Below are 72,089 nucleotides of genomic sequence, written 5' to 3'. Positions count from 1 at the left end.
TTAGTTTTTTTTATTATTATTATTTTCAACCATTCCAAAAACCACACGTTACCATTTTCATAAACCAACATTCAACCGTTTAATTATGGCAAAAAGGGGGTTCAAAGAAAAATAAAAACCAAACGTGCTCAAATGGCATCTTCATTAAAACTAACTACCCAAAAGGAACCCAACCTCACAAAACCATGCTCCTAATCTACCTGTACCAATCAAATGGCATTCAACAAAAAAACAAGTGTCAGTAATTGCCTTGTGAGCCGACAAGTTGTACTGTAACGCCCGCGTTTCCAGGCTAGGCATTTTCGTTGATGTAATAGTCTAGGTCAACCCTTGTAACTCTTTTTGGAGTATTAATGATGAAATATTTGAGTATTATGTGTATTTGTGTGCTTAAATACTTAATTATGTGATTTGATTAATTAAGAATAAAATACGCGTCAAAATTAAAGTATGAGATTAGCCCGATATCTTTGTATAAAGATGTAGTGGTCGAAACAAGGATTCCGAAGATATAAAGAATGCCGAAATCCGAGTTATAACGAAGAAGTTATGACCTGTCGAAGTTTCGCGACAGAACCGACAACGCTGAATGACGTAAAAAGTGAAATTTACATTAGAGCGATATTTAGCCTTAGTGATCTAAACTAAAGTCGTAGAGTTCGTTAAACAAAGAGCGTGCATAAAAAGAACGCCCAAATCTGACTTCGTATGAGGAAGTTATGATTTTCTGAAGTTTCGACTTAGCAGTATGCAGTCCGAATACTCGAATATGAGATCGAGTGATTCTTAACCGAAACAATCTAAATGAGAATCGAAGATCTCGTTGTTAATAGCGAAACGATGAAAAGTTAGGCGAGAACGGACGTCGGACGAAGAAGTTATGAATTTATAACGAAGTTTTCCTGTCCGGGCCTACTAAAAATAAATAATAAAAATAAAATCAAAATTAGCCAACGGAGTCTAAACGAAAGTTGTAGAGCGTAGTCTCAACTACGCGTGGATATAAATAACATCGAAAACGGAGTTCGTATGAAGAAGATATGAACTTCCGAAGTTTATTAAATAATTAATATTTAAATTTAATTAATAAATCCGGTATTATCCGAAGAGGATTCATCGGACTCATCCGAAGTACGCCCAGCGTACAGCGAAGCATGACACGCCTCGCACTCGAGTTCTTCGAATGACGCATGCAGTGACGAATTCGGACGCGTACGCCCAGCGTACTGCAAGGCTTCAGCCTCCTATAAATAGGATGCGAGGGTTCCGGGCATTCCTGCTCATTTCCTCTCTTTTTCGTGCCGAAGCTCTGCGTGTAAACCCCCGAAGCCATCCCGACACCCGGATCTTATATCCAAGTTAAGAAGGAAGTTTTACGCTCCCGAGATCCCGAGAAGTGCGATTCCCGAGCCGAAGCTCTGCCCGCGAGGAGTTCGATTTTTTGTGAAGATCTTCCAGATCTACAGAGAAACACTACTTCTGCATGTCGTAGTGTTGTCTGATCATCTTCTGATCAAGTGAGTGTGTGGTTACTTTCTTCTAACGCATAATTATGAAGTATCTTATATAAAATACGTGTTATGTGTATATTTTGTTGTTATATGTGTGAATGTATATTCACTCTCTTCTATCTCATTGATCTGATTTATTCAGTATGAAATACGTGTTATGTGTGTGTGCCTCATCTGTTATGTGGAATATGTATTGATTAAAGCATGTTATACAGGTTTTAAACTATGTATAAAAATGTATATTTTTATCTACTAATATGTTGGGTAGAACATGGGTAGATAGTTGGTGTGTAATAAACAGATGAGAGGCCTCGATGTTGTTTTTGATTCAGTCATCTAGCGGAGTTTAGATGACGACCACGGACTTTTCTAGACAGTCTAGTGGAACGCTAGCAGGCTCATAACCTGTAGGTGTTAATGAACTTGAGTGTTCATTCATTGTACTCCATCCCCCTCATGGTTGCCTTATTTGACTTATATTGCTGAGGAACCCCCGAAGCATGTGTTGTCGCCCCGATGAAATATTCTTAGACTAGGTCCCTTATGTTAGGTGTCTTAGGGACGTAAAGTGAGAATAACGGGAATGGGTAATTGGGTTATTGTTGGTTGGTGGAATTAAATATAATTATTTATTGTGGGTTGAAAACCCTATATGCTCACTAGGCTCCCAAGCCTGACCCACTCAGTTTTATTTGTATTACAGGAAGTGGCGCAAGGGCATAAGATGGATGAATCATCAGTTTGTTTTGTTTACAAGTCTGTATATGTATATATTTGTTGAACGACTTGTAATGTTATCGTTTATGCTTTATGGTCTGTATCGGAACATGACATCCCGAGTTTTGATTATATAATGAAAATACATTTCTTCATGAAATGCTTTGGTAAATGTTATTTTATCATACTTTGTTTTTGGGAACAAATTCCACAACTCTTTCAAATCAAAAGGATTTACTCTGAAAATTATTTTAAAAACATAAATGAAAATCGGACTTTTCTGGCCGAGATTTTGGGGATGTCACATGTACAGAACCAAAAGGAAAACACACAATTCCCGTAAGGTTCATTCATGCAAATCATGATAATAGCATAGTCAAGAAAAACAAATAACATGATAACATAATTTATTTCAATCATATAGTTTTCAACTTAACTCAACCGATTATCACATATAATTTAATTCACCGTTTATTATATGTAATTTTTAATTCAACCGATTAACAACTTTGGGGTTCCTTAAGGAGAGTCTACCCAACAACTTAACCTCGTTCACTACTCGTGTGCTCAGCCAGTTTAGTGCTCTAAGTGGCTCATGACTTCCACCCGAATACACCAACCCCAAGACTTCCAATTTCGCTACTCCGACTTGCAAAGTACAAGTACTTTACGGTGTCGTTCAGGATCGGTACAAATGATGCCAATTCTACCGATACACCTCCCGATTCCCACATGATGTTTGATCTGGCCACATCATAAAGCCAACACCACTCCAGTTCCCATACACCGAGGTGCACATGAATCACGTGTCACACGACCATCTAGAAAAGTCTGTGTAACTAATCACCATTATGGCTTAAGCTCTTTCAACCTATTAGGCTTGCAAGGTTCTACCCATATCACCGTTATACCCCGCAAAAGCATGCATACACCATAATAATCATATTAATCTTACAACTTAAAAGAGTAATTATCATGTAATGAAGTTCATTAAGATGTCACCGTACATTAGCATATAACTACAAATTCATGAAACACCATATCCGCATGCAATTTACAACGTTCACATAACATGAATATCACCATAGCAACTGATACCAAGGAATAACCACACATAAGATGCAAACAACATATTTTCAATAATTATCACAAAAATCTACCATCAATCCTAATTTGCATCAACAATCCACCTATGAGATGTGGTTTTCGATTATGTACTAAAGTCAACAAAATTGTCAACTCACCTTATGTTTGAAGCGAGTTCTTCTTTTTAATTCAAGCCTTGACCCTTCTTGAAGTTGTCAAGTTTTCACCTAATAATCAAACATACCAAGCAATCATCAAAATGGGGTCTAAGTTTCATTAACACCTTTAATTTCTTAATGGGTTACATATTTTTTTAAGTTTCACAGCTTGACCACTGTTCAATGTTTTGGTCATAAAACAGAATCTGTAACTTCGATTGAGCTGAATCTAGACTTTTTGAAAACTAGACTCGATTTCCTACATTTTATCAGAGAGGGGTATCGGCCAATTCTGCTCAGATTAGCAGCTACAGCCATTGCAAGATAGGGAAAAGTTGTTGTGCAGATTTCCAATAATTGCCAAATCACCATATGATTTATGACTTGGGCAAAAGATCAAAGAAACACGAATTAACACAAAAAAAGCTTGAATGAAGGTATTAAGACATAAATTAAGTGGTTTATGAAAAAAAAAACAAGAATTGACTAAAAGGTGATTGAAAGTAAGATGCCCTAATGCATCAACACCAAAAGTCAACATACATCAATAAAGACTTTTTTTAGTTCAAACCAAGATACATATAGGGATGAACTTTTAGGGAAATTTAGACACATATTTTGTGGTTTTCAAGTTTGTTTTTTCAGCCTCCAAGTCATGGTTTTAAAGACCAAAAATACAAACAATACTACCAAGAGTTGTGAGGACTTTCAAGCTAGAATTCTGATACAATCTTTGCTAGTTCAAAAAACAATATAATTACCCACATATAAAAACTTCTAGGGGCTGTTTTGAGGGTTATAAAGGGTCCTCAAAACATGAATTCAATGCAGGAAATTATTCACTAAACTTGAAGACAAGAAAAACAAGATTTTTCCCAAAGCAAATCAATTTGTCTCCAAGATTGGAATCAGTTCAGGAATACCAATTCCAATATATGAGGGAACATTTGAAAATCGATCATACAGTACACTATGATTGAGATCATGTACAAGAAGTCAATTGAGGAAATTCAACCTCAAAACCGAAATCAATTACAACCCAATTGAGATGTTAACATATTAGAAAAGAGATTCAAAGAATTACCAAAATGAGTATTGACAGGTTTGGAACAAGAAAATCGGAGTCACAACCCCTGCTATGGTGATCGATACCCCACAACAAAGCCTATTAGGACCTGCTTGCAGACGTTCGCAAATTGCCCCTGCCCTCGTCTTCTTCTTTCCTCTTCCAGTCGACGCACCCCACAGATAAAAGGGTTCGATCGATTTTTTTCCCTTTTCTTCTTGGCCTTCAACTGACGACGCACACAATGAAGGGAGGAGTAGTGATCGTTTTTTTTTTCTCGTTGCCTTCAGCTGACGACGCACACAATGAGGGTGTTTGGCTTAGCTTTTGGTGTTTGGCTTAGGCCCTGTTTGATAGTTGTTGACTGAATAAGTGCTGACTGAGAAAGGTCTGTCTGGATAAGAAGTCCTTACTGAGTAAGAAATCATGTTGTTTGATTGAACATCTGACTGGATGTGCTGATTGATGACAAATGACCATTTTACCCTCGTTCCAAAACATTAATATTTAGAAAGATACTTGCCACCAAACAATTTAATTTAAAAAATATTAATATATATATATATATATATATATATATATATATATATATATATATATAAAGTTCAACATCCTAGCTATGGATTTATGTTGAATGCTCATAATCTCATATTCAGTTCAATTTGTTATATATTTCAAACTTAATTTTTTTACTCACAGTCGTCGTTTCAAACTTAATTTTTTTACTCACAGTCATCGTTTCAAGATCAAATATCCTACCTACATATTTTTTTGAAAGTAGAATGCTATTTTCTGCATATTTACCAGAGTGTTTTTTTTTATAACATGTTAATATTTTCTCTATTATCGACTTCTGTGAGCAGCAAAAACATATAAATATGAAAACAACATCCTACTTAGAGATTTAATGAGATTTAATGAAGGGCATACACTTATTTTGATGAATCAAACTCAATTGGAAGCTTGATATTTTTTTCTGCAGAGGATCTATCTGTGAGATAAACTTTGTGAAAATCTAATACCAAAAAGGTTAGAAACATATATACCCACAAATAGCATGATAATCATTCCATTTAATTCGAATGAAATCTCATTTAAAATAGATCATATCTTGGTTCAAATAGTTTCATTTGCATAGATGGGTCTTCTAATATAACCAAATTGTACTAAACATGGGTGCAAAAGGCTTTTCCAGATAAAAGTTGTGTAGGGGAAAAATTGTCAAAATCAAGATAATTACCAGCAACTTTGTGATATATCCCAGGGCACATCAATTGTAGGGCAATAATCGTAATAGAGCTATTGTGGTCAAACAAATCCAAGTGTATCCATCCAACGTCTTACATGTACGTAGCAGCACCATCAGATTTTGACAACACCGATCAAACTTGTTGAGTGAATCATCAATTGTATCTAATTTAATCAACGGTTATATCTAGTTATATCCAAATTTATCAACTGTTAGGATAAGAATATAGCAAACACACTCGATTTAGAAGAAGGGGCAGGGTGTCCGATTTCTTACTACTGCTGGAGATATAAACGCACATACCTGCAATTAAATTGGAACCGAAGTAGAGAGGCAGTCCATCAATCGATCTGGAGAGAAGGATAGGGTGCAATTCTGATGGAGTGTGATCGATTTTATGAAAGCAAAGGGGGTGTTGGATGATCGATTTTGAGTGTCTATTAAGAATGAGACGTAAAGGGGGTGTTGGATCGATTCTTCCTGCTGGGATACGATACACACGCACACGAATACGAATACACACGCAAGGGCACAAATGGAAACGACGTCTTCCTTTCTCAGTCAGTCGAATCCTTCTTTCTTACCGGTCCAAACTTCAATTTCCCGCTCAGAAGGTTTATCAAACAGGTTCGGCTGACCGAGTCAGCCAAAAGCGTCTGACCTGACTCGGTCAGCAGCATATCAAACAGGGCCTTAGCTTTTCATATGCAAAAGAACCATCAAAGCCAAAAGATGTTTGGTAAAAGACTTTTAAAAGCAACTTTTGGATTTTGGATTGAAAAAAAAAAATCAACTTTTTGAAAAAGTCAGAAAAACCTGATTTTTTGTAACTTTTTGGAAAATGAATTTTGGCCTCTAGTCTACGCCACACAAGAACGAAGTCCATAAATTGACTTTTGGATCGGCTCATAATTAACGTTCAATGGAAAAGGAAGTGAAGAAGAATCGATTCAATATGATGTAGGTTATAACAAAATTTCATTCTTAGTCCCCCAAGTTATTTCCAATTAATTCATTTAACCCTATATCCATTTTCTTAATAAATCAAGTTTCTTTTAATGACATTTCAACCCCTCTATGTTATATATATATATATATATATATATATATATATATATATATATATATAGAGAGAGAGAGAGAGAGAGAGAGAGAAAGAGAGAGAGAAAAAAAAAAAGCTAGGTTCAAATGTTTCTAGCAAGTATTGTGAGCATGTATGCACCAATGAGAATTTAGGAATAATTTAATCATTAATTAAATTAATAAGGCTACATTAGTAATATTACACATGTGCATTAATTAATAACCAAAATTAAGAATTGATGGTTTTATTTACCTATTAAAACCCTACCCCACTAAACCCTTCAATCATAATAAAAAAAAAAACAATTGACTCTCTTCATCATCGGTCTTCCTCCAGCCGCCGCCCAGCACCTTAACAACCCCACCCCCTCATCGGTATTCTCTGATCATCAGCATCACGTACTGTTCCCTTGGCCATGACCAATAGATATCGAGCTGAGAAGTAAGAATAGATTGCTTTTCTGAACTTTATTTTCACACGATTTTGTTTTCTTCGATCGTAATAAGTAAGTCGAAGTGTAACTCTAAAGCACTCTGCTTTCGCACCTTCAATTTATGGCCTGATGCAATGGTTTGTTTATCCTCACTTAGTCACTTTGCTGGTGTATCTGCCTATCTGTGTATGCGCATGTATTATCTTGTTTTCTTTTTGGTGGTGGTGTAGGAAAGTCTCAATTGGTGTTAGCAATGGTATCGATGGTTGAAAGCCCTTTGTCAAACATCATAATTGTGGTGGAGGAGGGTGATTTCGAGTGGTCTTCAAATCCAATAGACTTAGGTTCATTTGTGAGTCAGATTTTGATTTCTACATTTGTGAGTTCGATTTTGATTTCCTCTCCAACAACGCCTCCTCTCCAGTTTACAGGTTCTATAATTTTTTTAAACAATTTTATTTTTTCTTCATGACTTCAAATCACTTAGATTTTCAATAAATTTTATTGTTTTTTATTGTTTCTTTTCTTTATTACACATCAGGTCACACTTATGTGGTTGTTTGTTGGTGGTGTTCCTTTTACACAGAAGCATTTGATAATGCAGAGAAGGTGTTCGATAGAATGCATAAGAGATGTTTCAAGCCAAATTCCTGGTAATTGACTAATTCTCAATAGGATACCATTAGTGTTTTTTTTTTTTTTTTACTTTTTCTCTCTTGCAATGTATAAAAAAAACAATTGGTGTTGTTTTTTAGAAGAAATTAGTCTATTATGATGTGAAAATTAAGTATGAGGTATGAATGGATTTGTGTGTATTCTGTCAGAATTTATTTATATAAATTCATTCTTTCAGAATGTTTGCATTCTTTTAGAATGAATTAGTGTTTATTGTTGGATTTTTGATGTTTTTGTTGCCTTTGTGATAGGAATGGCTTGAACATTGATTATGTTTTCTTTGTGGATTTAGATTTTGAAGAGGCTAACATTGATGTGGAGAAGGAAGAAAACATAGAGAACGAGAGTGTATTATACCAGAATGTGTTATGCTACAATATATAAAGTGTTGCTAAAAACTAATATTCTATTAGAATAGATTAGTGTTTTTGTTAGATTGTGATGTTTTTTTCTTTTTTCTTTCAGAATGTTGTTATTTATTCAATGAATCATAATCATACAATGTAATTATTTGGATATTATTAGTTCAAGAATTGATTTTGCGTACTCTTTTTAGAATGTATTTACTAGTTTATGGTTGGCATTCTGTCATTCTGACAGAATATAATCGACGAATATATTTACTAGTTTATGGTTAACATTCTACCATTCTGATAGAATAAAATCAAATTTTGAATTTTGAATTAATTTAAAATATTCAGATTTTTAAAAATAAATGAATTAATTATCCCTAAAAATCCGAAAATTTCCTTTTTTAATATAGGTTAATTGACTAAAATTCCCTTATGCTGAAATTTGTGTGATTATATGGTATATGTTATCCTATTCTACTATCATAGACCCTCAGATCATTGTCTTTGATTATATTCCATCCGATGGTCCAGATCTGTGCATTCTAGCACACAATAGTTACTAGAAACAAAATAACTTAACCCTATATATATATATATATATATATATATATATATATATATATATATATATATATAGCTTACTTTCGCATAAATCCATTTAAACTAATATATATATATATATATATATATATATATATATATATATATATATATATATATATATATATATATATATATATATATATATATCGGCTAGTTATTTTTTGGTATCAATTCACACCCTTTTTATTTAACTTATAAACATACAAGCTAAAAATCATTTATAAGAATAATTATTCGATTAACGGAGGCTAACATTGTTAATAGAAGAATTTTCGGGTCGTTACATGATGTTCGTAACTTCTTAACAAGTTGACGATCATAATTCAACAGGAAAACCACACAAGAACTTCTTAGTTTCTCTTGACTATTGAAGGAAGAGAATTTGTGCCTAGGATCTAGCTGCTTTTATATCAAAGATTCTTTGATATCACTACTTATCTAAATTTTTCTTTAATTTGTTCTATCTTTCCATTTGGCACACATATGCACTTAAATCTCTGATTTCTCAAACTTTGGGTTCTATTTGACCACAAAAATCAAGGTTCTAAGGGAACAATTGAAGAACGTTTCTCTTGATCTTGGCAAAACAAATGAAGAGCTCTTGTTGGTAAAAGGGCAAAATTTCCATATCAACCAGCGGTTAGTCAAAATTATTGAAATGAAAGACGCTCCTTACACAGATTACATTTCGCAACTTGTGGATGCAAAGCTAAAGCCTATTTTCCCAAAGTTGAATGATATTTCAAATGTTACAAGTAGCAGGGCTACTTCGTAACAAGGGGATAAGGATGAGTGTTTCCAAAAGTCAACATCAACAATCCTTATCAAACTGGTCCAATGGAAAAGAATAATGACAAATGTAACATCCCAAGTCCATGTATACCTTGTAACCCTTGATCTTTTGAGCACTTGTCCATTTTAGCCCTTCATTGAGAAAAGGTGGTGAATGAGTACGCAGGACGTACGCGAGTGTACGCTCAGCGTACTCATATGCGTGCATTTGATGTGGAAGCCACCTAGTACGTTGGGCATACTAGAGGGTACGTTGTGCGTACTAGGCCCATAGTGAAAACCCTAATTTATGGTGAGTCCCCTATATAAAGGTTATGATGGCCTCATTCCTGGCTACCATTCTCAGACAACAAACCCTCTTGTGCCCTAAACTTTCGTTCTTATAGATTGTGAGTGCATTTAAGAGCCTTTGGGAGTCTTTGTGTGTTCTTAAAGTGAAGAAGAATTTTTGGAAAAGAAGGAGTGAGAGTACAGGCCCTTGGATTTGAGCATATCTGTGTTGGGAGCTTCACATAGAGGTATAAAGCTTCAGGCTTTATCGCTCTTTTGATTTGTGCATCATAGTAGAGTATTTTAGGGTTTTTGTCCCAAAAGTTGGAGACTTTATGAGATATTGAGCTCCAAAGACTATGAGCAACCCCTATGAGTGTATTTAGTGGTGTAATGTCATAAAAATCCAATCTTGGTCGTTAGAATCAAGCCATGCATGAGATATGAGCTTTTTGAGATAAGATAGTGAATGCTTTGTGTGTTTGTGACCATATCAGCCATGCAAAGGCTTAAAGTCACTGACTTTATGGAGTAAGAGCTATTAGGGAGTCTAGATCTGTGATATGAGCCAAGGTCTTAACTGGTTAAGACCAAAAGAGTGAGTAGAGTGAAACTGGGACGTACATTGGGCGTAATCCCAGTACACGCAGCGTAGGGATCGAGCATCCCCGATGCCTACATGGCAGCCGAGTACGCCCAACATAGAGAGCTGGTACATGCAGCGTACTCCCTGTCGTTGACTTTTTGGTTGACTTTTAGGGTTTTGTCAATTTGTGGACTATTAAGGCCATGGAGGGGTAAAATGGTCTTTTCCCCTTCTGTGAGTTTGAAGAAGGGTTAATCTAGCTTCTTGAGAGTCGTTATTAATTAGGGATAATTATCGTATGTGTTAGGCGGAGGCTAGATAGGTGATTCGAGTTCGAGGTTATTCGATTCCTATAAGGTGAGTCTTCTCACTATACTTACCATGAGTGGACTCTAGGTGACCGAGGTGTCTTATGTGCTTACTTGTGTATTGTGATATTCTAAATTATGTCTTTGTGATTTATGTTGAGTATTATTATTATGAGCTTACTGAGTTAGGATCGGAGGGTCCGCCCGAGTTGTGGGACCGAAGGGTCTCCACTGAGACACATTGACCGGAGGGTCGTATTGAGTTAGCCTCGAGTGGCTAATTTGACGTGTGTGGTATTTTGGGGAACTCACTAAGCTTTGTTCTTACCGTGTTACGTGTTATGTGTTCCAAGTACTTCTCAGGATCACGGGAAGGCACCGGCTTGATTGTACACACATCTGCACTGGAGATATGTTTTTGGAGGATCCTAGATTTGTAATAAACAATTTTGAAATATGTGTTGATAAATTGGTACTTGTGATTTTTGAGAAAGTGTTGCTTCCTCCTTGGTCACTTGAAAGAATAGAAGATGAAGCAATCAACAATCCAAATCTTTATTGGTTGGAGCCTCAAACCTCATTCTTAGTTGAAAATGATTTGGAATGTCAAATGGACTTGCCCATCACTGCAAAAGCCTTCTCGTTTCGTTGTTTTGAAAACATTCAGAAGGTGCCTATGGGGAACACAACAATCAACAGAAAACTGTTCAATTTCTATGCGAAACATTCTAAACCTCAATGCAAATCTTGGAATGTGAAAAAGATGGTTGGTCTGGAGGTTGGAAATCTTAAGGTGTTGATGATTTTAGAAACATTCACTTCAAAGTTGTTCGTGGGCACAATCATGAAGTTGATAAATTTTCTTTGGCTGATCTTCCAATGATGAATCTGTTTGGTTGGATCTCAATTCTCAACATCATTTCAAACGAACCCATCAAGTATGAACCCATTTGTTCGCATATGAAGAGATTGATTAAGGCGTATATCATTGAAAACTCGAAGATGGATATAGATATTTCATCGGTTTTAAACAATAGGCCTATCATTAAACATATGGATCCTCCTAAAAATCTTGATTTTATGAAGGTTGGGTTTATTGAAAACGAATATTGGGGAGTGGTGTTCAAAGTGAAAGAAAATGAAGTTTTGAAGAAGTGCATGTTTTATTTGAGAGATAAGCACTTGTATTCATCTGTGGCTTTAAATCAAATGTTGTCAAATGCTGAGAAGTTCAAGAGCAATTCTTCTGATGATGTGAGATGCATTTCCGATATGATCAAGTGGTGGATCAGTGTTCGCTCTATTTTGTTGAAGATGATGCCAAAAGTGTTTGATGTTGTGAAGAAACGGCAAGTAAAGACATCTGCTGCAAATTGACACAAAGGGGGGATTGTAGAGTTTGTAGTTTGTCTTGTGTCAACTTGTAATGGATTTGTTCGTATTTGATAATGTCTTTACTTAGTGTGAGTCATGTGAGATTTCGCACTTTTTGTTACCTTAAGTTTGTAGCTTTGTTGCTGACTTCAGATGCATTTTTAATATTCTTGTGAAACCTTTATATAGGGATATTAGTTAGAAGAACGGGAAAAGAGTTTTGTGCATAGAATAGTTCTTTATGCTTGTATCGAATTGTTCTGTCTTACTCGTTAATAAAAGAGAAATCTTATTTACTTCGTGTGTTCATGTGAATTTTATCTTTGTTTGAATCATGAATCAAAATGTTCCTTCACTTTAACTAAAAGACCAACTAACTAGTTAATTCATGGTTAGTCAAAGTGTTCAAAATATTTATACATGACTTATTAATCATACCATATGATATAATAACTAGTTTGTCTTATCTTTTATTATTATTTTCATAAAATTATAATTTTTCTCTAATTAAATACAAGAATTGAATTCAATAAGTATCAACTTGATTAAAGTGTGACCCTATAGGATCATATGTCATTAACAATATCAATTAATAATTATTCTTAAACATATAGATCCAGCATTATCAACACCCAAAGAAGGAACAAAGGACGTCAGAATGTTAGACACGTGAATTTGCTCATGCTAAGCCCCTTCCCTAATGCCAAGTCTCCAATTCCACACCAACTTATTGTTGACGAGCCAATCCAAAAAAAATCTCAATCTCCATAAAATAAATTCTATTGAATCTATCTTTCATTGATTTTAGACCCATTCTCGATAGTTCCTGAAATGCCAATATCACGATGTATATCTCTGACAAGTTGAACTCATAACGAAGAATTATATAATAGATTAATTTTAGGTTCCTTTAGGAACAGTAAAGTTCCTAAGGATTTGACATAATTAGTGCTTCTATTTTGTTTATTAACCATTTTGGATTTTTTTAACTAAAGGGTTTCACTTAATTGGTCCTTCTATTTTGCATATTAACCATTTTGGAATTTCTTTTTTTTGTTTTTTTTAAACTAAATAAAGTTCAATACATATCGATGGAATTGCCCGGTTTTTTCTTGAAGTTTCAATTTCGTCCCTTTTTAAGCTATTTGTATTGGGTCGGTCATTCCTTCTCGATCCTTCTGCACCGCCATTCTTTTCTGATCCATTTACTCATTCCACCGCTTTGAACCTACTACACGTCCGTTCACATCCAGAGCTACCATCTACGTGGTGTTTTTTTCCTCTGAACTTCTATTGCCCATGCAGGAGATAACACCGACAATATGTTAGCGATTGAATCGTCTCTCTGCTGCCACCATCAGCATTTGCCGCCGCCTCCATCTATCTATTAACATCACCTAATTATATTGGTTACGAATCAGACCCTAAGAACTTGAAGGGGGCGGTGTTCACTGTGGTTTCACATGCCACGTAGGCTGAAAACGCACTCCACTCCCTCTAGTCTCGGCCCTTTTGACTATTACGTAAGTTCGTTTACAGTTACTTTAAGGCATAAAAAATAACCTTATATCGTAATATTGGAATATTGGATTAGTCGGTCTGCGAAAGTCAGTTTCGAAATCCAAGTTAGGGAAGTTCACTTTACAAAAATAAAAATTAAAAAATAATCGATTTAGAGTACTATTTTGTCTATTATTTTGCCGTTAAAATGTAACATTTAAGAAATTGATAACGGATCCTTTTTTCTAAAAACTTGTTAATTCCAACCCTTTTAATTCTTTAGCCATTTTGACACTTTTGGTCTTTACAGTGAAATTTTTTATATTTTTTCATAAAAAACACAGAAAACGGTCCGGGACAAAGCCCGGGTTTTTAAAGTAAGGCCTGGTTAAAAGAAAACAAACTATCAATGTTGGTACCGCCTTTACCCCAATAATCAATCGGTAAATAAAGACACTTAGCGATGGAAATCCAATGGAAAGATGAAGTGCCTCATGCGCCCACTAATCCATCACCAATCTTATTGAAGAGTTATCTTGCATATTCGTCATTGATTGTGTATTTGTGTTATTCATTTTGCATAAGAGCCTCTCGGTGTTTAGTTACTGATTGTGGTACAAAATTGACATAAATTAATTTTCTTTCCATACCCATGAAAATCTATTAAGTTCGCTTCCTAAATCAAGACCCTAACTTCTCCCTCACTCTCCTAACCTAATTTCTCCGACTTCTCTATCCCACATTCCCACTCCTTAACCTAATAACTAAACTAGATTTTATTCTTCTTCATTCTTAATTCCATTTTGAGTTTTCTTTTTTACTCAGAAAATATTTGATTTCAATGGGTACTATTTGATCATATCATTAGATGGTCTTTATAATATCTTATTTTCATTCTAGCCTTCCGACGTAACAATGCTTTCTTTGTTCATTACATCACTCCATTTTCATTGTACTTTTTTTTTCCATTATATCATTCTACTTTCAATTTTCCTATTTCAATATTATACATTGAAAAACATATCCGATTATAACATCCTACTTTCATTTCACCCTATTATAATTTACAACATTCTACTTTACAAAACTTCATATCCATATTGTATACAAACATGCACACGGGAAGATTCATGAGGAAATGTATGCAAAAAAAGAAAAAATCAAGACCACATGTCAAGAAATGCATGAAAAAATGGATGCAAAAGTTGTGGAAATTAAGGCCACATGTCAAGAAATGTGTGTGGAAATTGATGCAAAAAATGAAGCAATGTAAAAGACTTGTACCACAATACAAAATATTAGAGGGGATTGAGAAAATCAAATGTGAATTAATGCTAAGCTTTCATTCCATAGTTTTGGTGTTTGAATATTAATGTTTGGTTTTGGATTATGTAATTTTAGAATACGTGCATTGTCCAACCAAAACTCAAACCATCATGGCTGAACTTTTTTTTTTTTCTTTTGAGGTGAAATGATGCATAAAAATATCATTTGTAACATCAATTATTCACATTAATCCTAACCTTAAACATCATTGTTTATCACTAAACATGATACGTAGCAAACGCACAAAGCTTCTTCCTGTTGCCTCCCCTCTTCTTTCTAAATAGAAGCTTCCTAAGCAACTCGGTACCTTTAAATTGCTTCTTCCATGGTACAACTAGCAAAGCTTGAGGTACCACACTTTTCACTCCAAATGAGCTACTGTAAGTATTGCAATATGGAACATATGCATCTTTTGTTTCCGTTGCACTTATAAAGTCTTTGATCATGGGAGATCTTAAAACATCTTCCCTTTGAAAACCATCCTCTGCTGCCATATGATCCCTTAAAGATGAATGCTGACTCAACTCTCTTGTAATCTCTGATCCCTACACAGTCACAGTTACAGTCACAGTCACAGTCACAGTCGCGGTAGCAGTCACAGTCTGAATTGACTATGGAACTTACAGTATGAAGAAGCTTCATTTCTTGCTCAAGATCTTCTTTTATCTCTTTATTGATGGAAACACTGCATAAAATATTCAAAAAATTAGGATTTTTTTTTTTAATTATGAAGATGAAAGAATATGAAAAAGAAAAGTGTACCTCGCGAGTTGAAGTTGTAGCTCAAGTAATGCTGTTTCTAAACCTTCATATTGTTGATTTCTATCCTCCAACTCCATTTCTAAAACAAATACCCTCCGAAGAGCTTCTTTTAATTTAAATTTAGCATCGGAAAGTTGATGATCAAGATCAACATTCATTAATTTCACATTCTCAAACTGCTCCTCATTTCTTCTCTTCAACTCATTCACCCTTTCAACTTCCATTTCCAAAGACACAATTTTGTTTTCCAATTCCAAAATCTTTCCTTCTGGATTCCTTCCAACTTCTCCTTTCAAAATCCTGATTTCATTCTCTCTCTCACATACACTTTCTTTAAGAATCCTGTTTTCTTCTTCCACTTCACTCAACTTCTTTATCATCAAACTCAAACTTTTATCCACTTGTTTTGTCTTTCCATGTCCTGGGCCCCGCTTCTTCACTAACAAACGAAGCCTCTGGCGTTCGGCTTCTAGACTTGCAGTTTCTTGTTTTGCCACGTCAGCATTTAAAGTTCTCATCTTGAGATCTTTCTTGAGAACAAGATACTCTGAAGTTGCTTCGGAAATATGGTGACTTACATCTTTGATTATTTCCTCTTTTTTAACAAGGGCTTTATTAAGCAAAGCATTTTCAAGGGTTAAGTCTGCTAGTTTTTTCCTTGTTTCTGTGTATTTTGATTCTAATCTCTTAAGTGCCCTCTCAAGGATTACTCTTTGATCTTGCTCTAGTTTTATACAGCTCAATTGCTCCTTGCAATTCTTTAATGAAGCATTTAAGTGAACTAATCTCTCATATGCAGCTACATTATGTTGTAATGTGTCTTCTAGTTCTTGTTTCCATTTAGCCACTTCTGCTTCTGCCTTTTCCCTCCCTAAAAGAATCAAAATAATTCATGTAAGTTGAAGGATGAAGAAAATATGGAAATTAAATATAAATGAAATAAAGAAAAATTACAAGAGTCACCTGCTATGGCTTCTTGTGCTGTTTTCAAATGTTCAGCCATGAGTTCGTCTTTTGCATTACACTCACACACAAGACAAGCTACCTGTTCATGGAGGTTTTTCACAGTTTCTTCTAAAGCTGACTTTTTATCATAGAGAAGATTCTGTATAATTGAAGCAAAACAACCTTAAAAATCATTTCTTTTACTATTTTGAATTTTGAGACGATTAACTACAAGAAATTCTTAATCTACCTCTTCTTCTTCATTTCCTTTTACAAAAATTTCAGCTTCATTGTTGACAACAACCAATCTTTTCCTATGAAGCGAGGTTTTTTGGTCCATATTTTGGTCTGATCAACAGTCAACACATGAAAAATCAGCATAAACAAATGAAAGTAACATAGTAATGGTATCACAGTTGCATATATAGCACAAACCAGAGGTAATGAAGTTGGATATCAAAGCGATTGAAACTTGTTTAGGATTATAGAATAATGTATTGAAGGGCAACATCTTGTCACCTCAGTTTATTTCAGAAAAAAGTTGTGTTTTACGTAAAATTAAACCACACATCTCCAAATTCTAATATGTGAGTTAATTTCCGAAAATGGAGTATGAATCAGTGATGATCTTTGATGCAGACCTTCACCCACAAATTGTCATTCCAAAACCGAGTAAAGAAAAGCTTGTTTTTATCATGAGAATGAGACAATACGTGAAAAGGTGGACGCTACAGCGCCCCCACCAATGCACCAAACGATCCCATAGCCAGATTAGAGGCAAATCATACCAACTCTAAAGCACGAAATGAGACCAACAGAATGGAACAATACGTAAACCCCCAACAAAAATGCCATCTAAATCCAAGCAGAAAAGAAACCCCATGAAGCAAAAGTAGAAAATTAAACCTCGAAAAATGACGAAATTAGGAGCTCACCTAAGTGAAACCAGCTCAAATTAGAAGAACCCAGTTGGTATTAACGATCACTACCACTTTTTTTGCATGGCTATAAAGTGATCCAAGTTAGACGTTGGTTGCGGCATTTCATCGAGCAGGTTGAAGGCAGTAAAGGGGTGGTGTCAGTGTGAATAATTTTTACTGAAAACAAATCCAACCCACTGAGATTGAGAGAGTGTGGAGTGTAGTCATGATCAAAATGGTTGAAGAAAAGCAAAAACAGACACGGCAGTGGCAATGAAGCGGTGGTGAGGAGACAAGAGGGATAAAATTGGGCCAGCGACATGTCAGTTGTGATAATGGAGATTTAACAGAACCGATTGATGAGTATCAAATGACTTGATGTACTGTGCATTACTACACTTGTATTCTAAACAGTACCATGCTCCAAAAACAAAAAACAAAAAACAAAAATAAAACATTTTTTTTTTTATTTTAATCAAGTTCTAAAAAGGCGCACCATACGCTCAAAAGCGCGTGATTACAATGTTTCCAAAACACGTTTTTCTTTATCGGACGTTATATTATTGAGTTTTTGCGTGTTTTTCTTTATTGGACGTTATATTATTGAGTTTTTGTTGGACAAAATTGCAAAAATGTTCCCTATACTTGTCAAAATTATTTAGTTTTGATCCAAAAAGTTTTGGTGGTGCAAAAATGGTTCATTTTTAAATCTTTTTAGTGTTTTTGGTCCCTATCAGCTTGAAAAGACTATTATGCCCTTATATATAATTTTTTATTTTTTTATTTCTTCAAATGTTTTTAATTAATTAAGAATAAGAAAAGGCTCACCCACCCACCATATTCCTTTTCCCTTCCTCCGTCTACAACCTTCATAAAAAAACCCTTCAATATCATCGACGTCTTCTGCACAAGCCTTCCACCGTCGGCAATCTCCCCCTTCGCATCTCCCCTCCTCTTCCCCTTTCAGCTATTAACACCATCTCTTCCCATGTCACTCCCTCTGTGTGAGGAAACAAAAAAAAACATTTTGTACTCTAAAATCCATATACGCCGATCTAAAACCAATGAAGGAGGTTAATGGTGGTGGATCTAAAATCGTGAAGAAAAATCGATTCACCATCATCTTCTTCAAGTTGCAGGTTTTAGAACAGAGGAAGGAGATGCAGAGTTGCAGGTATCCTTTTCCCCATGGAAGGGACGAACTTAAACAGATGTATGGTCGGAATCGAACTCGTTAGAGAATATTAAGTTTACTACAAATCAGCATCACTCACGTCTGAGAAAGGAAGAGAGGGTGAAGTATAGTTGGAATCGAACTCACTGGAGAAGGGGAGAGTATGGTCGGAATCGAACTCACCGAAGAAATAGAAATGTTAGATCTAAAAACCCTAGCTAGGTGATGGAGTTCGTTTATAGATCCCAAACAATCGGAGAGCAATGGTGTTGATCAATGATGGCGGTGATGATCATAATGTGAATGTCAACTCAGATGAGGGGTCTCCAACAACTGTGTATCAAGTAGCTCCGTTTCTTAAAAGATTAGCCTAATTTCTTGTTGGGATCCAAGATGGCAAATTGTTACATGAATTCAAATATTGTAAATCAACACTCCGTTGATTGTATTTCTGGACATTATTCTTGAAGCTTGGATTTTTCATGGTATTTGGGACAATTTCATCTAAAATCTAGGTGGAGATGGAGGTAGTTAAAGGTGATGGTGGCGGACGGTTGTAGCAGTCAGGATGGTCGTGAGGGGGGATTTTTTTTTGTGGAGACGACATGTTTGTGTTTATTGAGAGAGAGATTGGTAGGGGTGATGAATTAGGTGGGGTGGGATGGGATTTCTTTTGGTTTTTTTAATTAAAATAATAATAATATATAAAAATAAATAAAAATAACTATTTTGGGGGCACATTTGTCATTTTAGATGGGGTATGGACCAGAAGCACAACAAAATATCAACTATATGGACCACAACCACACAAGATATCCGAAATTAGACCGCCGGTGCATCACCAAACTTTTTTGGACCAAAACCATAAAATTTTAACAGCCATAAGGACCATTTTTGCAATTTTGTCTTCTTGTTATTAAGGGTTGATGTATTTTTTTTTAAAAAAAAATTGGTATGTTTTATATAGATTTTTTGCCTTAAATCATGCTTTAAAAAGCGTTATTATTCGATATGACTCGTAAAACTCGAAGCTTAACAATATTGTCACGTTACGCCTCACGTCATTTATAATTTTTTTAATTTATGTTCTTTTATGATCAAAATTTGTCATTGAAATTTTAACTATATGTTTATTTGGTCACTTAACATATATGATCACTTAAGTTTATTTAAGTTTTAAAATGTCATATATAAAAACAATAACTTAAATAAAGTCAGAGTCTATTTGGTAATTTGTTAAGGGGTTGGCTAAAAAGACACCCCATATTGCAATATGGACACCCTAATTAATTTTTAAAATATTTTTATTGAATGAAATTGCATTTTTTTTCCGAAAAAACTGTTTATAAACAGTTAATTATTGGTTGACTTTTTAAAAAATGGTCAATAAGATGTCCAAGTGGTATCTTATTTGTAACACCCGTAGTTAATGGTTCAATTAATGAAGGAGTTTACGAAAGCTTAGCGGAGCAAGCTCTTATCCCAATAAAGCTTCAATTATTTTGGGTACATGATCCATGAGGAAGGTTTGGTGCAGGTAGACGTCACCCATCTTACAAAAATAGGTTGGTTAAAATGGAGGACAACCTCGATAGTTCTTTGTGAAAAGAAGATACCATTGAAACTAAAAGGAATTTTTTACTGAGTAGATATTAAGCATGCCATGATATATGGATTTTAAGGTTAGTCGACCAAAAATGATAACAAAAAAAGGTTAAAAGTAGCATAAATAAAAATGTGAAGATGGACTTTGATGGATATGATCTTGAATGTTATGAAAAAAAACCGCCTACCGCATATTAGTGTTTAAACATAATTTTCTTTTTTATATTATTCATCATTATTTACCGATTTGTCTTTATTTCGTCATCTTTTAAATATTTAAAAGGTGTTTGGGAGTTAATTTTGATTATTAAAAGAACTTTTAGACAACATGACTTATGGTGATAAATAAAATAGTTTTTTTTGTTAAAAAATGTTTTGATTAGTTTTATGGTGAGAAAAAAATCAAAGTTAATAAATTGTTTTTTAAAAAAGTGTTTGTCTTAATATAAGGGTATTTTAAGGTAATATTGATTTTTATAATTAAAAAAGTCATAAAAAGTTTAGAAAAATTATAAATTATAACTTCTTAAAATCTCATTTTTGAAAAGTTAATGATTTGGTGGATTCTAGACCTTCTTGTGTTTTCTTCTATTTGTATCGTAGTGGATTGGTTGGATTCTAGACTGACGGTTCATATGTAGCGCTCGATTGTTGAGTCGGTGTTCATGGTGGTCATATGGGTTCTTTGGATGTTTCGTAATTCTTTATTTTTTAGTAGCAATAAACCTAGAAAAATCCGGGCTCTTTGATTCTATTGCGGATCTTTTTTTTCGTTGGTTTTCGTTTCGGAATTCTAAGGCTAGGGTTAACTGGATGATGTGGTTACAAAATTCAATCTAGCCTTAATTTTTTCTTTTCTCTAACTCCTTGCTAGAGGCTTAGTTTTTAAATATATGATGTTGTTGTAATGCCCCGATTCTCAAGTATTGATTAAATAAAAGGTTTTTTGGTTTTAAGTCCTACTCGACGAGTTGGTTGCCCTACTCGTCGAGTAGCAGCGTGGTGGGATCGCGTGTTTAGTGACCTACTCGCCGAGTCCAAGAAGGAACTCAACGAGTAGGAGCTGGCAGATGAAACCATAAATCTCGGGGTCTTGCACCCTATTTAAAGGAGCCTCAGCTTCCTTTGGTCTCTTGGCAATTCTGAAGAGTTCCTAAGAAACCCTAATTCGTGTGGTGCCTCTTATGTGTGTATAGAGCTTGGAAATAAGGTTCTTGGAAGAGGAAAGGCAAGGAAATTGAGGCAAAGGAGTGTGGGAATCAGATCATACCTCAGTTAGCATCTCCTTAAGGTATCAAATCACCACCTTTATCTTCTTTCCCCTTTTAGATCTCTTATGGTTGAGTTTTGAGGTTTTTATGGATTTTTGGGAGTCACGTTGGTGAGCTATGGGCTAGATCTGAAGTTGTAACTTCACATCTGGACCCTTCTCAAGTTCTAGAATCATAAAGTCTCTGTGTTTGGTCGTGGTTGAGGCCCTCCTTATGCATGAAACCCCATTAAGAGCTTAGATTTGGCATTAAGAGCCTTGTTAGTCATGTATGCACGTAAAGTTTGCAACTTTATGTGAAAAGCATGTCCTAGAAGCTTGGATCTGAAATTTGGAGCCATTTCATGGCTTAAATAAGTCTGTATGGATTAAGGACTGAAGGAACTCGGCGAGTTGCAAGGTTGACTCGGCGATTCATATGAAGATGGTCGATGAACTCGACGAGTTGATGAACAACTCGACGAGTCCGATGAAGATTGCCTTAGACTCGACGAGTTGTATGAACAACTCGGCGAGTCGGATGAGTTTCCTCGAGATATGAATGCATGTGTAGCCGACGTGTTGCAAGAAGGAAACTCGACGGGTGGCCTTAGGGTTTCGATCAAAAATCTTAAGAACTCGACGAGTCACCCGATGACTCGGCGGGTGGGAAAGAACTTCAAAGAACTTGGCGAGTAACCGAGGGTACTCGGCGAGTTAAGGTCAACAAGGGCTGTTGACCTTGACCGAGGACTTTGACTTTGACTATTGACCTGGGGTTGACTGGTTGGTTCATGGAAATACTTATGAGGTTGAGAAATTATGAGTATGCTTGTACTATGGTAATAGGTAGAGGAGTCTTTGGCGAGTGATCTGAGAGTTGGGATTTATCTACCGAGTCGACATTTGCGAGGTGAGTTATCCTTACTGTATCAAAGGGTCTAAGGCACCAAGGTCGGCCCTTTATGGTTTGCATCCTGGTTTAGGATGGTTGCTATGTTATTGATATGCTAGATACATCCTGGTTTAGGATGGTTGCTATGTCACTGATATGCTAGATTTCATCCTGGTTGAGGATCGTTGCTATGTTAGATTCGGTTAGATCGGTATCCTGATTATAGGATGTTGTTAAGCTATTTGATATGTTATATCGGTTTGACTGTTATGAATGCTAGCGTATGATAATTATGTGCACATGTTTGTTTGATTGGGGGTTGGGTTGAGGCGATCTTGCTTTGTGCTGAATGCCAACATACCTTGTGAGCGGTCCGGGGAGACTGTAGGCCCACGAGGCGGTCCAGTCATGTCGAAGGCTCGATATAGATTCAGTTAGACTGTAGGCCCTGTAGGGCGGTCCAGTCGGACCGATGGTCCAGTATGCATATTGGTTGATTGATTATTACTATTATGATATTATCAGTGTGGTGTTGGTATTTTGGGGGTAGCTCACTAAGCCCTTGGGCTTACAGTTTTTAGTTATTGTTTCAGGGACGTCAGGAGATCGTGGCAAGACGAAGGCGTGACCGTACCGCTCTTCATCCTTACAATCTGTTTTTGGGACACTTTGATGAATAATGATTTGAAAACAATTTGTAAACAAAAACTATTTGGGTTTAAATTGTGATTGGAAAAGTTTAAATTTGGTGTAAAATTTATGGATGTTACAAGTTGGTATTAAAGCTTTGGTTTGAGTGAATTGGGGGAAACACATGTGTGAACCCAGTCTCAAATCAAGGAAATTTTTGAAATAAATTCTAAAATGGTTTTCAAAATAAATAATGGAGAATGCATAGGGTACGATCAGTCAGAGCCTGTAAGTGAACCCCAAAATACCATCTAGTTATTTGATATTTTGATATGTTAGAGCAGCATACTAGTGCTAGGCTAGGGATCTTCAGGAATCGCATGGTAGATTTGTCTAATTATATGATGCTTGTGAGCCTAGGCTTTCTTGTATATGGAATTGACATCATAATTGTAGATGTTTAGTGTATGCATCACAGTTATGCATAATAAAGACCTTATAGCCTGAGAATGTTGATTCGGCCTTCGGGTAGGATTGGATATTCGGAAGTCTATTGGGTTCGGCGTTATGTGCAACTAGCATGCACTAGCGCTACAGGGGATGATGAAAGTTTCATGGATATGTGAGTCGTGAGAAGTGGTGAGACTAGATGTAAGATAGTTGATATTCCTCTAGAAGTGAGGGTTGAGCGCATTTCTATGTTGATGATATTGTTAGGGCGTTGTGGTGATACTTGAGACAAATATGGGTAGGTGTTGAAGGTAGTATGGGCCTGTGCTACTGAAAGCACAAGACCCATACGCGTAGCAAGGAAATCACGACCCCTATGGTTTGTGGGGATTGGTCTCCCGATATCATGATTGTTTATCTGACGTCTTGGGAATATTTTCAGTATGGTGGTGACGAGACGTTTTGCTGCTGGATCCGGGTCGGGATTTGGGTCAGGATCGGGGTCAGGAGACGAAGGGTCGGAGGTGCCGGTAGCACCTGAGCCCATGGTTCGGATTGGGACAGAGGAGTTGGATGCCAGGATCTGGTTCTAATGTGACTCCGCCATTATATATATATATATATATATATATATATATATATATATATATATATATATATATATATTAAGAATGTTGTTGTAAATGTGGAAAACATTCAAACCTAAGTATATACAGTCAAACTCAATGTGTATAAACATGGTCAATAAAGCCTATCATCATACATCACCATCTTCGACGTCAAAACTCAACATTGATTTTTTGAACGCATCTTATATGTGTCTCGTTACAGGACATCCTAAGCCTTTATGACACCATGCATGTAACATTCTTCAAATCAACACTCTAATATGACATTCCTAACACCGCATCCGATCTCATGTCGCCTTAATTATTTCCCACCTCAAACACTGCCTTCACAGGCATATATAACATCTTAGGTTAATGAATATGGATGCCATTGGGCAAGGGTTTTCGATTTATTTTTTCCATTTTCTATATTTTGAAAATTCTATAAATGGTGATCAATCCTAATTCAAATAACACATGAGTCTGATAGGTTCCAAAAAATGTGAGAGCTTTAAGGAGTTTAAAGGCTAAACCTCCTGTAAGCACTTATATCTTGTTTTCAAGTTTTATTTATGGAACAAAATGAAAGGGTTTGGAAGTAATTGACAAGGGATATCATCACTACATCATTCATCCACATTAAGTTCTTCCATTTCCATAAAAGAATATGATAATTGTGGAATAATTACTAAATTACACTGATGGTCCCTGTGGTTTGGGCTAATCTACGTGTTTGATCCCTAACATCTTTTTTTTTAACTCGAACTGTCCCTAATTTATAATTTTGTTGTACGCTTGGTCCATATCCATACTAAAAAGACTAATTTACCCTCGTCCATTTCTTTTTTAATTAAAGTTTTATTTATTTGTTTGTTTATTGTTTATTTAAGTACTGTTTATAATTCAATAAGAAATAAATTTTCCACACCTACTGAAAATGTCAGTCCAACTCTTATGTGTTTCTTTTATTTTTTTTAATTATTAAAAAAAATTGAAAACACACCCACACAATAATCTGCAAAGCCTAGCGAAACTTTAAATGAAAATCAAATACACCTACCATCTCAAATAAATCTCTTCACTTGATCATCATATTTTAAGAACCTAAACCTAGACCACATCACCGATGATACTTCCACTTCTTCTGTTACCCAACTCCGCCCCCTTTGCTATCACATTGTCGCTAGAGATTGTCTCTCTCTCTCTCTCTCATTCTTTTTCTCTCTCTCTCTCTCTCTACACACACACACACACACATATATATATATATATATATATATATATATATATATATATATATATATATATATATATATATATATATCTTACGTAGTTTTCAGAACCCCAAAGAACACTAGATCAGCGGAACCCGACCACCGGTGGCATCATCATCATCGTCAATCGTGCCGACAACATCTGTAGCCCACCATTATCTCCCACGTTTTCTTCTCACCCACACCTTCCGCCTCCAGTACTATCTTCCTTAAAACCCTCTAATTTAAAAAAATATATTCAAGCCGATGGTGATGAGGGAAGAGGGATGAGATGTAATCGGCAGTGAAGATGAAGGTGGTCTTTTTAGAATGGAAAGGGACCAATCGTGCAACAAAATTATAAAAATGAGGACGGTCCGAGTTAAAAAAAAAGTTTTTAGAGACCAAACAAACATGCAGATTAACCTAAACCACATGGACCATCCATGTAATTTACCTTTTTATTTTTTTTATTTTTATTTATTTATTTATTTCACAAAAATAATATTACTTTCACAAAATAACATTACTTTTACTAAAAAAAATAACTAAATTTGCAAAGGAAATATATTGAAAATAAATTCATGGAATTCATTCGTAAAATAAACAAGACAAAGTTGCAAAAATGGTCCCTGTGGTATGTATTTTTTTAGGGTTTTAGTTTAAACTACGATTTTTTTTTGGATTGGTGGTCATTTTGAGCTAGTTTCCTTGCACTTTTGGTCCCCCAGAAAACTGAAAAGACTAAAATGCCATTCTGATACATTTTTTTTATGGTTTTTGTTATTTAATTTAAACTTTTATTAATAAAAATTATTGGGCCCACCTCTATATCTCTCTTTCTCTATCTATCTATCTCTCTCTCCTAGTTTTATTTCTTCCTTTTCTTCTTCATTTTTATGGTAAAAACACCACCGGAGATGGATGCATTTCCGGTGACCATCAAGAACAACAACTCCACCGGCGAGCCAAGGGGCTGCCATCGCCACCACCAACACCTCCCTCGCTACTAATTGTCGCCTCCGCTAATGCTTCCTTCTTCTCGGATCAACAAAGGATTGAAGACCTCCATGTGTAACCACCATAGATGAACCACCACAAGACCAAGTTTCTTTGTTGCCCTCGTGTTTATTTTCTACTTTTGTCCAAGTTCTTTCTTCTCAGACCAGACAAGGACCGGAGAAACCCACTCCCAACCCTCCTCCTCATTCTCTTTCTGCGAACGATCACCACCCACAGACATCCCCCTCAATCTGCTGTTGCTTCCAATCGGGTCCCTCTTCTCGATCAGACAAAGGCAGAGGACCGAAGTCCTTATTCCTTATTCGTATGTTGCTGGCCGATTGGATCAGAAGAAGAAAGAAGACGCTGGAGAGGAAAATAGTTTTTGGGTTTGATGTTTGACAACCTCGTGGTTTTGCAGGATGTTGCTCCATCTCCGGTGGAGCTTCTTGAAAATAATCAAGAAGAGGAAGAAGTGAGGAATTGAAGAGGTTGGTCAATTGCAAAGAGGGAGAAGGCATCTCTGGTTTCGGTCTGCAATTGATTTGGAACGAAAGAAACTTGATTGAAATAAGGGAATAAGGAATGGAACGCAACAATCGGGGTGGATCGATCGTTATTCACAGGAAGAGAGGGAGGGCTGCCATGGTGGTCTGCTAGTTAGGGTGGAAACAACAGCTCTGGCTATTTGCTGTTGCTTTTTTTTTTTTTTTTGAGAGAGAGAGAGAGGATGGACATGTGGGCCCAATTTTATATTTAATAATAATAATAATTTTAAAAAGTGAAAGAAAAATGAAAATTAAATTCATTAAGGATATAATAGTCTTTTTAATTTGGACAGGGACCAAAAGTGCAAGGAAACTAGCTCAAAAGGCCACTAATCCAAAAAAGTCGTAGTTTCGACTAAAATCCCAAAAAAATACATGACACAGGGACATTTTTGCAATTTTGTCAATAAACAATTTATAAAAAAGTGAATATATTGTTTTTTCAATAGTATTATCGTAATTCAATCGTACGAGACTTGAATCGTACCCCTCAAACACTTTGACCGAACGAGACCACGTCAACATTGAATATTACTGGGTTCTTGTAATTAGATTTTATGATATTTTTTAATAATAAATAAGATATTTAAACTCGTCAAACTCAATAAATATCTTGAACACGGAAAAGCGTAACAATTTGCCTATAGATCAGAAGATCAAAATAATAATTAAAAAAAAAAGGGGAAAAAAGATAAGGGCATAAAACCTAATTAAAACATTTCCCATCCGCCATCGATCCACAACTTTCGTTCTCGTAACCGTCTCGCTCCGATTCCAGCCTCCATCGCCATCACAGGGAGAGGATCTCGAGGAGAGGAGAGGGAATCTCGCCTCAAATCTTACGTACGTCTGCCAAGAGATGGCGAACGAACAAGCGGTTCTACCGGCAGACGACACAGTTCGAGACGTCGCTGTTAATGCTCCGGTTTCTGCATCTTCTTCATCATCGGTTTCTTCTGCTTCGGTTTTGACATCAGAGACTGTTTCGGATAATGCTAATAGCGGCAAGAATACGTCGAACACCATGTACGACGACGACGACGACGAAGAGGGGGATGTTTGCCGGATCTGCCGGAATCCGGGAGACGCAGATAATCCTCTACGGTATCCTTGTGCTTGTAGCGGTAGTATCAAGTTTGTTCATCAAGACTGCCTTCTCCAGTGGCTCAATCACAGCAACGCTCGGCAGTGCGAGGTTCTTTCTCTTTCGTTTGATTTGATGTTTGTTGAATAATTTTTCTTCTATGTGCAATTATTTTGTGTTTCATTTTTCTTTATAAACGAATCTGTTATTTTATTTTCTGTCAAGCTTAGATGCATGTGTAACCATAGATTACAATGATGCATATCAATAAAAAAACCATTTCTACTCCATAGGTTATGGCCCAAATGGCTAGAAATCTTGTCATTTTGATATATGGTGGAACGTTGTATTGATCATCAAATCACTGGAAAGTAGTTGGAGCTGCCTTTAAGGTCTTAATGGGTAGGAATTATGGCGGTGTTAATGTATACAAGCTATCCATCTATAGTGCAACAGTGTCCTTTGATTCAATTATTATACGAACTGTACTTGAGACATCCTCCATGTGATTAGAACTCAGAAGGATTTAGGTTGGATTTATTATCCATTGTATGTGATTTTAGGCTTTATGTGAACAATCCTAGTGGTGTAGCCAAAGGAACCTATCTTGTGTGTTAATGGCATTCTACATATCATACTCATCAATCTTTTTCTTGCTCATTTATGATTTTTGGGCATATTGACCATAGGAAAGAGATTGTTATGGACTTATGACATTGATAAACTAAGCAATGCTTGTTTGTTAAATTATACTCTAATGCTAAACCATCTATGAACACAAGTTTACAAAATAGCTTTGTAAAACAAAATTTAAACTGGTTTTCTGAACATGTATTACAGGTTTGCAAACACCCGTTTTCATTCTCACCAGTATATGCCGAAAACGCCCCTGCAAAGCTCCCTTTCCAGGAGTTTTTAGTGGGAATGTCAATGAAAGCATGTCATGTATTACAGTTCTTTTTACGCCTCACCTTTGTCCTTTCCGTATGGCTTGTAATCATCCCCTTCATTACATTCTGGATGTGGCGCTTCTCATTTGTCAGAACTTTCACTGAAGCCCAAAAACTCTTCCTAACACACATCTCCACCACCATCATCCTCACCGACTGTCTCCATGGCTTCCTACTCTCCGCAAGCATCGTCTTCATATTCCTCGGCGCCACCTCACTCAGGGACTATTTTCGCCATTTACGAGAAATCGGAGGGCAGGATGGTAATGTTGACGATGAAGGAGATAGAAACGGGGCCCGTGCTGCTAGAAGACAAGCTCAACAACCAAACAGAAACGTTGTAGGTGATGATGTGGCTGCAGCACAGGGGATCGCAGGCGCTGGTCAAATAATTAGAAGAAATGCTGAAAATGTTGCTGCCAGGTGGGAAATGCAAGCAGCTCGTTTGGAAGCACATGTGGAACAAATGTTTGATGGTTTAGATGATGGAGAAGGTGCTGAAGATGTTCCCTTTGATGAACTTGTTGGCATGCAAGGACCTCTTTTTCATTTGGTTGAAAATGCATTTACTGTAAGTATTATACTATTATTATTAGTTCATATGTTTTTGTTTTTTAATATTTGTTGTTTTGTTTTTTTAGGTTCTTGCTAGCAACATGATATTTCTTGGTGTTATGATACTTGTCCCTTTCCACCTCGGACGATTTATACTCCATCATTTATCATGGCTTTTATCATCTGCTACAACCCCAATGTTAATGACGGTTGTACCCCTCACAGAACAAGCGCTTTCTCTAGCAAATATCACGTTGAAAAACACTTTGACTGCAGTTGCAAATCTGACATCTGATCACAGCCATAGCTCAGAGATTATTCAAACAAATGTTACTACTCCCTTTTCTCCTGATAATGTTCTAGAAACAACATCCGCCACGTCATCATGGGTGTCTGATGTCACAACTCTTGCTGTCGGCTATATCTTTGTGTTCTCTCTTATAGTTTTCTACTTTGCAACAGTGGCGCTTATTAGGTATACAAAAGGGGAGCCTTTGATCATGGGAAGGTTTTATGGGATTGCTTCGGTTCTAGAAACAATCCCTTCTCTTTTCAAACAGTTTGTGACAGCTGTCAAGCATTTAATGACTATGATAAAAGTCGCGTTCCTTTTGGTGGTTGAGTTAGGGGTTTTCCCTCTCATGTGTGGGTGGTGGCTGGATTTTTGCACTTTGAAAATGTTTGGAAAATCAATCGGTCAACGGGTTGACTTTTTCTCAGTCTCTCCATTGGCAAGCTCGTTGATTCATTGGGCTGTAGGAATTGTGTACATGTTACAGATATCCATATTCGTCAGCCTTCTCAGAGGGGTGGGTATATTATGTATATATGTCTGATCCCAAAGTCTAATACTGTAAATGTAATTACCATTCTGCCCTTGTGATTAACATTTTATTCCTCCAGGTTTTACGCCATGGAGTTTTGTATTTTCTGCGTGATCCGGCTGATCCTAATTACAACCCGTTTAGAGATCTGATAGATGATCCGGTTCACAAACATGCACGTAGGGTTCTTTTGTCAGTTGCGGTGTATGGAAGCTTAATAGTAATGCTTGTATTTCTACCAGTTAAACTTGCCATGAGAATGGCTCCTAACATCTTTCCTCTTGATATCACGTAAGAAACATTTTTTTTTTTTGTATTATTTGCTATACTTATTTTGCTTATATGTTTTTTTTTTTTTTGGTATTGTAGAGTGTCGGACCCGTTTACTGAGATCCCAGCCAACATGCTTCTGTTTCAAATATGCATTCCATTTGCTATTGAGCATTTTAAGCTTCGGGCAACGATTAAATCACTTCTACATTATTGGTTTACTGGAGTGGGTTGGGCACTTGGGCTGACCGAGTTCTTACTGCCCGGACCTGAATATCAACCTGCAGCAGCAAATGGAAATCGGGATCCAGTAAGGCAGGATCTGGCCATAGTTGGACATGTGGCTCCTCCTCCCATGGATAATAATGTTAATCCTCCAGAAGCTGATGCTGATGAACGAACTGATTCAGAGTAAGTGGTTGTTTCTTTTTGACTGAATCAACTTAATGGGTTAAGCACTTAATCTGGACATGGTTATCTAATATTTGATAATTTTCTTCACTTTTTTAGGAGGTATGGATTTGTGATCTGCATTGTGTTGCTTTTATTGGCGGCTTGGATGACACTTTTGATCTTCAATTCCGCATTAATTGTGATCCCTATCTCACTTGGACGTGCGTTGTTTAACGCGGTCCCACTTCTCCCAATCACACATGGCATCAAATGCAATGGTAATAGTTAAAAAAAATATTCTTTTTATTTTTTAAAATCATTATTTTATATTTATCATCAAACATTCAACAATTTCTTTCTAGATCTATACGCCTTCATTATCGGAAGTTACGTGATCTCAACCGGACTAGCCGGTGCCCGATACGCGATTGACCAAATCAAAACAAAGCGAGCCACAGTTTTATTAGGTCAAATCTGGAAATGGTGCTCCATTGTTGTCAAGAGCTGTATACTACTATCAATATGGGTAAAAAAATAATATATATTTTATGTTTTGTTTTATTTGGAAATTTCTCTTTTTCCATTTTTTCAGTTTGTTTTTCATTTTACAGATTTTTGTGATCCCGGTGATGATCGGGCTACTGTTTGAGCTTCTGGTGATTGTACCAATGCGGGTCCCGGTAGACGAAAGCCCTGTTTTCTTATTGTACCAAGACTGGGCTTTTGGGCTTATCTTCCTTAAAATCTGGACACAGTTGGTGATGCTGGACCAGATGGCGCCACTGGTGGACGACAGCTGGCGGGTGAAATTCGAGAGGGTGAGGGAAAACGGGTTCTCTCGGCTGCAGGGAGTTTGGGTGCTGCGGGAGATTGTGATCCCGATCATGATGAAGCTGCTAACGGCTCTGTGTTTCCCTTATGTGTTGGCACGAGGGGTATTTCCGGTATTTGGGTACCCGTTGGTGGTGAACTCAGCTGTTTACAGGTTTGCATGGGTGGGGTGTTTGAGTTTTAGTTTGGTGTGTTATTGTGGGAAGAGGTTTCATGTGTGGGTGAGGAATTTGCATAATTCGATAAGGGATGATCGGTATTTGATTGGGAGAAGACTTCATAACTTTGGGGAAGAGACAGAGAGACAAGATGATGAGTTGTTGGTTGGTAATGGTGAGATGGGTAGTGAAGGTGATGATGTAGTAGGGTTGAGGCATAGGGTTAGAGGGGGAAATGTTGTACCCCTGGAGGCTGGAGGGGTGTTTGTGTAAATACTAAATATATATTATTTGTAGGGAGATTGTTAATTGTTAAGTAAGTATATAGAAGAAGAAAAAGAAGAAGAAGCAGAAGCAGAAGCAGTGTGGTAATTGGTAAAAGGTAAAGGTGAGGTGTCATCATATCATATCATATTATCATATATATATGGGTGGTGGTTGTCTGATCAATGTTTGTTGACACAAATATATGACATGTGTTGCATCATCAGATGAGATGCATACTGATGGGACTTTTTAGGATGATAGACTTGTTTCATGTTATAATCTGTAACATTTGAATGATTAAATCCGTGGGGTTTGATTCCTTGAGTCAAGCTAAACGTTTGCATGAAGTTTTAGTGTGACTAAGAACAATATGGTTCAAAAAGTATGAATACTACTAAAACTAATCATCTACATAATTAAGTAGATGCAAACAGACATATAAACCAAATATATTGCCTTAATTTGATATAATCAACTCCTCTTATAATAAAAGCCAACTTCTTTATGTGTAAATTCAAACTATCTTCTTACTTATTCCTTCATTGACCTATCTGCGTGCCATTCCATTGACTGTAATAGTCTCCACCTTCCTTCTTGTAGACTTGTAGTTGTCGTAAGTCTCTTTTGATGTCTAATAAATAATTTGTAATTTGATTGCCATTAATGTTTAGTATATATTGATATGTTTGCTGTTCTTACTACACATTGTTGTAATTCGTGTTCTGCATTCTAGTGGTCATCTACATCAGGCAACATACTTATGTAGTTAGGAGGGTGGAGTTGTTCACGATCTACAGTGTGAATGTGAGGAGAGTGCTCATGAGAAGGAAGTGAGGATATCCCATGAGGTTAGACATGAATGAGTTGGCTCTTACATGTTTACATGACCTCATATTAGATTGTGTAGACGCTTAAAATCAAGTTATTGAAGTAGTATGAGTTTTGTAGGTCCTGGTGTCCTTTTATCTATTTGTGATTTATGGACAATATTACATTTTTATTCCTGTGCGGTTGTGCCTTCCTCATTTTCAGTTCTTTGCTCTTCTCCCAAAGAGAGTGAGGAGAGTAGAACGAAGAGTTTTGAGGTTTAAATACCGTTAATGAAGGGATATGGATTGTGATTTCTCTCTTATTCTTTCACTTTACTTGTTCCCCCATTACTCTTTAAGCAAGGTAATCAAGGTGATACAAAGTTTGACATCTATAGTGAGGCTTTGAAGAGCATATGTTGGTTTAGTGATGACTCCTTTGATAATGGTAGTAATTGTGCCTTGTAGAACTAGGTTTTGGCATCTATGAGTTGGGAAGAAAGAGGACTCATGGGCATTCCAATTAGACATGCACGAATAGGCCAGTAATGAAAAAGATCAAGACTAAACACCAAGATTGAACCGGTCTAAAACAAGAACCGGAAAAAGAATGGTTCAAAAAAATACACGTCGAAACCACTCAAGAAAAAACCAAATTATTCTCCAAATTGTTCTGAGACAGGTCCAAGATCGCTTTTGTTTACCTCTAGTTTTAATTTGCAGAAAGCTCACTAAAGATATTTTTGTTGAAGGTAAATCGTGACATGTAATTACTATCATGAACGGACCATTCGGTGAAAGATTGTCATAATTTTCGCAATGAGAATGACAAGAAGGATAGTTGATTTGTTTAACCTAGAGATAGCTTGTAAACATACAAAAAATGAGTTTTTACTTTAAAAAAATAAAATTCCCGTTGTTTGCAACTTGAAGACAAACATTTAATTGCTTTCCGAAAAACAATAATAATGTTTTTTACAAAATCCAAATGGAACCAAATGTGGATTGTTTTGTCAAATGGCTTAGAAGTTGGTTACAAATAGAAACTCAATTTTTCAATGGTCAAAACCATCATTTATCATGTCATAGATACCAATTTGCTTTCGGTATTTCAAAAATCAGTATATAATTGAAACTTTAGTAATTAGGTAATGCTTAATACCAGAACCGGATGAGATAGAACGGGATTGGACATAACAAGTCTTATCAGGACATTTGTTAAAACCATGACATGACAGAAAGCAATGTTAAAAGTTACAAATCTCTCTCTCTCTCTCTCTCTCTCTCTCTCTCTCTCTCTCCATGTAGCTTCATCGTTGTCCATGAGTTTCTTTATCATGTTCTTCGTCCCTCTCTTATCCACAACCATTGTTGTATGTATCAACCAAACGAACCTCTCTCTATACCTTTTTCTTGGAGTGCTTCTATTATTTTCAACATTTGGGGAAATAATATATTTCAGACAACCGATTAATTTGTAAATTTCACTTCTATGCCTAAAGTATGCGTAAAGAACTGTAAATTTCTATTTTAGACATCAATTTAATGGCAATTAATCGTCGCATGCCTTCATATTTTAGCATCAAAATCATTGATTGATCACCACAAATACACTTGATCCATCAATGATTGAATTATTTTCATATGTTTTCCTTAAACCAAATAAAGACGGATAGCAAGAGGAAATTTTCAGCAGCATATACACGTTTGTGTCAATCAAAGTTAGGTTGGAGTTTTGGTGTTGGTGTGCATAAACCGTGATCACTCTTATTATATTCTACAAGCATCATTTTTTATAATATCCATTGTTTTTATACATGAATGCAAATATGTCATAAACTATCACAACAAAACGAGTAGAGAATATGGGGAAAATGAAAGGTCGTTTGGAGGGTAGATGAGAGTGGGGCTAGGGTGTTTTTGGTCATTTTGCTTCTTATTTCATTGTGTTCCAACTTTTTGAATGAAATTAATTTTGGAGAGTTGGTCCCTTTGGACTTGGTCAACGACCCCTTTTGTTACGGTCTCCTCCATGCCAAATGTTTGTTGAAAAAGCCTTGTTATGTTCATTATGTAGCAAATGCAACTTTAGTAAATACTAAATAGCAATATATCATATGATAAAAGTAAGATCTTCTTCAAATGGATAAGAGCACATCTTATTGAATCTTTGCACTTGGACTCCAAACATCACTTAAATGGCCTAAACATTGAAGCAACAAGGTACTTCATTAATTAATTGTATATAGTTTAATACATATCAATGGAAGGCAAACGACAACAAGTTAATTTTTTGAAAACAACATTTGTGGATCTAGAAAATATAACATTAAATTGCATGACCCGTTGGACTTTGTTGAGGAGCTACACCGCCTCTGGTGCGAATTAGTTAAGCATAACTATTTAATTATAAGTATTCATCGGCTAATGTTTTAACTTTCAATGCAATTTTCAATAATCTTAAATATCTAAACCTCTATAATTTTCTTACTAAATCCTTACACCAAGTCAACTAGTATACTATATATACATTACAGCCCCACCTAAGCTTAGGTACTAAACTTCTAAAATATGTCGTTTTAACATGCTAAATATACCTGGTTTGGTTTCACTTGGTAAATATATCATTCTCCATAACATTTCTTTCTTTCATTATCGTTTTATCATCTCCGTTTTTTTTCCTCAATTATTGTTTATTACTTCATCCAAGTGAACATTACTAAACCCTAAACCTAAACCTAAACCCTAAATTTAAACCCTAAACACTAAAGCTAAACCCTAAACCCTAAATCTAAACACTAAACCCTAAACCCTAACCCTAAACCCTAAACCTTAACCCTAAACCCTAAACCCTAAACCCTAAACATAAACCTAAACCCTAAACCCTAAACTCTAAACCCTAAACCCTATTGTGTCGATCTTGAATTTACATCTTGAAGTATTAATCGTGAATCCATTAACCGTAATCTTTATATAGTAAAACAATGTATTTTCAAGAGGTTTAGTACCTAAGCTTAGGTGGGGCTGTAATGTATATTCCCTTTTCCCTATATATATATATATATATATATATATATATATATATTGTGACAACCCAAAATTTCCTTTGTACGAACATCATCTATTCAATAGAAACTAGTTCAGTTTCTGTGATTTTCAAGCTTTTCCGAACAAGTTGTGTACATTAGGGTTTATGTTTTAGATGATATCAGGAGAGTGGATACTCCTGGTTTTGTGAAACTTGGGCATTTCAAGTTTCATATTGTTACAGTCCAACATCAAGAATAAAAATATTTTCTGCCAAAATATTCCAGGACTATAAATAGTTTTCTGAATTAAATTAATTCATTATTCACAATTCCAAATAGAGAAAAGTCATATTCTCTCTGACGGATCTTCGGGTTTTCATCCCAGATTGTGAGTCTACTTTTCTATATGTGATTCAATACTTGTTAAGTGTTTATTAACATCAATTACATGTTTAGATTACAAGATCTGGGAGTTTACCGCCCAAGAACGTTCTTGGGGAGTAAACTCCAAAATGGAACTTTAATGCTTTCTAGACCCATTCCCATGTTAAAGGACTTATCAAGGACATTGTGTATGATCTTTATAGGCTAGAAATCATCCAAGAAACACAAGTTCTTGGAGTTTACGGCCAAGGAACTCTCTTGGGCCGTAAACCCCTTTTCAAGGGCTAAAAGTGCCCCAAAACTTCCCTAAATGCTTAAGGACTTTAACTACTAGTACTTGTGCTTGTTTAGAACATCAAAAGCTCATCAAAATCATAAATTAGTAGGAGTTTACGGCCAAGAACCCCTCTTGGGCCGTAAACCCCTTTTTGTAGGGCAAAAATCACTCCAAGCACACCTAAGGCCTTAATACAATTTTCCTTGAACCCTTGGGACTAGAATGGAAGGAAGAAAACAAAATAATCACTCCTTGAAAGGAGTTTACGGCCAAGGAACATGTCTTGGGCCGTAAACTCCAAGTGAAGGCACCAAAGTGTGCCTCTTGTCCCCATTAGCCTTAGATAAATTCATGGAAGCCATCCTTTATGTTTAAGTGCCTCAAAACAATTAGAATCCAAGAGTTTACGGCCGTAAACTCTAGGATGAAGGACTCTAGGCCGTAAACTCCCATATGGGATGTTCTAGAGCCTTAAACTACTTCATGTGTTATTCCAATAAAGCTAGGAGTGTTCTAGGATCAAGATAGCACCACAAAACACCCAAAACTACACTTTGAGGAGTTCACGGCCATAAACCTATGAGTTTACGGCCGTAAACTCCAAGGTGTGGGGTTTTTTGGGTGGTGAACTCCTACACAAGGCCCTTTGATGTTTCAAACCCTTTTGCCTTGTCCCGTAGTAACTTAGATGCAACCATTTGAACCTTAAACACTCATAAAAGTGTTTAAATGTTTTCTAAGTGTCTTAACTTATTTATTTAAGTTATTATATGTCTAATTAGTTATATATATGCTTATTATATGATAACTAGGCTCGTGCGTGTAAACCAGTCTCCGTTTGCCACCTAGCACGGTAGCCGACACTGCAATTCAAACGACTCACCACAAGTGAGTTCATACCCCTTGAATCAACCTTTGAAATGATTTTAAGTGTTTTAAATACTTTATGGGGGGGGGGATACAAGTCAAATACTTATAGTTATTGCTTCAATCACATGTGATTGCATTTAATCACATGTGATTAATAACTAGGAAAACAACGATTTTTACCACTGTTCAAACTGTTTTTCAAACTGCTTTACTATTGAAATGTTTTACAAACTGTTTTACTATCCAAACTTATTTATAGACTGTGATTCAACAAATGCTTCTTATACTTAAACTGTTTTATCAACTTATGCCTTCAAAATGTTTTATAGATCGACATCAAGTCGATCTTCTCTTGAAATTATATTACTGCTTCAAATGTTTTATGAAAACTTATTTATGCTTTTATATATCCAATTGCATGCCCATATATGTATAGATATATAAATAATGTTTAAATGGCTTAGGAAGGCCATCCGCCCTATTTCCTTTTCCTCGATTTGGATGTGGTCTGGTGGGATTTCGGGTGACCATCCGAAGGTCGTTTCCATATTACTTATATATCATATATACATGTATAGACATAAAAGTACATACATATTCATACTCATCAGTACATCATTAGCTGGTTACCATCGGGGTAACGCAGGATCATACATATACAGATATACGAGAAACAATACATATACAGATATACTAGAAACAATACATATACAGATATACTAGAAACAATACATATACAGATATACTAGAAACAATACATATACAGATATACGAGAAACAATACATATACAGATATACGAGAAACAATACATATACAGATATACTAGAAACAATACATATACAGATATACGAGAAACAATACATATACAGATATACGAGAAACAATACATATACATGAATACTGAACAATTGTGATCCACTATATCGGGCATGCCTTAAATGTCATGGCCCGAGTTGTAGCCAGAATTCTCTTGGAGGGAGAGCGTGAGTTTGCGTATAGATCTATACTGGATTGACTATCCTACACCTTGCTGCTAGCTACAGCCGGACCTGCAGGTCTGCGGGTGCCAAACGTCATTTCTTTATTACGACCATTCATTATGTCGTTGATTTCTAGTCGATAGCATGGTGCAATTTATCACAATAAACCTTAATATAAATCCGGTTTAAGGTAGTAGTATTTAGTACAGCAGTAGTCTTATTATACAAAGCTACAGCACTACAATGATTTACCCATTACATATTTTAGTGATAACCTCACTTAAGCATTAATGTACAAACTATATTTTTAACAAATGATAGTTATACTTGGGTAATCACACACTTTACAACAGACAAGTTTACAAAACAGTCTAGCCTTGGTAGAAGGTTACTTTTATAGAAAATATAGGATTTTCTGAGAGATTCAAACTTTTACAACCACTTTCAAACATTTACTTACATTTTTACAACTTATACATTGAGACAGGTTCAAACGTTTTTACAAGAAACATTGACACTAAAATACTTATGAACTCACCAGCTTAATGCTGATAAACTCTTTCAAAATAACTTGTATTCTCAGGTCATCAGTAGACAGGTACCGAGGCCAGCTTTTGAGAAGATGGAGTGCATTCAAGACTCATCTCATATTATTTTGTGTTTCATTATTTTTGGTGTCTATAACTGTACAGAACACACTTGTATTAAAATTATATAGTTAATGCAATGGATGATGTTGTTTGCTTATTTACATTTACTGTGTTGTGATATTGTACATGACGTCCTCCGCCCCGGAACGTTTTCGCCGTTCTTGGTTTTGGGGTGTGACATATATATATATATATATATATATATATATATATATATATATATATATATATATATATATATATAATCTTTTATATTCTTTCTTGGATTACAATTTAAACAATTTGGCAATGTAATTTTTTTAAACAAAAGCAAGTGTATTGATGATAGGTTGAAAAAGTTTATGTTTTCAAAACTATTTAACTTTGAAAACTCTCATGTCAAACGTAACAAGCTGCATCTTAAGCATTAGAAAGAAAAAAAAATGAGAATGTTAGATATATTAAAACTAGGTTTAAACCCGTGGAATTCCACGGTTGATCATTTGAAATAAAATTATTATTTTGATCGTCTAATAAAAAAAAAGATATCAAAGTTTATGATCTAAAATCTTATCTTTCTACCAATCTATTATTTGATAAGTAAGTCAATGTTTGTTCCAGGATTACAATAGCCACTTAACAGCTTTACAATTCCTTCCATCATAAACAAAATGTGATTTTATATTACTTTATATTTAACATAAGCAAATCAATGTTTCATACAAAGGAAGAATTGTTCACCATTTGTTAAAGTCTTCCTTCTAGCAACCAAATTTCCATCACTTCCACTCTTGATTCTATAAGCATCTGTGAGTACAAAAGAGTGTTTAATCAAAATTTGATAAAAAGAAAACATAGAAGAACTCATCAAGAGTGTTTAATCAAAATTTGATAAAAAGAAAACATAGAAGAACTCATCAAGAGTGTTTAATCAAAATTTGATAAAAAGAAAACATAGAAGAACTCATTGTATATAGAACGAAAGTAGTTAGTAGGCCTATTCTGATCAATATAGAATTTACATAATGGTCATATTCCAAAATTATAAACTCAATACCTGAACTTTCAAGAAAAATTGTGCATATTCATCTTTAGAATGATGAAGGAAATTCTATTGTCATCACAACTTCAACCCATGTTCTTCATAATTCGCCAATTTTTCTTTATACTTTGGCAACTCTTACCAGATCCCATGCCTACAATGAGTTCATTTTAAATTTTAATTGCTTTAGGAAATAATCACAACGATATAAGATAAAAGCTCGCAATATATTAGCCATCAAATAGTAAATGCCAGTAAAGAGTTGGGGTAGGCCAAAATAACTGTCTTTAGATATAAGCAATTTCTCTTAGTCAATACTTGAAACAGAGAAAAGAACCCAATAAAAATATCAAGCAAAAAAGACAAAAATATGGTGAGAAATAGTACCTCTTTGTAACTTGGTGGTGGCGTGTTGGCAAAAAAAGACAAGTCAAATATAGGAGCACAAGGGTATAATCGGAAATTTAGTTTTATTGAGATGTTTAAAGATCCCCTCCTTCACTAAATACTCATTAAGAAATTCTCAATGCATTAAGTATTAACGAAAGTTTCTTTATACATCAAGGAAAAAAAGAAAATTTTTATATACATTCATCTGTACCCATTCGGTACATTAAGTAAAAAGGAAACTCGCATACCATACTTACTTGAACTGGTTAAATGTTCGGATGAGTAGCCCGTAAAAGAGTAATCCTGTACCGATTTATGTAACAATTTCAGTTTTGATACACCTTGAGCACAAAGCTTTTTAGATGCTAATATAAATATAATTGGATTCCTTATATGTTAAGAATCTTTGAAACCTTTAGTTCTCAATTTCTACCCGTCAAGCTTCTTCTACTTAATAAGTAGTTAGATGCTGACCTGTCACATCAATCATGAGGCAATTCCCATCCATACAACTTTTTTTGATGTTAGATTCAAGTAAGTAATGGATGACAGTGAGAATAAAGAAAATGGCGAGACATCAAAGAGTGGATTGAATGAAAGATTGAGCATTTGAAGATGATTGAGCTAACCATATCTGAACATGATTTGACCAGAAAAAAAAAATAGTTTTTGAGATAAAAATGTGTTTACCAAATCAAATAGATCTGGTAATTGACCAAAAAATTCATTTTCACTAAAACTTAAATTGATCAAATTTGATAATAAATCAACCTTGTTTGGTAGAAATCAAGAAATTCCCCCTTTGATAATAAATCAACCCTGTTTGGTAGAAATCAAGAAATTCCCCCCAAGATTAACATTTTGAAAACTCACCATTCTTGAAAAAAGTTGGTGGAATTAAGTCAACCCTGGAAGCATTCAAATCAATGTACTCAAATGTGTTCAGTCTTATATTGTAAGGAATTGGGCCCGGATTCCTAACGAAACCAAACTAAGAAACTTCAAGCTTGTTAAACTTGATAAAATTATACTCAAAGACTCGGTCGATAAGAAATTTCAATTCTGCATATAGTACCTATGATCTTGACGCCGACGATTTCAAGCGTATCAACATTCTTCTCTGCACAAAAAGGCGAAAACCCCTTAAATCTCTCAAGTTCAAATTCAACAATAATTACCGATTAATAAGCAAGAACAACAAAAACTAAAAAGGAAACTTAAAACCTTGATGAACTTTAACAAAGGATTCACTTCTGATCTTTCGGTCGACTTTGTGCTTTCCCCCAACTATCATATCCATATATGTAGATATGTTTTCCAGATCAACCACAACAGACTGACGAAAGTTGAAACTGGAGCATGTATTTTTCGAATTTGAAGGGAAATAATGAAAAAAGTTATTGGAGAATCGATGAAGCTAGTAGGTATCCGGGGATTTCATAATTTGTATTTGGAGAGCATTGAGTGATATAAGCGTTTTGGCGAGATTTAGGGATGAATAACAGTTGTGTGATTGAATCCGGTATAAAAAAGAATACGAACCTCCTAATTTTATGGGATTGATTTTGATTTTGTTTCAAATTATATGCAGAAAAATCAGGAACTCACTTAATAGAGGTGCACATAACGGATTAATGGTAAAGGAGCATAAAGAAGCACAAGGGTAGTTTAGGAACTTCAGTTGAAGATAGAAGGTGTTGAACAGATGCCACGTGGCTTAAGAGGTACTGTTTTATTAAAGTAGGGGATATAAATTGAAATTTATTTAAGTTCTACAATAATTTCTTTAAGAAAAAAAATATATTATGGTTCAAAAGAGAATTTGAAATAGAAAATATTGATGGGAGTGAAATGTGGATAACCAGAAAAATAAAAGGGGCGTAAAGCAAACATTAATATTTCAAGGTCATAAACTATAACTTGGTTTTTCTTTTGTGCCCTATCGCTACACATTACAGCCGCCGTATGCATAAATTACACTATAAATGCACACAGTCACACAACCGATTGATTCAAAATCCCCCATCGCCGATCAGATGCAAGGTAGCTCTTTTTTAAATTGGTTTTCGTTTTCGTTTTTTTAGTTAATAATCGAATCGAATCGAAGGAGACATAGAAGTAAGAGATGCTGTGATGATGAAATCTACCTATTTTATGAGGGAAAACTTTGTTTTCTCCTTGTGATTAGAAACAACCAATGGATCCTTCTGAGCATCCTCTACCAAGTATTTCTCTGTGTTTTTATCTTTTCTTATTCAATATATGCAATTGATTTTAGTTTTTGTCATTGAGGTGATGAGAAAGTTGTCGGAAAACATAATGTCGATCTAAAAATACTTCCAGACTACAATTATCTGATCAATGATTTAAACTTATGATTTGTATTTCAAGATGAAAATTTTCCAGAGTTGATTTATTAGGTTTAGTAAGGGATGGAATTGATGATTATTTCCCCAGATGATCGAATTTGATTATACTGTGCGCTATTTAAACATTCTTCTAAATTTTTAGGAGAATCCAAGCCAGAAATCTGATCCATCTATTTTCCAATTTGTCCGGTTAATTAGTTTAGGGTAATTGTTGTTAATTTTCGTGATGTTAGACGTCTGTTTGGATCCAAATGATGAGTCCATGCATTTGCTTTCATCGATCCACATCTCTTGCCCTCTTTGTTATCAAATATAACCTCATTTGCATCCATAAACACAACCCACTCGGATAAACAAATCTTACAATAATAAAACTGAAAAGGGATTTGATCTATTAGAAGAATTAGTGTAGAGCTTCTGATTCGTGTAAATAACATGATCCGAAGCTGCTGACAATACCCATTTGATGAATTGTTTCTTTTTTTTCTAAATTTTATCTGGTGAGGGGCTGATATGCATTTTATTAATGATATGCATGTAATAGATAAAGAAATAACGATTATACCACCAAAAATCCAAACTTTACCATGCCTTGAAAATGAAATTATTTTGCAAATTGTAAACATTAATACCACCAATCAAGCCTTAAACTAATGTTAAACATGTGTTGATGTTTATGTGAAAAGTGAACACATTCAGGAATGCAACACAAAACAAAATAAAATGATCATAATATAAATCTTCTTTTTGACAAAAGTAACCATTTTTTTTTTGGGTAAAAGGATCACATTGTTAGTAACATAGCATTTAGGAGAAGATTTCGAAATTCCGGGCTAGCCTTTCTGGAATGTCATTTTTATTTTATTTTTGTTTTATGTTAATTTCGATTACTGGTTGGTTGGTCATATGATCATTTATGTATCCAATAAACTATGTATCCAAGTGTTTAATTATGATTTAGTGTTTTTGCCAACTTTATATGCTGAAAATAACTCATTTTTTCAAATGAAACAAAACATGTATTGCGAAAAATATAATGTTGGAATTGTATGAAACAAAAAATCTAATGCAAAAATTTGTAATTACAAAAACTTAGATATGTTCAAATAAGAATTTTGACATTTTTCTATATTATATAGTTCAATACATATTGATTGAAGGCAAACGGGCAACAAGTTGTACCGTTAGTTATTTCTGGATGACAAAACCAATTTTTTTGAAAACAACATTTTTAGATCTAGGAGATATGACATTAGAATGCATGATCCATTGGACTCTATTAAGGAACTTCACTGCTTCTGGTGTGAGAATGCAAAAGGGACAAACACATGTTGATTTTCTCTACATGTATTATTGTGTTTTATCACTTTGTACGCAGCGGCTTTCAAAGCGGCATGTCCAGTTGTGAAACCCCATCTCCCCAAACCAACGAGAGGAGAGATCCCAGTAAGATTTACGAACGCATGCTTCCCTCCTATCCATCCAAAGACCAAAATGTCAGCCGGTATAAGTGTGGATCTGCCATCTTGCGGGTCCATCAAAAAGTTCAATGACGCTTCTTTCTTTACAGAAATACCAGCACGCCGACAAGCATCAAAGAGAACATCCCGAACCACATCAAGTGTATACTTGAAACCAGGGAGCTCTCTACAATGAATCACGTGTTCCCCAAAAGCATCCAAACATGCCTTACGACAAACTGGGCATATATCGTGAATTAGGAATATGGAAATAATAATATAATGCAATATTGTACAAATCTCCGATCGATATTAGTTGGCCCAAGTCATAATATTGATTAGCTCTCTTTAAAAGCCAACATAACAAAATTTCACAATCCTTTTTATCGACAGATTGTTGTGATGCGTTGGTATCATTCACAATGGTGAGTTTAAACTCTCAATGGGGAATTACATTAGTGGGTTTGGTACCCTAACTACTTGATATAGACGGTTAATGTTATTGTTTATACAATTGTCTAACGATGTTGGGTATACGTGTGCGATGTCTTTTCTTTCTCGTTAAGTGTGCCTAAGGCCAAGGTTGGTGTTTGGTAATCTAAACGGAGAACCCCCATGTGTCTTAAAAATCATGATGTGATGTACCATGATTCTCGATGATAATGTCTATGATGGTAACTTTGTTGATTTACAAAAATGTAAGAGTTCAATACTATTAAATAATCAGCAAAGCAATAACAGATATACCATAAAGTTAAATAACAATGCACCTCGAATCTTAGTGAGGTACCATCATCTTGTCTGGTATCATTATTATTGGGTGCACCCATGATCCTCTACAATATAATCTACATGTACCTCTAACGCATTGTCTACACGAGACATACGTATATCATGTGGCAACAACTGTCTTTAACAATCTTGAAACAATTTTTGTAACTTCATTATGATTTTATCCTTATTTTATTGTTAATTCAGTTTTTGGTAGTGGTTGTGGTTCTGATGGATATGAACATTTTTCTAGCATCTTGTTGTACCTACTTTTGTTGAGGCTCATAATTGGTTGAACTACAAGGTGATAATGCGATAGACGGTGTCCTGTGAGATCGAGTACTTTAGGTAAAGTATCACGTTCAATATTATAAGACTGTCAGGCAACAAGACTCTCATCCAATGTCAGCTCTAATTTCTCTATAAGCTTATTATTTTCATAATATAATTTTAAAAGCTTTATACATGGGGTGATAATGGCAAATTTATATATATAACCATACTCGGTCAACATCAACAAGCACATCACAATGCGTATTTTGTAAAAAAATCTTCAGAATTTGTCGGATGCCAAGCAAAATGTGTTACTAAAAAAGTCTTCAAAATTCGTATTCGACAAAATCATGTATCATGGTATTAGCAAACATAAAACCTTAAAATGATAATATTAATATAAAATGTATTTTACCCTAAAAATAAATAAAATATGCTTTAGGTTGTACGTCAATTTTTGTGGCTTTGACTTGTTAACTTTGACGATTAACTTTGACAAGATGAAGAAATTTATGAAATTATCCAAATATCATTCGTAGCTAACCGTATAGTTGTTCCCAAATTATCTTCCCTTAGGGAAGATATCTGCGCCAACAAAAAAAATATACACAATTAACTACGTAAAAGAAATTACTAGTGATATTTATAATTTAACGACTAATTATATTTATAAATTAATGACATAATATCTGTTAAATTCATCAAAGTTGAATACCAAACCAAAATACTCATATTTCACAAGCTGACAAGGCAACGGATCGTTGAACCACCTCTCCAACATATATAATAAAGATACACCAATCACATCCTCCTACAATAACACATGAAGAGATGTTTCAAATACATTTATAACATGTTTCAAATTTACCGACATGTTCATCTTAATGTAGAAAACACACGTAATCAGAAGGCATGACCGGAATTTAAGGCTGCAGGTGACAAGGCAAAATTCCCTCTTCCTAAATGTCAACCGGTACTCCCCGATCTCAAAAACCATTTCCCCAACATCGCTCTGAGATTGTGTGACAACTTCTTTGTAGAATATGTAATGTAAAAACAAATGACCCCCTTGTACCCCGACAAGAACATCTAACCACCTACCGAAACATGTATGTCATAAGATAGCCCGCATGGTTTCGGTTCTTGATTTTTACAAAAATATATGCGGCAATGACAAGTTTTCAAGACATTATAAGAGAACCATAAAAGTACGGTCATATAGAGAAAAAAGAAATTATTTTCAAAACAACATTGAAGATAATTACGGGCCGATTATAGCGTTTTGAAACAGACTATTTATGCTTTTCAGACTTGTTCTTCATACTTCGGACATGTTTTTCATGTTCTGGATTACAAAATTCATTTCAGAATTACCTAAGGCACATGTTAGGGGTTGTTTGATTGCCTTTTGACCTAATCCAGTCAGAAGTTTTTGCTGACACGGTCTGAGTTCGTGTGTTTGATGTCATCTATATAACCTATGATTGTATCCAAAACTCTCCTAAATGCTCCGACTCGGTCCAAGGAAAAAAGCGCCTGACTGGGTCATCTTCATCTTCCCCTTTTGCCCTTTGGCGCTAGATCGACATCGCAAGCCAACTTCTTCCTCCTCATTGTGTTCTTCCTAAGACAACAGTGCCCTTTATTACCTTTCTTCCTCATACGCCCGTTGGAATGAGACAAGCCACCATCGTTCAGGCTATCCGTTCGTTGTTCCGCCAACGCCGATGCTATCGGATTCCTCCTCTACGCCGTCGTCTTGCTCAGGTGAGTTCTGTTTTTGAACAACAAGATGTTGGCTATCAATTGGATCAATTTCACAAAATCAAAATCGGTTTCAACCGGTGAAATTGTTGTTTTGTGTTCTGATTATCTTGTTGTTGACGTGCTTTGATTTTTGTTGTTCATGTGCTTTGATTTTGATTTTTATATATCTTGCACCTGATTTTGAGTTTCCTTGTTGATGTGCTTAGATTTCAATTTTTCTTTATCTTCCACTTGATTTCGATTTTCCTTCTGTCACCTGATTTCGATTTCAAAGAACATCAAGAAAGAGTTTTGCAAGGATTTGGACCGACAAACTCCTCCTGTTGTTTTTTAGATTGAAGCCTCAAAGACACGCTTTTTCAAGGTCAAGAGCGGTTTTTCCAATTTGTCCATGTTTATAACCATATAACAGATGTGTATAAAACAAGTATATCCATTGTTTGGTATTAGTAGATTTTGCTAGTGGTTGCTTCACATCATTTTGCCTCATAATTTACTAGTTTACAATGTTCTAAGTTATGTGCTTTTTTTATAGTGTTATACATTGAAATAAGTGATTAGATTTTTCATGGTAAAATAAACTAATAAAAGAGTTATGAAAGTAAAATGCTATAATTGTATTAAATTTAAAGTACAATGGTATAAGAGAAATAAATAAAAGTATGTAGTTTTCTTTAAGTGTTAACGTAAAGGAATTAATGTAAAAGATATTGTATGAGGGTAATATGTCATTTTGTACCATCAATCAATGCACAATGTAACAACAAATTTCAATCAGAAATTTAATCTGTCAGTACTTCTAATTCAGTTAGCTTCTAACCTAATTATCTCTAACCTAGGGGTGAGCATTTGGACCGGACCGGACCGTTTTTTTGGACCCCTGGGCCGGTTCTCGGTTCTAAGATTTCTCGCCGGTCCGGTCCGGTTTTTTTCCCGGTTCGGTCCGGTTTTTACCGGGTTTAGAACCGGTTGGACATGATTAAAATTTTGTGACATTTTTTAAACACACATAACTCATTCGTTTTAAGTCGGATTGACCTGCGGTTTTTTCCAACATTTAGTTTACAGTTTGTAGATGAATTTAGACTATAATTTTGTTTATTTTGGTATTATATTCACCGTGTTACAATCCTTCAAAGTAGAGCTATCAAAGCTGAAAAAATTCAGCTTTTCAGCAACATTTTGTAATCTGTGATATTTTTTAAACACCCATAACTCATTCGTTTTAAGTCGAATTGACCTCCGATTTTTTCCAAAATTTAGTTTACAGTTTGTAGATGAGTTTAGACTATAATTTTGTTTATTTTGGTATTATATTCACTGAGTTACAATCCTTCAAAGTAGAGCTATCAAAGTTGAAAAAATTCAGTTTTTTAGCAAGATTTTGTAATCTGTGACGTTTTTTAAACACCCATAACTCATTTGTTTTAAGTTGGATTGACCTACAGTTTTTTCCAACAATTAGTTTACAATTTGTAGATGAATTTAGACTATAATTTTGTTTTTTTTGGTATTATATTCATTGAGTTACAATCCTTCAAAGTAGAGCTATCAAAGCTGAAATATTTCAGCTTTTTAGTATTATTTTATACTATAATTCCGAGTCCGCGTTTAGCACATGTGGTAGAGTTGTAAGTGAGTATCAAACTAGTTTATCGACATTGATAGTTGAAGCTTTGTTATGCATCCAAGTTTGGGTGATAAAGTTTACAATCCGATAGTTGACAACGTTGATGACATCTTGAATGATGATGATATAGCTTTGGGTAAAAAAATTACAATCTTTATTCTTTTTTTATACAATTATTACTTTTTATTAAATACTAACAACATTTTCATTTGTGTTTATGTAGAGATTGCACAAGCTTTAAATATGTTACATATGGATGACAATGATATGGGGAAGAGGCCAATGGAAGATTAGATTATGAGTTTATGAAATTTGTTACTTTGATTGATTTTAAAGTTTAAACTATGATTTTTGTTGTTATGGTAATACTTTTGTATTTTTTCTTAAAATTGTTTAACTTCTGTTGGTGAACTTGATTTATATGTTAGTTGCTTTTATTTGAAAAATTAATTTTTGCAAATTGCAAGTTATAATATTATACATCAATGTAGATTAGTTAGGCATGAAACGGAAACATATTAATTTTACAAGTTATAATATTATACATCAATGTAGATTACTTATTATACTCTATGCAATTAAAGTTGTATCGGTCCAAACGGGTCCAAAAACCAGAAAACCCGGACCTGGACACGACTCATCCGGTCCGGTCCATGGTCCACAAAATTCTCCATAACCGGTCCGGTCCAAGAGCCGGTCTGGTCCAAATGCTCACCCCTACTCTAACCGAATTAGTAACTATGAAACAAAATTTACTGTGAGAACTTCTAACTCAGTCAGCTTCTAACCCAGTTAGTAACTATGAAACAAAATTTACTGTGAGAACTTCTAACTCAGTCAGCTTCTAACCCAGTTAGTAACTATGAAACAAAATTTACTGTGAAACTTCTAACTCAGTCAGCTTCTAACCCAGTTAGTAACTATGAAACGACCCTTAATGTTAACCTAACTAGTCTTCTAATCTTTGGGAACTATATACTAAGACTAAATAACCACCTGCCTATTACTTGCTATCAATTACTAAAACATTTCGGAACAGTTGATATTTCTAAATGTAAACATCCTCTAAACATAAAGTAAAAATTGATTTTTAAGCTGCATGAAAATCGGTATATCTGATTGGTTTTTTAGGTCAACTTATTAGCTCAAATACCTCTAGTCCCTAACAAGCATATCATCAAATATATATTATGGAAACAACCAAGAGCAAGAGAGGATAAGAAACCATCTCAAAATTCAACCACACATAAGTATTAAATAGTCAAAAGAAACTCCTAACAACTCACTCAAGTCAAACAACCAAAAACCGAATAATAAAAATCCAAACATAAATCTCTAAAGTCTCAAAACCTCAGACATCAGATTAGTTTAAGAAACAATGCCGTCATTCAAGGACAAAGCAGCAAGCTGATCAGCAGGGCTTCCAACTCCAGCCTGACCATGACCACCCACATTCCTCAAAACATCCATAGCCTCAGCCACCTTTGCCTTCAAAGCTTCCGGAGACTCCAACAGATGAAGCACCTCCGTCTGATCCATCTCCAGCAGCATCCCTGTCACCTTAGCAGCCGACTCTCCCTCCACCTGTTCCACCAACGGGTACAAACTCTCCCCCAACATCTGCACATCCATCATATTTACACTTTTACCCCCTATCCAAATCTAATTCTTCAACAAAAAAACAACATTTAAAGAAAAAAGGGCTTACAGTTCTTTGTTCCGTTGGAGAAGCATTTGCAAGAGCAGAAGCCAAAGCACCGATCGGAATCGGCTGTGCCATTCCGGCCTCACGAAGTGGCATTCCGTTTCCGATGTCGTACGGAATGGAACCCATTGGAACTTCACCGACATTGCGTCCAGGTGGGTAACGGTACATCCGTCCACGTGGGACCATCTGTTGTTGCATGAGGGGGACGGGCTGTTGCTGATTCTGTTGACCGGGCATGCCACCTCGCCTGCCACCTGGACGCTGTCCTTGCTGACCTGGCGGAACCATTGGCATGAAGAAGTTCGGCATTGGGCCCCCTCCTGGCCTCATCCCTGGAACAAGTTGCTGTTGATACCCAAAACCAGGCTGTATCCACACACAATAAAAAATCATAAATCAAGATGGAATTGGAATTAGAATTAGAATTGGAATGGAACTGGAATAGGAATTGGAATTGGAATTGGAATTGGAATTACTTGGGGAGGAATGAAGGTAGGCTGAGCTTGACCATAAAACATTTGTTGACCAAGACCAGGACCACCAGGAGGGTACATTGGCATGCGGGGACCACCAGGAGCAGGTGCCATTGCAATAGGTCTCATCTGTGAAAACTGTGCCTGCTTTCATACAATTTAAACCATCACCAATTTTTATAAATAAAAAAAATGGACACAAATTCAGTTTACAAAAAAAATTAATTTGTAAACAAACCTGCAATCTTGCCCTTCTGTCTTCTTTGCGTTGAGCAAGTGCAACATAAAGAGGCTTGCTAGCAATCATCTTCCCATTCATCTCAGTCAGCTATAAAATTAGATACAAAAAGTTTAACTTTTTACATAAATTAACTTAAATATAATATAAATAATAAACGCAAACATCTGCTTACAGCTCTAGAAGCTTCCTCAGAAGTGGAAAATGCAACAAAGCCTGATCCTTTGCTAGTTCCATTAGGATCACGCATAACCTGTTGATTAAACAAATACAGTTAATTTAATCACCAATTTATGAAATTAGTTTGTATCTGATGATTCTTGATTAACAAACCTTGCAAGAAGTTATAGTACCAAAAGGAGTAAAGAACTCCTTGAGGCTTTCATCAGAAATGGTATCATCAAGATTCTTGATATAAAGATTCAGCCCTTGTGATTTGTCAACAGCTTCCTTCATTGTCTGTTCAAATCGTTGTTTCAGTTCCTGTTCTCTTTCATTCTTTTTCTGGGCTTTTCCAACATACCATTCTTTATCATCAAACTTCTGTCCATTAAGACCATCTACAGCTTTTGCAGCATCTTCAGCATTTTCAAAGTTGACAAAACCAAAGCATTTGGAGTTGCCTTCTGCATCCCTCATCACAACTGCACTTGTGATTGTTCCGTATTCACTGAATGCTTTGTTTAAGTCATCATCTGTTGTTGATTCAGACAGGTTCTTAACAAAGACATTAGTGAATTTGCTCTTGTCAACAGCCAATTCTCTTTCTTGCTTACGTAGGAAGGGGCCTACAAACACTTGCTTGTCATTCAGAAGCATGCCATTCAGCTTCTCAATGGCTTGTTGTGCAGCTTCCTCAGTGTCATACTGCACAAATCCATAGCCCTTTGATTGACCAGTCATGTCAGTAGCAATCTTGCAAGAAAGGATGTTGCCAAATGTAGAGAAGGTGTCATGAAGTGCTTTTTGGTCAATTGCCTTGTCCAAATTCTGTGACATTCAAGAAACAAACAAGAGATCAATCAGTAATGAAGACAATAAACGTATAGTTAGATAGATTTTGAAGTTTAAAAATACCTTGATAAATATATTCCCAGATCCACTCTTGCGTACACTGGGATCACGATGGGAATACATTATCCTAACAGCCTTTCCATTGAGAGGTGTGAAGTTCAGCACCTCTATCGCCCTTGCAGCTGTCATTAACATAACAAATGGAGTTTGAGACATAAATCTTGAAGATCAATCGAAACAGTTCACACAATGCATCTATATTCTAGGTTTTTAATTTCGTCTTCATCAAAAACGAATCCAGTTACTTATTTGCATATTCGATTTGATTTTCAGCTACCATTATTGCTAATTGAAATCAAGTACTATCAGAAGAAAGCGAAACGCTAGCAAGTTAGACAGATTATACACATTGCACTAAAGAAAATAGATTTCGGCGGAACTAACCATCCTGTGGGTTCACATAGTTGACATAGCCATAGCCAAGAGATCGTCGAGTAGACAAATCCCTGCAAACTCGAACCGAAACCACCTGACCTAGCTGGCTAAACAGCTCAAACAGTTGCGAATCGGTGACGTTCATCTCCAAATCACCGACATACAACGACGTTGGGACAAACTGCTGAGCGTTGCCGCCAGATGCAGCACCACCGTTCACCGGTTGAGGTTGAAGAACTTGCGCCGCCATCTCAAAACCCTAGCAAAAATTTTCTCTTTTCCAGGTATTTTTCTCTTTTTTTTGCTTTTGTAACTTCCCTCTCCCCCTTCTTATTTCAAATCTTAATAGATAGATAGAAGGGAAACTCAGATAAAAATTCAACTTACAACAAAACACACCGCAGAAACCCTAGAAATTTTTTCGCTTTTTTGTAGATGCTTGTTTTTTGTTTTGTTTTTGAAATGGTTACAGGTAGCTAGAGAGAGAGGAGAGGGAAGGATAATAGGTATGGATAGATTAGTCGGAGATCCGACCAGAGAACGGCTAGATCGCCGCTAGGTTACGGCGGGATGAATGAGAGAGAGGTAAGCCAAACAGAGAGAGGGTTGAGATAAGTGTTTTCCAGGGCATATAAATCCGCAAGCAACCGAGCTGAGGGCTTCGGGCACACGTGTGTGAAACGTGAGGGTCCATCTGTAAATATCTGGAAATATGAGGGCTAAACCAACGGTATGGAATTTTAAGAAAGACATCTAGTCTAGATACATATTAAAGAGGGTTCTTTGCCAAGTAACCTTTCATTCATAGTGTCTTAAATTTGTCGGTTAAACGATTTTATGTTTTTAGAAGGTAACATTGTCCCTTTTACTTATGTTAACCTCTTATCCAAGGTAAAACCGGTAAAAATCCTTTTCACCCTTAACAAACATTAAACAAACCCGTTAAAACCCTTTTTACAATCATTTCCCCAAATCAAACATCGAACCCCCAAATTGCTCTTGCATCGTAAACGGTGCAAACTCTTTGATCTACATTCTAAACCCTAGTATAAAACCCCCAAATTTCTTGTAAGAAATGCATTACCAGTCAACGTCGAACAATGGAGTCAACTAGATGGATGGGCTTATTACAGTCGACGTACATCACCATGGGTGTTTTGTCCTTAAACCAATGAAGTATCACCATCCGAAAATCATTAAGGTAAATGGTGTTAATTTTGGTTTAATGGATTATAACTCATTCTTATAATTCTTGAGAAAGTCATCGGGGAATTTTGTAGACATGTTTACTATTGCGTTCCAAGACAAAACATAGCAACTAAACTAAGGAAGCTACAATGTGTTCTTGATTACCAACAATTCCTTCGACATGCTTATATTGTTTTGAATCAATTTATACGTTGACATTCATGGTGAAGATTTAATAGGATACATGGTAGATGATGATCAAATAGTAAAGTCACGTGATGATGCTTTGTCTGGTAGAATATATGTTGACCATGAAGAAGAAGATGACATAATCAAGCTAAAGAGTAAGGATGATAGTCATCTTTGCACATAGTTTGTTGTTGAGAAAGAAAGTGGTCAACATGATTCTATTTTTGATGTTGATCTTGATGACATTGTATACACTACTCATAATCCTTCTACGCCTTGAAAGTCAATGAAACCAGTTCTCGGGATAAAGTTTAAAGATCCAAAAGAATTGAAGGAGTGTCTAACAAACTATATTGTGGACCATGGTTACGGGTTGTGGTATAAAAAATCATATAAAGAAAGATTATTGGTTAGGTGTGGGAAAAGAGGAAGTAAAGTATAGTGTCCATTTAGAGTTTGGGCTGCGTGGATGACCAAAGAGAGATCTTTCCAGATTAAAAGCTTGATACCATACCATAATTACTCTAGAAATTTGCATCTTGGATCACTTGTTACACATAACGGGATGGCCACCAACTATTCCAAGCAAATATTGGAGAAACTAGATTTGAGTTATAGATAATTGCAAGAGGATATAAAGGAGAAGTATAACCTAAATGTTAGTGTTAGTCAGTATCAAAAAGCAAAGAAAAGAGCAATTGGTGAGCTAGAAAGTAAGTTGAAAGAGCAGTATGCCATATTGTGGTCATATGGTGAGGAAATATGTAAATCTAATCTAGGGTCCATAATAAAGTTGGATGATCTAAACATGCCTGATGGTACCAACTGATGGAAACATGGTGTTCAAGATCAGTTTCAAAACATAAAACTTTTGAGTTTGCAATGGAAAACTTAAAATTAAAAATTGATCATCATAAAAGTTGACAAATGATCACATTACATGAACATGAAAGATTTAAATCAACAACCATAGAGGGATAAGATTGTTGGGTTTTGAGCATAACAAACAAAAACCTATGTGTGCATGCAACCCTAATTCTTGATCTATGTTTTCTGTAATTGAACATACAACTTTAGAACATCAAATGGAAAACCTAATTCTATTAGTATATTTTCAAAATCACTGACAAGGTTAAGAAAACATACCTTAATTGTTATATGGCAATAACAATACAAATCATTGGTGTTGTTGAAGCTTCAAGAGCAAGCACCACAAGTGTCGTGCCTCTGGTAGATCACACCCAACACTAATAAGAGGATGAGAGATAATAGAGGAAAATATGCTTAAGATTTTCGGTTATTCTTCTAGGGTTTCAAGTGGCCGAAAATCATAAGGGTTAGAGGTTTATTTATAGTGCATATAGGATGTCCTGGATAACCCTAATCTAAATATAATATTAATATTTTAAATTGGTAATTATCCAGCTCCTCATTTATCCACATGGGATAATCTAGAAACCTTAGATTATCCATATGAAAACTATCCACCTCCTTCCCTAGGAAGGCCCTAGAACCTTTTGCTCAACTATTGAACAATTGCACTTTAGCCTCTACACTTTTAATTAATTCTTTTAATCCTAAAATGAATTCCAATTAATTTCTGATTAAATATTAATTAAATATTGCATTTCTAATTAATATATTATTCTCATAATATATTAACAAATTATTTATTTCAATTTATTAATCAAATAATAAATTTAACCACTCTCTCTAAAAGTCATCATGTCTAGTTGCTAGTTTTGAGGGCAACCCAAAAGGACTGTGTTACTAGCAATTCAAGTATATACTAATTATAGTTATGTGCTTAGACACCTAATCCAATATTCTCCCACTTGGATAAGTCTAATAATTATAGTTGCCGGTATAACTTCTAAACTGATCAGCAAATTGTAACTCTCAAAGTTGTTGTCGAACTCTAACTTAGTCAGTTATGTGTCCTAAGATAAGTGATCATATAATCCTTCATTATGCAAGATATCATGTGGACAAATGACATGGAACATAAGTCAACACCAAATCATCGAGCGGCCCAAGATATCATTTTTCCCATTAAAGCAAAAAAGAACATATAAACTTTGACTTATATGCTTGTGTTATTTACTCACCAAATCACGCACAACAATACGTTTTATAACATCAAGTTACTGATGTGTTTACATATTATAAATGCACAATTGATTTGTAAACCACAACTCATATATCTTCGTTTAAAGATTATAGGATATCATTGTCTCAGAATTACTCGTGATAAATTCCATGAACTAATTCTCTCAGCGTGGGTTAATCTAATACTTAAATCTCCATTTAAAGTACTCATGAATATTGCAGCAAAGCCATTGCTATGTCTAAAACTCTTTAGACAATCTACAATCTAATTCATGATAGTCTTGATTCACTACTTACTTCTAAAAATATGATCGACTGTGGATGTTTAAATAACTGAATTATTCAGGAAGTAAAACATGCAAAATGAAACACAATAATAAACAATTGACAAAAGATAGTAAACAATACTCATAAATAATTCTTCATTACTTACTTATTAGAAGCCAATTACATTTACTTTGTTACAAGTTTCTAAATACCTATCTAACTACTAAAACTAATGTCATTTTTCAGACCAATGCTCTTTACATGCTGAACATGCTTAATCCTACTCATACCCTTTGTGAAGGGATCTACAAGATTATTTTCTGATGATACCCTATTCACGACGAGGTATCCTTCTTCTACTCCATGTCTGATAAAAATGGTATTTTTTGTCGATATGTCTCGATTTTCCATGATCTATCGGTTCCTTTGTCAGGGAAACCGCTCCTTCATCATCACAGAAAATCTCTATTGGCTCCTTTGTGGATGGCACAACTCCAAGGTCTCCGATGAAGTTCTTCAACCATATAGCCTCCTTTGATGCTTCTCTTGCCGCTATGTACTCTGATTCCCAGGTAGAATTAGCCACCATCTCATGTTTGGAATTTTTTCCAAGTTACCGCTCCTCCATTTAAGGTAAATACCCAACCAGATTGAGAACGGATGTTGTCTCTGTCTGTCTGAAAATTGGTGTCACTATACCCAGCCACTCTTAAGTTATCACTGCCACCAAACACAAGGACCCAGTCCTTAGTTCTTCGCAGATACTTAAGAACATTCTCTACTGCTATCCAATGAGCTCTACCCGGATTTCCCTAATATCGACAAACCATGCTCAAAGCAAAATTTGTTGGATTATGTGTCTAAGCCCATGACTATAATTGGTATGTACTAGACCCGAGAGTAGCATAGTCCTTTTGAGTTGCCTTCACCAATGCAACTTGATAGGGTGGACTTTTTAGAATAAGGTTATTTGTGATTTGTTAATATATTACAAGTATAATATATCAATATGAAATCATATTATTTAATTAGTATTGATCAAGAATTAATTGGGAATTAATTTAGTGATCAAAATAGACTAATTAAATATACAGGGACTGATTTGGTAAATCGATGATTCTTATAGTGTGGGCCAATGATCCATGGTTATTTGGGTGGGCTAAACCAATATGGATAGTCCATGGAGGTTAACCCATGGAGCCTAAGTAAGATGAAGAGTCATGGTGCATTAGGGTTTGCATGGATGTAACCCTAGCATTTGCCACATGTAACGCCCGTAGATCAGGGCTAGTCAATTTAGAGACGATAAGCGTCAAAAATGACTTTTTGATAAAAGATTATTTAGAATGAATAATCTTAACTAAGTTGTATTATATGTTACAAGGTTTCCGTGCATATAAAGAACGCCAAAATCCGAGTTATAACGAAGAAGTTATGACTTGTTGAAGTTTCGCGACAGAACCGGCACAACGCTGAATGACGTAAAAGTTAATTCACGTTAGAGTGATATTTAGCCTTAGCGATCTAAATGAGAATTGAAAATCTCGTTGTTAGTAGCGAAACGACGAAAAGTTAGGCAAGAACGGACGTCAAACGAAGAAGTTATGAATTTATAACGAAATTTTCTGTCCTGACCTATTAAAAATAAATAATAAAAATAAAAGTCAAAATTAGCCGACGGAGTCTAAACGAAAGTCGTAGAGCGTAGTCTCACCTACGCGTGGATATAAAGAACGTCGAAAACGGAGTTCGTATGAAGAAGATATGAATTTCGAAGTTTATTAATGAATTAATAATTAAATTTAATTATTAAATCCCGGTATTATCCGAAGGCGAGTCATCGGACTCATCCGAAGTACGCCCCGCGTACAGCGAAGCATGACGACCTTCGCACTCGATTTCTTCGGATGACGCATGCAGTGACGTTTCGGACGCGTACGCCCTGCGTACGCCTGTACGCCCCGCGTACTCCGAGGCTCCAGCCTCCTATAAATAGGATGCGAGGGCAGCCGGCTCAATTGCTATTTTTCTCTCTTCTCTCTCCCGTTTTGCATCGTTTTACGTGCCCGAAGTGTCCCGAAGCCCCAGTCTCAATCTCAAATCCCGAAGCAAGATCCGAAGCCCCGAGAATCCCGAAGAGCGAGATTCCCGAGTCGAAGCTCTGCCCGCGAGAAGTTCAATTTTTGTGAAGATCTTCCAGATCTGCGGAGATATACTACTTCTGCAAGCCGTAGTGCTGTCTGATCATCTTCTAATCAAGTGAGTGTATACTACCTTTCATAAACACGATAATAATACAAGTATGGTTTGAGTGTATTAAGTATATTGTTGTTTATATGTGTGAGTGTGTAGTTACTTTCTTCTAACACATAAATATGAAGTATTTGCTATGAAATACGTGCTGTGTTTATATGTTATTTGTCAATTTGAGATGGGCATGGAAATTGGAGTTTTATACGGGTGTTAAATGATTTAAACTGTGTAAGTATTTATACCTACAAAATTGTTGGGTAGAACATAGGTAGATGGAATAGTTGGTAACTATGGAGTTAGCGCCTATTGTATAAACCTTGGCAACGATGTGACTTCGTGCCTATTTGATGAATCTTGGCGACTATGGAGTTAGCACACGTTGAGTAAACTTTGGCGACTATGGAGTTAGCGCTTGTTGAGTAAACCTTGGCGACTATGGAGTTAGCGCTTGTTGAGTAAACCTTGGCGACTATGGAGTTAGCGCTTGTTGAGTAGACCTTGGCGACTATGGAGTCAGCGCCAAATAACTATGGATTTAGTACTTGATAAATAAGCTTTGGCAGCAATGGAATTCCTGCCAAATTCCTTACGAATAAATGAATGAAGGATAGTTGGTTCTTAGGGTAAAACCTTAAGAAGATAATGGGGATGGGTAATTGGGTTGATTGTTTGCTGATTAAATATAATAATTATATTATTGTGGGTTGAAAACCCTATATGCTCACCAGGCTCCCAAGCCTGACCCACTCAGTTTTCTTTTCATTACAGGTAATGGCACAAGGGTATAAGTTGGTGGACTTGACGAGAGATTTTGGGATTATAGATCAGTAGTTATAAATAACTATTGTAATATCTATTTTATATTGTTTATGCTTCTGGTCTGTAACGAAAATGACATCCCGAGGTTTTATTATTTAATGAAAATACATTCTTTCGAGAAATGTTTTGATAAATGGTTATCATATTTTATTTTGGGAACGAATTCCGCAACCGTTTTCTTTAAACGATCACTCTGATTTATAAAACAAAGCATAAACAAATCGGTCTTTTCTGGCCGTGAAATTGGGGATGTCACACCACATTATAAATAGACCCCTTTAGAGCCAAAATCGGTTGCCACAACATTCTTGGAGAGTGTGTATTGATTTTGAGCTAAGTAATTTATTCTCTCACGCCTCCTTTTGCACTTGGTGTTTATGACACATCAGAGTCATCACATTTAAGGTGCTAACGCTTTTGAAGGCCAAGAACTACAAGTCCTACTAAGAGGTAAGTTATCTAACTAGTTATCTTGTTCAATTGTCAAAATTGTATGCTAGTTAGGATGAATGCTTTGAAAAATCCAATTGCATGTATAATTAGAGAAAACATAGATCTAAAGCATTTAGGGTTGCATGTGCATTATAAGGTTGTTAGAGTGCTCAAAACCCATTAGTGGTATCAGAGCCTAAGATTGTTTTCTGTTATACTTGATGCTTATTAAATTTCCAACTTCAAAAAATCGATTTTTCTGGCTTCTGACTGATGAACTCGCCGAGTCATTGGCTGACTCGACGAGTCGACTCAGTAATAGACCAACTCGACGAGTCAGGTTCATGCACTCGTCAAATTGATGGCTCTGGGTGCAGGATTTCGAGTTTTTAGCCAAAATTGTATTAAGATTATTACCACAAACTATTTTATGAAACATGAAATCTGTTTTCTTGATATGGTAGTGATCATGCTTATCCAATTAAAGGATAATTGTCAAAATTTCAAGATTTGTATTAGTTTATATGATTAGGCTAATTTCTTGCAAATTGTGTATATTAATTATCTTAACTTATGAGTTTAACTAGATCATAGACAAATTATTTGATTATTGTGTTAATTAAAATATTGATCTAAATGCCTTTAATGAACTCCATAACTTTTCCTCAAGTTATGGAAAATGAAAAGTTTTTCTTTAAAAGTCATTAAACTCATAAGTTATGGAAATGAAAAGTTTTGAAGAGGTTCAATACTTGCCCTCAAGTTCTGGAGTTTGTAAAGTCACACTTATGAATACTTTAATTCCAAACACTACTAGAAAACAACCCTTTAATGACACGCAAACAATGATACTCGCTGATAGAGAATGCGCATTTGTGCGTGCCCTAAAAAATAATTTCAGTTTTGAAAATTTTGAAGGATAAAGGACATGCATTTGTGCGTGACCTAAAATTAGTGTCAAAAAAGAAAAAAAAAAAGAAAATGCGGAGGTCGCCTTTCATAAAATGTGTGTCGTCTAAATGTGTCGCTTTATAACATTTTAATGAAGTATTTAAGGCGCGATTTCACCCTCCTCTTGAATCCCAAAAATTAACACCCCCCCTTTCCAATTAGCAAGGAAAAGCCCTAGCCTTTGTCTTCATAACAGCATCGCACCACCACCCAACCTCCGATCTCGCACCGCCAAGTGTCTCCGACCATCTTCTCCAACCATTCTTTCCTGTCGCACTACACCGATAACAAAACCCCCATACCTATTTTAGGTCACCATTCACCAACAACCTCACTATTCTGAGACTTTAAATCGAGTGTTCATTTGACCATAAAAGTCAAAATTGAATCGAATTTTCATTCAACACAAAGTCATTGATAAGACTGACGATGCCTCCGCCTCTGGTCTCTAGTCAACGAAACCGACGAAGCCTCCTCCTCCAGCCGCTTCCGTCTCCCCCTTCTTTCACGTTGTTTACAGGTACGATCCATCAGCCATGAGACCACAAATCAACAAGAAAGGTGTGTATAGTTTTAGTTTGTGTTTCTGTCAGGGGATTTTTTATACTCCTCGTTTCACCTTTTATTTTCAAGAAAATCATATTCATGAAAATTGTAATTATAGATCGTTAGAAGCATAGGAGTTGTGGTTGTAGGTCTGGATTTAGGGAAAGAAAGGTCACTGGTTCAAAAGAATGTTCATTCCTTTTAAGCAATCGTTATATGACTTCTGTTGAAATTCGTTTCTTGTAGTAAATGTCTGTTGATTTCTTTGTTTACAATTTTAGTTTAAAGAAGTTGTACAAATTTGAGATTAAATGTCTTCAAAGAAAACGATTGAAGAATTCCATACGACTTTTCTATTTAGAGAAATTGTTTTTCATGCAACTTTTTCGTTTCTTTAGCAGATATCAAGCTCTTAATCTCATGGCGGCAGTAACAATGGCAACAGTAGTTGGTGCAGCTGCTCTGTTATATTATACTTTAAACAAAAAACTACAATCCTGCACAACACCCGATGATGATGAAGAAAGTGATAGCCTTGTACAAAGTCATGGTCCTTCAGGTGTTGAACGAGTATCCAATAGACTAATCCAGGCTCCTGCAACATGGTTGGAAACCATTTCAACTTTGTCAGAAACTCTTCGATTTACATATTCAGAAACTTTAGGTAAATGGCCAATTGGAGATTTAGCTTTGGGCATCAGCTATTTGTTAGAAAGACATGTTAGCATGTAACATGATGTCAATTTCACCATGATTTAAGGCTTCATTTAATTGATAGAATCTTATAACCTTGATCTACAAGGGAATTTTCATGTTAGTAGTGTATATGGAGGTGAAGAAAGCCTGCAACTTATTGGTCCTGAAATAGTTTCTGAGCTTAAATATCTATTGGATTTGTTGACTCTTTGTTGGCATTTCACCAAAAAAACATTTCCCATGTTTCTAGATGGGACATGCTTTTCACCTGAAGATGTACTTCTTATTCAGGAACCCAAAGCTGGAGTAAGTACCCTCTCTCTCTCTCTCTAAAGCTGGATTAAGGACGGTTTCTTTTTTTGGTGAGGCTGATTTTCTAATTGACTAAATGACCATTTTACCCTTACATTCTTATGTCAAAAGATTGATTGATTTATATCAGATTTTGAACCCGACTTAAACAATACTAATAAACCACAAGACAAAAAAAATCCTTCTATTATTTCGTGGGACCCACAGCATCAAGGACACTCTAACAGCTGCAACAGGGGCAGTTGTGCCATTTCATCATATAATTGTGCATGAAGGAGGAGTTACTAATTTGGTATTAGGTTATGCTCATTGTGGAATGGTTGCAACTGCTCGATGGATTGCAAAGCTTGCAACTCCTCTTCTTCTTAAAGCATTCCAAGATTACCCTGATTATAAGCTTCAAGTATCACTTTTTTACTTTTTATCTTTTCTTTTCTTATATTCCAACTTTTAACATATATATTTAAAAAAAAGATTTTACATCGGATTCAGATTGTTGGACATTCTTTGGGTGGTGGAACTGCTGCAATTTTAACTTATGTCTTAAGGGAACATAAAGAACTCTCTACAACTACTTGTGTCACATTTGCTCCAGGTAAATCTATCAAGCTATAGAATTCTACTTTATTTATTTATTTATTTATTTATTTATTAATTTATTCTTATTTTACTTTTGAAAACTCTAGATTCCTATAATTAAACATTGTTGATATGATAACAACCTTCATCCATCAGAAATATCTCTTGAAGAAGTTGACAAAACAGAAATAAGCGAAATTGAGGTGATTAAAGATGTTGAGTATGAATTTGATGTGGAGACAGTGATAAAGAAGCAAGAAACACATGATTTATTCTGTCCAAATTGCAATTCTTGTATCACAAAAAGAGTTATTCTTCATAAACGGAAACGTAAAATCCCGGTTCCTGGTGAAATTGCAAAGCGTAACAAGCCCAAAACTTCAAATCCTTCAGAAGTGAATCTTTTTTATGATGACATTCAACCGTTGATATCTAATGAATATGATCATGAGAGGACCAAGAGTACATCCCCACCATATCTACCTACCTCTTTCCATCACCCTACAGAACGGTTATGGAAACTACTCGGGTAGAACATCGATGGGAGGACCAAGAGTATGACGAATTGGAGGAGAGTTTGATTGAAAGAAGAAAGAATCTTAAACAAATGCTAATTTTCACGAGCATCAATGATGATTTGAGCAGCAACAACGGTGGTTCAGTTGGTGTCTTGAATGGAGATCAAGAAAAAGAAGAAGAAGTCAAAGATTTAAGTCAAGAAAATGGCATAAAGGTTGATGAAGATGATATAGAGAAAGAGAAACAACAGGCATTAATGTATCTTGTTTATTATGACGCAGATAAAGGTAAAAATGTGAAGATCTGATAGCACAGTAGTTATTAGAAGTTCTTTTTTTAATTCAAGATGCAGAAAATGCACTATACAAATTCACTTTTGACTGTAATCTTATATACCCTTGAAGACCCACCTTTTTGTCTCCCATGTTTTTTTTTTCTTTATAACAAGACCCTACCTTTCTCTTTCTTCATATTTAGATTCTTCAGTTTTAAGGTGATTCTAGGGTTTCTTTTCTCTTAAATTTATCTCTATTTTCTTTGTGCTTCCATTCCTTGAGAAGTTTAACTGATTTCTGGGTATTGGATTATAGTATGAACATTTTTTTCTATATCCTATTTAGTAGTGACCGGATTAAGTAATACTACTGCCGTCCCAAATTGACAGTCCACTTTTGACTTTTAAAGTCTTTTTTCTTCAACTTTGACCTTAAATATTTTTGTTTTTGATAAATAATACTTGATGCAAAATCTATGAATGGATTGTATTTTAAATGTTTGTTCATTTTTATAAGTTTTTTCAAGTAATATATAACACAAATAAAAATATTTAAGGTCAAAGTTGAAGAAAAAAGACTTCAAAAGTCAAAAGTGGACTATCAATTTGGGATTGAGGGAGTATAATTATACAACTTTAATGTTATTTAGAACTCTGTAAGTGGAATTGATGTCATAAAGATTAGACATTCCATCCAGCCACTCACCTAGCTAGCTTTGAATTCGCAAAAAGCAAAAGGTAACCCACATGTTTAATGGAGATTGTTCTTTTAGATGATTAAGAAATTGCATTTTTCCCCTTTTTCTTTAACTGAAGGAATATGGAAATGTTGAATCTGCTCTTGGGATTTTGAGGGTAACACTTGTGTCACCAATCATAATCAGAGAATCTGTTTGTTTCATGAAACCAAAGGTATACACCCCTCAATTCATGACAAAGGTCTGAAAGTTACCATCTTTACAAATAAAAGTTTCCATAGTAAATTGGGAAATTTCATTAGCAATTTAGCATACTTGTTGTGTTAATGGACGTGTATAAAGATTTTAGAATAAGATATTAAATTAAAAATAATTCTAATTTGTTGTATATTTTCAGATACTGGGTTGCATCTTGAATCATCAAAAAGGGAAGCAAATGGTGTTGATTCAATTTTTCATGGGAAAATCCCCATGAAAGACAACATCAATATAACAATACATAATCAAGAAAATGACTTCAATATAACAATACACAATCAAGAAAACGGGAATGGTCTGGACTTTATTATCAACAACCAAGTTGGTGAACATGAAAAGCAAAATAACTTATCCGATAATAGCCTTCATCCATCAGAAATATCATTTGAAGAAGTTGACAAAACAGAAAGCAACGAAATTGAAGTGATTAAAGATGTTGAGGATGAATTTGAAGCGGAGACAATGATAAAGAAGCAAGAAATACATGATTTATTAGGTGCTTGTGTTCTCACTTACAGGTCTACCGGTGATTTCTGATTGTCGTCCACCATGGTCAGCCATGCATCCTACTTTCTTACCCAACCATGAGGTTAATTACCTTTTATGTAAATTTTTAGATAATTAATTAGTTTCATATGAATTATGTTTTTACAAGATAATAACCTATAATTTATAATTTAGATATTTATAAAATTAAAGTTGAACTATTTTCAGGTTGGAACAAGAAATAATGGAATGATCAATGGAGGGCGATCGAGTCATTCCGACATTGAATCCGAAACATTTGTTCTCTGGGAAACGGTCAAACGGGAAGACTACTAGACGTTAAAGAGGTAAATTATATTTTTATTTAATTTTTATGTGTTTAGGTTGCTGAACGTACTACTTGCTAAAAAAGAGGAGGTACGACAAAATAAAGGTTGGATAGTTTCTTTGCGTTTTGTATGTAAAATATTATGTTGATTTATGGAATTTTTGTTGTCTTTTGTAGGGAAATCCATCAAGTTCATCAAGGGCAGCTCTTGAATTGCCACAGAGGGTAAACTTCTAATCTTATACAAATACAATGATTTGCTAAATGCAAGAAATAGCAATGCACTTTTATTTATTAGTTTTATTAAAACATCCTAGTTTAATTTGTTTTACATTATAGGATTGTATGTTGAATTTATTTGTTATATCTTATGTTGATCTGATCAAATTAGTTAATAACATATTTATATAACAACTCTATCAGGTAGCTAAACTTGATTGTGCGAGTAATAAAGTTTTTTTTTTGTTCAGCTAATGTTCAGGTCATTACTTGCCATCCATTCCTAGTGGATATAGGGCATGGGATTCACTTGTTGCACAAGGTCAGTAATCATGTCGTGTATCTAAAATCCAATCGTCGCCATCGATCCAAGTCGACCTCGATCTAGATCAAGGTCACCGAGGGTTGTTAGTTTTATAGGAATGTATAACCCATGTTAGCAATGTATTATTTTTGTTTAACATTTAAATGATTATTTGTATGGCATATTATAATTTGTGGAATTTATTTTATTTTTAGTGTATAAAATTTTATTTTATATTATGAGACATTAAATGTGTGATGTAATTTGAAAATTAGTAAATTTACAATATATATATATATATATATATATATATATATATATATTAATACATTTAAACTTTATGACACGCAAAAATGTGTGTCGTCTTTCTTTATGACATGGGCTTTAATGATACGCAATGCAAGTCGTAAATGTGAATCGTTTTACGACACACGAATGTGAGTCATCTTCTTTATGACATGGTCTTCCTTGACACGCATTGCACGTCGTAAATGCGCATCGTAAGGTTACGACGTATAAAAGCGTGCCGTCTCTCGTTATGACAGAGTCTTCCTTGACGCGCATTTGCGCGTCATCTGAGTATTTTACGACACGCATTGCGTGTCGTAAAAGGCTGTTTTTCTAGTAGTGAAACACTATAATTTTAAAAGTTTAAAATTCAACCCTTATACTATTATAATATTATAGGTTCAATAATTATATATATATATATATATATATATATATATATATATATATATATATATATATATATATATATAAGACAAGTTAGTCTTACCATAGTTTAAATGTACTTTGAACCCACAACATTCCTCCAAAGGTGTTATTATTTCATCAAACATAGTTTGAATGTACAATACCATTCCACAGGTATTAATACACTATTTACGGTATCACTTGATAAATTTTATTTTACGATATCCTTTGACTGTTTATCGATGCCAACTATTGTAAGTCACCTTATCAATTCGAAAGTTTCATGTCAATTCTAATATGGAAACTCTTAGAATCTGGAATATATAAAATTTCTCTTTTCAGACCAAGGTCGGCAACAAACCTTAAACTTTCTTAAATAATAGCAATATAGGTAAGTAACCTAAGGCATGCTATATTCATTTATCATTTAGCAAATATTAGAATATAAGACATATCTCCTCTTAATATTCTAGTGCTTGTGTCCATTTAGGTATTAAACCTAAAATATACTAGATACATATCGTATCGTCATTACTTAGCAATTTAAGTTTAAGCCTAGAAATCCTTACCATTTCTAGTTCACTTAAATTAATGCTCTAAAAATTTTGAAGTAGCTTAGTACTTTTAAAATATTAAGATTTATCATTATCTAATACTCCCCTTAATTCTTTCCTATGGTTTGTATCTATATACTCCTAATGAATCCATTCATATATTGAACTTCCAACAGTTTAAGTCTAAATACTAATCCGTGGTATTTAGTTCACTTAAACCACTGCTCTGATACCATGATTGAAAGACCCACACTTTCATATTTTTGAAAGACCCAAACTTTCATACTTGTCAATTGTTACTCCAAAACATGCTACGTGCTTATTCATAAATAATATTTTACATTGATAACTTGTTTACATAAGACAGGATACAAATCGACTATTTCAAAGTTTTATATATTACATAACTTCCTAGGATACTATAGTTTTATACATATGGGAGTACAAAATACAAAAATAGTATTACAACTATTCTAAACCTTCCAACAATATATGACTATACTGGTTACTTATCTCCTGCAAATTTGTTAAACATTAAGAGGGTAAGCGGTGATGCTTAGTGAGTTCAATAATAGATACAATATAACGTTATGTCATATATATACTTCAATATGGCAGAAGCAAAGAGGAACAAGGAACTACAAAGGCATATGTGAATCATGTGACAAACTTTCCATATCAATCAATGATTTGATTCAAAGATATAGAATCAATGAGACATAACAATTTTCATACTCTATATACATTAGTAAATCTTCGGCCCAAATGGCACAGAAGACATACAATTTCTGATTAACATTTTGGTAGATTTCAGGCTTATAGCCCTATCTAACCATCTGCCAATGACATAGAATAGAAGCCATTCTCTCACGGAGACATGCTCTACATGGCCAAAGGCTACGTATCAGTACCAATGTGAATCTAAGTCCTTTCACTGATCACATGGTCAAAGGAATTATTTTGCTATTAAAATAGCGAATAAAAATAACATGGGAAAATAACCCAAAATAATAACACTGAAAAACACATATCACATATAACACATAACATACAATTTGTGCAGCACTTCGTTATAATAAATAGCTTTCTTCGTTGAAAACCGGGAGCTTTATTGAAAACCGGACCCTGCGAGGGTTGAGCTTTAAATCCGAAAAGATAAATTTTTCGGGGTCTTTGGGCACTTCAGAACGTAATTCAGATGTTAGAAATCATTCTGGGGCTTCGGGGGAAATCGGAATAGTGAAAATATGAGTTTAGGGGTGAAAAATGCCAAATTTCTAAATCTAGCCAGGAGATCTCACAACTACTATTTATAGGGGAGAGCCTCGGATGTGTTCGGCCAGAGGGGAACACACGGCATCATCGAGGGGTTCTAGATGGCGCATATGCGAGGGAGGCAGGTGGTGGGTGCGAGGCTCGGACACGCGAGGAGGGCACGCGTCGGACGCCAATTGGACCGCGCTTCAGACGGTTCTCTGAATCGGACACGCGTCTGCTGACTCTCCGAGATCAGACACGGGGCGGGTGACGTGTGCGAGATCCGACCTTATCCGTGCGAGATTCCTCGGAAATTGAGCCCCTAACTTCTAAAATCCATAACTGTCACATACAGACTCTGTTTTTTATGTTATTTATATGCACACGTAGGTAAAATTATGATCTACAACTTTCATTTAGACTCCGTCGGCTAATTTTGACTTTATTTTTAATATTATTATTTTTAACAGACCGGGACAGAAAAATCCATTAAAAATTCATAACTTGTTCATCCGACGTCCGTTTTACCGTTGTACTACTATTGACAAGACCTTCGATTTTCGTTTAGGTTGTGTCAGCTAAAAATTACTCGATCTTTATTTCGAGTTTTTAGCTGTCTACTGCTATTCTGAAACTTAGGAAAATAATAACTTACTCATACAAAGTCAGATTTTAACGTTCTTTTAATGAAAATTCTCGGTTCAACAAATACTACGACTTTAATTTAAATCACTAAGGCTAAAAAGTAGTTTATCAAAAACTCACTTTTTTCGTCATTCGGCGTCGTGTCGGTTTTGTCGCGGATCTTCGATTGGTCATAACTTCTTCGTTATAACTCAGATTTCGATTAGGTTTTCGCCTAAATGTTTCTAACGAGATTCTTTACAACTTTCAATAATTAAAATTTACTTATTTCAAATTTTATATTTTCGTTAAATTTCGATATTTGTCTTTTGATTGGAATCTCATAAGACTTCCAATATTTTTTGAATGATTCTTAACATAGTTTTACTTCATTTCCGTGACAACCCGAAATTCCCATTCGTACAAACCCAATAGTTAAGCAATTCAAATAAAAGTCAAATACTTTTCTGCTAATTTTTAGTCAGTTTAAATTCCGTTTGAGTGTTTTTAATATTTGTTCTTCAAATGAATGAATAAAAGGAAGTATAATATAGGACTATGGAGCATCAACAAATCAACCAACACCTTGGTTAGGTGTACACGGCCAAACAAATGGGGTTTGGGCCGTGAACTCCTTCTGGCCGTAAACTTACGCATATAGCATGAGTTTACTCTCCATTTCTCTCATTCTTCACTTCCTAGCTCAAGAACTCCCACTTTCTCTCTCAACTATCATAACCTCTATCTTCCAATCTTCCAAAAACGTAAGTGTTTCTTCACTTGATTTGTTGTTATAACCCTTCATCTAGTTGTTATACATCATTTCATCCATGAATTCTTCACTTGTTCATAGATCTTCAAGTGTTCTTCAAAACACCAAGAACACCAAGAACACACACTACTGTTCTTGGACCTTAAACACCCAAAAAAGCTTTTATATTGTAAGTACTCTTGTCCTAGCTTGTTGTGTGCTTGAATGAACTTGTTTAGACTTTAGAAACATCAAGAAATCTAGGTTGGAAGAGTGTTTACGGCCAAGGCATCTCCCAATGCCGTAAACTCCATATAAGGGTGCAATTTTGCCCAAATTTCTTTCCTAATGCTTAGATCTTAGACTAGAACCTAGCAACATTGAACTAGGGGCCTTAAACTTCAGGTTTATGGAGTTTGCCATGGGTTTAAGACCATAAAACCACTAGGGCCGTAAACCCTGGGCCGTAAACTCCAAGGGAAGTGGTCCTTGGGCCGTAAACTCAAATGCAATGCCTTACACTCCTTTGATGCAACCCAATGGCCCATGTTTTCCACACTTTAGGGTGTTTACACTTACTTAATTAGTGTTATAATCACTAATTAGATGTGTACATGTGTCTTTATATGTTAATAGGATCATTGTGTATGTTCAAGTCTTCACTTGACACCTAGCACCTTGTCCAACACTTCCATACTATCCACTCACTACAGGTGAGTTCATACCCCTTAATTAACCTGATAAATGTTATTAAATGCTTTTATGTGGGGAATACAAGTTGAAGCATACTAGTTATTATATCAATCACATGTGATTAATAACTAGCATACAAATGGATTTACTATACTTTAAACTGTTTTGTCAACAAAACTACTTGAAAACTCTTATATTGTTTAAATCATGTCCAATACATATATAGTTATATAAGTAAGGTTTGAAGGACTTAGGACTGATAATACACTCTATTTCCTATTCCTTGTTTGGTTATGGACCTAGAGTACCCTATTGTTTGTCCGAGTGCCGTTTGATCCTTAGTTATATATCATGTATATATGTATAGACATAAAAGCTTATTGTCTTATTTCAATACACTCAAATATACACACGACATTCTATTAAACTATAATAGGTATAGTTTAGAGGTATACTACTTACTATTTCTAGTACAAAGAAACATACAAAGAGTCAGTTCATACATGAGTCAATATACACTATAAACAATACATACACTACATTATACAACTGAACATACTATAATGAGAGTCAGAGAGAACATACTACTCACTAGACAAAGAGAACATACACTAGTACATACTATTCATACACACTATATACTATACTAGAGAACTTACTATGATGAGAATCAGGGGAGACATACATTACACTAGTACATACACTACATACACACTCTATCATAAATGTGAGGCACTACTTCGGGGCATGGCATCTCTGTCATGGCTCGTCTTGTATCCAGAGTCTCCTAAAGGGAGAGTGTGAATTCATGTATAGATCTATACTGGACTGACGACATAACACACTTTTATTTTGATGCCAGCTTTTGAGAAGATGGAGAACATACAAGACTCATCTTTTATTTTGATTCATATTTTGGTGTCTTATAAACCACAGAACACACTTGTATTAAAATTATATTATTAATGCAATGGATGATGTTGTTTACTTGTTTACTATTATTCTGTGTTGTGATACTTTACATGACGTCCTCTGCCCTAGAACGTTTCCGTCGTTCTTGGTTTTAGGGTGTGA

General features: G+C 35.2%; 3 protein-coding genes, 2 long non-coding RNA genes and 3 other non-coding genes across 12 annotated transcripts; 5 read left to right on the top strand and 3 right to left on the bottom strand.

Annotated features, from left to right (window-relative positions):
- Window positions 1-15,202: 15,202 nt before the first annotated feature.
- Window positions 15,203-18,221, bottom strand: LOC111877461 (filament-like plant protein 1). 3 transcript variants are annotated; one of them, XM_042902845.2, is made up of 7 exons: window positions 17,734-18,221; window positions 17,587-17,653; window positions 17,049-17,146; window positions 16,817-16,958; window positions 15,854-16,724; window positions 15,716-15,776; window positions 15,203-15,636 (listed from the first exon to the last, which is right to left on the bottom strand). In XM_042902845.2, the coding sequence occupies exons 2-7, from the start codon at window positions 17,651-17,653 to the stop codon at window positions 15,310-15,312; spliced, it is 1,566 nt and encodes a 521-aa protein (XP_042758779.1). In that variant the 5' UTR covers window positions 17,734-18,221; the 3' UTR covers window positions 15,203-15,309. The 3 variants fall into 3 exon arrangements, with proteins under 3 accessions (XP_042758779.1, XP_023729754.1, XP_042758778.1); XM_023873986.3 differs by lacking the exon at window positions 17,587-17,653 and having other exon boundaries at window positions 17,734-18,213; XM_042902844.2 differs by lacking the exons at window positions 17,587-17,653; window positions 17,734-18,221 and adding an exon at window positions 17,234-17,564.
- Window positions 18,222-27,807: 9,586 nt separating this feature from the next.
- LOC111877455 (probable E3 ubiquitin ligase SUD1) lies at window positions 27,808-32,811 on the top strand. The gene is made up of 8 exons (XM_023873976.3): window positions 27,808-28,327; window positions 29,057-29,737; window positions 29,808-30,530; window positions 30,625-30,836; window positions 30,915-31,226; window positions 31,326-31,486; window positions 31,571-31,734; window positions 31,820-32,811. Exons 1-8 carry the CDS (start codon window positions 27,992-27,994, stop codon window positions 32,468-32,470), a joined length of 3,240 nt encoding a protein of 1,079 aa, XP_023729744.1. The 5' UTR covers window positions 27,808-27,991; the 3' UTR covers window positions 32,471-32,811.
- A 7,176-nt stretch (window positions 32,812-39,987) lies between these two features.
- Window positions 39,988-42,494, bottom strand: LOC111877443 (uncharacterized). Of its 2 annotated transcripts, none has more exons than XR_002845408.3 (3): window positions 42,100-42,494; window positions 40,501-41,995; window positions 39,988-40,250 (listed from the first exon to the last, which is right to left on the bottom strand). It is a non-coding gene; the product is annotated as an uncharacterized LOC111877443 (long non-coding RNA). The 2 variants fall into 2 exon arrangements; XR_002845418.3 differs by having other exon boundaries at window positions 39,988-40,240.
- Window positions 42,495-42,821: 327 nt separating this feature from the next.
- LOC122198312 (uncharacterized) lies at window positions 42,822-45,238 on the top strand. Its single transcript, XR_006192828.2, has 2 exons — window positions 42,822-42,918; window positions 44,623-45,238. It is a non-coding gene; the product is annotated as an uncharacterized LOC122198312 (long non-coding RNA).
- Window positions 42,997-43,094, top strand: LOC111878872 (small nucleolar RNA R41). The gene has a single exon (XR_002845963.1). It is a non-coding gene; the product is annotated as a small nucleolar RNA R41 (small nucleolar RNA).
- On the top strand, window positions 43,161-43,239 carry LOC111878877 (small nucleolar RNA Z155). The gene has a single exon (XR_002845967.1). It is a non-coding gene; the product is annotated as a small nucleolar RNA Z155 (small nucleolar RNA).
- Window positions 43,308-43,414, top strand: LOC111878864 (small nucleolar RNA Z103). The gene has a single exon (XR_002845960.1). It is a non-coding gene; the product is annotated as a small nucleolar RNA Z103 (small nucleolar RNA).
- Window positions 45,239-50,374: 5,136 nt separating the features above from the next.
- On the bottom strand, window positions 50,375-53,630 carry LOC111877428 (polyadenylate-binding protein 2). 2 transcript variants are annotated; one of them, XM_023873955.3, is made up of 8 exons: window positions 53,023-53,630; window positions 52,642-52,760; window positions 51,898-52,554; window positions 51,740-51,817; window positions 51,565-51,654; window positions 51,330-51,473; window positions 50,854-51,219; window positions 50,375-50,765 (listed from the first exon to the last, which is right to left on the bottom strand). In XM_023873955.3, exons 1-8 carry the CDS (start codon window positions 53,261-53,263, stop codon window positions 50,514-50,516), a joined length of 1,947 nt encoding a protein of 648 aa, XP_023729723.1. In that variant the 5' UTR covers window positions 53,264-53,630; the 3' UTR covers window positions 50,375-50,513. The 2 variants fall into 2 exon arrangements, with proteins under 2 accessions (XP_023729723.1, XP_023729728.1); XM_023873960.3 differs by having other exon boundaries at window positions 51,330-51,470.
- Between the last annotated feature and the right edge of the window lie 18,459 nt (window positions 53,631-72,089).

Source organism: Lactuca sativa, chromosome 5 (genome assembly GCF_002870075.4).
Source record: "Lactuca sativa cultivar Salinas chromosome 5, Lsat_Salinas_v11, whole genome shotgun sequence".
Classification (NCBI taxonomy): domain Eukaryota; kingdom Viridiplantae; phylum Streptophyta; class Magnoliopsida; order Asterales; family Asteraceae; genus Lactuca; species Lactuca sativa.
This window is presented reverse-complemented; position numbering and strand designations above follow the sequence as displayed.

What these genes read in the sequence shown, in the direction of transcription:
- LOC111877461 (XM_042902844.2), bottom strand. Translation starts at nt 17,309, where the DNA reads ATGTTGCCCTTCAATACATTATTCTATAATCCTAAACAAGTTTCAATC. An exon ending in AAGGAAATGAAGAAGAAGAG is followed by an intron (nt 16,959 to 17,048) that starts GTAGATTAAGAA and finishes TCAATTATACAG; the next exon opens with AATCTTCTCTATGATAAAAA. An exon ending in AAATGAAGCTTCTTCATACT is followed by an intron (nt 15,637 to 15,715) that starts GTAAGTTCCATA and finishes GTGACTGTGTAG; the next exon opens with GGATCAGAGATTACAAGAGA.
- LOC111877455 (XM_023873976.3), top strand. Translation starts at nt 27,992, where the DNA reads ATGGCGAACGAACAAGCGGTTCTACCGGCAGACGACACAGTTCGAGAC. An exon ending in ATCTTTCCTCTTGATATCAC is followed by an intron (nt 30,837 to 30,914) that starts GTAAGAAACATT and finishes TTGGTATTGTAG; the next exon opens with AGTGTCGGACCCGTTTACTG. An exon ending in ACATGGCATCAAATGCAATG is followed by an intron (nt 31,487 to 31,570) that starts GTAATAGTTAAA and finishes ATTTCTTTCTAG; the next exon opens with ATCTATACGCCTTCATTATC.
- LOC111877428 (XM_023873955.3), bottom strand. Translation starts at nt 53,263, where the DNA reads ATGGCGGCGCAAGTTCTTCAACCTCAACCGGTGAACGGTGGTGCTGCA. An exon ending in GTACTATAACTTCTTGCAAG is followed by an intron (nt 51,818 to 51,897) that starts GTTTGTTAATCA and finishes TTTAATCAACAG; the next exon opens with GTTATGCGTGATCCTAATGG. An exon ending in ACAGAAGGGCAAGATTGCAG is followed by an intron (nt 51,474 to 51,564) that starts GTTTGTTTACAA and finishes ATTGTATGAAAG; the next exon opens with CAGGCACAGTTTTCACAGAT.